Consider the following 72,089-nt stretch of genomic DNA (forward strand, 5'->3'; position numbering starts at 1 on the left):
ACATCGTTGCCATATAAACAGGGTCTTCCCAATAACACATCAATCATCTACATTGGGATGATGTCGCATCAAACCTCTTCAACATAGTGGTGGAGCTGTAAAGGAACATAACACCTTTTATTTACCTCTAATTTGTTGCCATTCAGCAAAGCAACCTTGTAAGGTAGAGGGTGCCTTTCACACTTCAGATTGGCCTTCTTCACATATCTTTTCAGAAACCATATTAACACAACTGTCACTATCAACAATAATCTAAGCAGTACGTTCTCCAGCCTTCATACGAGTATAGAATATGCAGCTACGTCGCCAATCTTCACCTTTAGTTTCAGCCATCAATAGACGTGCTACAACATGTACTCCTCGGTTATCTTCATAATCTTCCCTTAAGTCTTCATAGTAATTAGCCCCATCATCACTATCATCTGGGGGTAAGGCAAATAAACCTTGTTCATCTGGTGGAGGTGGAATGGTTGGATTCAGTACTGGAGTGCCATGCTGATCCATGGCTTTGATACCACTTAATGTAGCTCTAGATAGGTAAAGGTCCTACTAGAGGCCAATTATCCAGGATCCAATAACAAAGGACCAAAGGGGTTGCTGGTTTTGCAGTTCCAATAGAGCAGAATATGAGTTTTAGGTCAAATTCTAGGGTTAGGTTTGGGGGAATGGGGGTAATTTTATATGGTAATGCTAGGTAGGTGTAGGGAAGTCTAATGGTATACGTTTTATGATGTTTGAGTGAACGGAAGTAGGAGACAGGGATTCTAGGGTTTAGGGTGGTGGGGGTCTGATGAAACTTGGATCGAGTGTCAATAATGATGTAAGGGATGCATGTAGAAAGTTTGGTTTGAAACTGATGGACAGATTCGAAATTATGGAGGAATCCTAGTTAGGGTAGGAGTGAGGGTATTATGGTAAATAGGGTACTGGAACTAGGGTTAAGAGATATGATTAGGATACTAATTTCAGAATTAATATGTCATTAAATCAACTACTTATTCTGAGCATGAAATCAGAATCGATTATGGTTGAAGGTCTGAAACTGTGCTTTAATGTAGGAGCTGAATGGGAAATATGAGAATATATTCAAATCAAGCCACAAGAATTAGCTCAAATTTGAATCACCTCCCAAATTAGGGTTAATAGAGGTATGGTGAAAATCTGAGTTCAATCGGATGGCTGGCTTGGTAGATCTCAAAAATCGCCTTGTATGTACCCTTCTAGAAGGAAGAAGAATAGTTGCAGAATTTCTTACTTATTGCAGGTCTCAATGGAGGCAGCAGCTTTGTGATAGAAGGATAGAACCACCTTCCAACTGTAGAGGATCCTCCCAGCCGTCACGACGTAAGGAGTCAATCGGATTCCACCAATCCCTTTCTACCTTGATAGGTAAATCACAAGGAGCAAAGGAGCAGAGCTATGGCAGCAAACAAAAGTTTTTTCATTAATTAAATTAGTATTCAATACTGGCCCCCCTTACAACCTTTTATAAAAGACTCAAAATTAAAAGGAAAGGCCTAACCCAATCCTTAACCTATTAGACTGAAATAGACTCAAAATAGAGTCCTAATCCAGCCCAACTAAACAATTAAAGGACAAACTATTAAAATCACTTAAATTGAACCACTGGTTCAAACCAGCTTTGGACTGATTCAATTTAAAACATTAAAAGCAGGAAAATAAAGGGTAATTTACACATACCACCCCTGAGGTTTGACGAAAGGATGATTTTACCCCCCAGTTTTGGAAAATTCTGCGTACCCCCCTGAGGTTTACAAACGGTAACAAATAAACCCATTCCGTCAGTATATGACTAACACTATTAAAATTAAAAGGTAAAGTGACAAAAATGCCCCTTCAAAAAAAAAAAAAAAAAAAAAAAACCCTGCAACTCATCTTCCCCAAATCGATTGGGGAAAGATGAGTTGCAAGCTATAGATAGAAGGTTTGTCCATTAGAACAGCAAGCCCAGCTTTATCTCGACAAGGGAGCAACTTCAACCAGGGAGTTAGGTTCTCAGTAAAAACAACCTCCCGTGGCAGAGCACCATATCTGAGGGTACCCGAGAATGTCGAAAGCTCCTATGTGGAGAAGCATAAGCAGTAGATGATTCCAAGCCCAAAATTAAATACATCTTCTATTTCCAAAACCCCATCATCGACCCTCTCTCAAAACCCATCTCTACTAAAACCGCCATCATCTCCACTAACCCCTATTTCTCCTTTCATCCCTATTATTTTCTCTTTATTTTTTTATCATTTTCATTCTAAAAACCCTCATCCCACCATCACCGATTCTCCTCTCCATTTCTTTTCACTTCTAATCTAACCCACATCCTTGTCTAAACAAAACCCCAATCTGAATTCCAGCCATGACCACACCCATCCTCAACTAATTTATCATTTCTGATCCCATCATGTCTTTGATTCCTTTTCCATTTTCCCTCCCAATAACCATCGGATCCCTATTTCGTTTCTTTTATTCCCATTTTTCCAAACCCAACACAGAATCATAATCCATTGGCTGCCATCATTTTTTTTTCAAGCTCTCTAGAATCCATTGTCGGCTGTGGTGCAAAGAAATGTGGAGCAAAAAAAATAGAAGAGGAAACCCGGGCGGAGAAGAAGATGGGGAGGAAATTGTGCGGACATAGAAGTTAATCGAAGCACAGAAGAGACCCGAGAAGGTGTGAGTCAGATTTTTCCGCGTTGAATCGACCTGATCTTGGGGACATGTAAGACAGCCCACAACTCAATTCCAGGAGGTTTCGCATTTGCACTCGATACAAGATCAAATCCACCCATCGTTCGTAGTTCTAGCGATCTTGCGTGAATGACAACTCCATCTCACGAATCCGGAATTTTTTAACCTAATCAAAGCAGCATAAAATCCCATTAGTTATTACTGTTTGAACTTAAACTGCAGTTTTGAAGACGGTAACAATTAACAAACCCTAGATTCTGAACAGAAATAAAGCCGATCGTAGATTTAAAAGCAAAAGCTAGAAACACAGATACAAATGGGTTAAAACCTAAAGCAAATGGAAAAGGGAAAAGAAAGAGAGTGAATCAGGATCGGTTCCATGGTGTTCCCTACAATGATACCTGCAACTTATCTTCCCCAAATCGATTTGGGGAAGATGAGTTGCAGGTTTTTTTTTTTTTTCCTTGAAGGGGCATTTTTGTCACTTTATCGTTTGATTTTAACAGTGTTAGTCATAAACTGATGGAATGGGTTTATTTGTTACCGTTTGTAAACCTTAGGGGGGTACGCAGAATTTTCCAAAATTGGGGGGTAAAATCATCCTTTCGTCAAACCTCAGGGGTGGTATGTGTAAATTACCAGAAAATAAATTAAGTATAGGGCTAATTCCGTATGCAACTCATGTACCCCAACTTTAGCTCATAAAATGGCCTATTACATAGAAAACCCATGGGATCAAAAGCCCAACATGTATATAACCTAACCCTAGACTTATGTCTAAGGAAATAAGCCCATTTCGATGATGAATCTACATCATATGGTCAGGTTCAATGGAGGCCTAAGGATGCCCCAGTAAGGAGTAACATGATTCCGATTGAAGGACCTAAAAGAGCTAGGGGTAGGCCTAAAATGACCATAAGAGAAGTTGTGAGAAAGCACATGCATAGTCTAGGTCTTGTACCAAGTATGACCTCAGATAGAGCCTGTTGGAGGGCAAGGATCCTGGTTTCAATTTAGCTGAGATTCTCTTGACTTGCTAGGTTGTGCCTCTTTCCTCTTACTTTCAATTTACATATTTTATTTTTCTTTTTATTTTCCATTTATCATTTGTCATCTCTCTTTTTTCATTTCTTAGCTCATTTCCCATCTCTTCATTCCCCTGTTTTTGTTTAGACCTCAGTTTTCCCTACTTTATTAAGTTTGTGTCAATAATAAGAAGAAAAGAAGAAGGCGAAACGAGAGTGATGCAGATCAGAACTTGAAGAAGAGGACAAAAATAAAAGTAAGAAAATATTGTTCATGAATTATTGTTCACGTAAACAGTAACACGAGTTACTGTTTTACATGACACAATTCACGAGAACAGTAATTTAGGTGCATATTCTCTTATTTTAGTTTGTTATTTAGTTCAAGGTTCTAAAACTCGGATCTCGGTACCAACTCGGTTATGGGAAAAACCGAGTCGAGCCAAGATCTCGCCGAGTTGGTGCATTTTTTTTCCGACTCGAAGCCTCATCTCGGTGGGTTTTAGACCTAGTTTGGGTCTGAAACTTGGTATTCAGCCTATTTTAGGCCATTTAAACACAATAGCACTATTAGATTTTGCAAAAACAAAGTCCAAATACGAGTTTCACTTTGGACCATAGGTTGGTAGGCGTCGAGGGCGACGACGTACTAAAATACCCTACTCTACACATAGTTTAGTAATAGAAAGCAATCAAAACATTCAATTAATGTAAAACAACTTAAATAAGCATTAGAAATGTTAAAGTGTCCAAAACATCAATCTTTAAACAAATGTTACATAAAACGTGATATGTTAATGTATTCAACCCCAACCATATCCATATAGAATTCCCATGTTATAGTATTATTGTAGTTTTAGACATAGTTTGCCACAACACTCATATAAGTGTTGTCATCAACATATTCCAACTCCCCTATCCTAGGGTATAGAAGAGGCAGAGGGTTATTAAAAGGGTAGATGGGCATTAAAAGAGTAACTAAGGTGGGCATTAAAATGGTAGATGGTCCATTAAAAGGGTAGATGGACATTAAAAATGGATCAAACCAAGATATCGACCCTGAGATCTCGGCGAGATATGGACAAGATGCCTCATAAAAATAGTTCGAAACGAGATCTCGACGATATCTCACACTTTTGGGACTCGCCTTAGGTCTCATCTCGTTTTTTCCAAAAACCGAGAAACTCGACGAGATGTCGCGAGTTCGAACTATGATTTAGTTTTGTTTAGTTTGTTATATTTTCTGTTTCTAAGTTAGAGTTTCTATTTTAGTTGCTTAGATTTTATTTGGAAGTTTCTATTTTAGATTCATTGCTTGTAATCCAAGTCTCAGCCTTATAAGAGACTTGCTATTTTATTGTTTCTATTTTTATAGTTTCAAATTTTAGGATTTGTCAAAGTTAAAACTTTCTAATTTTTGTAACTTGAGGAGCAAGTCATTGCTTCCTATTTATATGTAAGGCTTTTAGAAGCCAAGGGGACGATTTGAATAGTTGAATGAAAAAATTGCTTTGAAGCAAAAAATTCAAAAATTCTCGTCCAATGGCTGTTACATTAAGGGCTGGGGGGGGCTAAGAGAGCCAAAATCCTAAGGCTGAGAGAGCCTGGCTGGTGAGAGCTGAATCTCCTTATCTGTTGGAATATGTAATCCAGAATACCGTGGGGGTATTCTGGTCTTTTTGTGGTAGTTTTATTCTTCTTATATTATTAAGTATAAGTGGGCTATGTGGGTTCTAGCCCCACATTGCCTAGTTTAGTCTCTTTGTAATTTCCCCTCTATTATAAATAGAGGGGCTAACCTATCAACGAATACAACACATTATTTTCTCTCATTCTCTCTTTCTAACCCACGATTCTGCCAACATGGTATCAGAGCTGGTCTGATCTCGGTTAGAAAAAGAGAAAAAACCTTCATCTCTCCAATCGACCTCTCCTTCTTTCTCTCTCTCTCTCTCTTCTCTTTCTCTGGTTTTCTTCTTCTTTTCCTTGTAAGGGGGCAGCACTAATGAGGTAAAATCTCTGACCAATGATATAGTTGTTGCCCCTCCTCCATTCTATCTACTTTTTTATAGTAAAATACTGCTGGAATCATCTTGGCGATATTGGGTTTTCCAGAATTTTTTGGAGATCGACTTCCTATTACTATTGAAGGCTGACCTTCCATCATTGGAGCTCCCTATGCACCCTTCTCCAGCCCCTTTCTACCCTATTCCATTATCCTTATTCCCTATTTCCTTTTTCTCCAAGCTTTAACTCTAGCCACCATACCCTAATCAATCTTAACTTATTAGAGTTTTTCAAAACCCTAACTCCAATCGATTTTGGTGTTTTCGTTTTCAGATGCAGCTGATCTTTTGGGGGTGATTCCCTTGTACTACAAGCCTTACTCGACCTAAGTTTGGACCCTTTTTGATGGCTGGATTTGTTTCTACAGCAAAAATTCCTTAACTTGCTAATTTGGTTACCTGCCAAAAACCCTGACTTTCAGGTTTCAGTTTTTACTAATTTTTGGAGGGCTGATTACCCCCACTTCAAGGACCAATCGACCTCAATATTGCACCTATCCAAGTTTTTTTGAAGACCCCTACCCCAATCGATCTCTTCTTTTCAAGGTTTTCCAAAACCCTGATAAAAATCGATTTGGGCTAGGGATGTTTATTGCTGTTCGAGTGCTTTGGAGGTAGTTCTAACATTAAAAGAGAACTCTCCTTCATCAGTTCAAGGCTTGAAGAAGGTCCTTTATGCTAGTGTAGTGTTTTAATGTTGCCCTGCTCTACTTCTGCGATTTTTTGTTGTCTCTCCCCTTTAAAGATCAGGTCTCACTCTTACTGGAGCTTGATTGTTCACCTTGGAGGTTCAATGCTAGCAGCCTTGCTCAGCATCTATTACATGTCTACATCAGCAATTACAGCCCCCTTTCCCTAAATTGTTCTCAATTTCAGGGTTTTCTAAAACCCTGACAACAATCGATTTTAGGGTTAGGGTTTTCCTATCAAGCTCATATTTTGAGGAGTCTTATACATAACAGAGGAGTATTCAACCCACATTTCAGCTTCATTCATCAGTTATTTTTTGAAAACATTCAAGTTCATTCTTATGGCTCAATTTTTCCAACTATCAACCTATTTTCCTTGTTCATGTGGCTGGCTACTTCAACTACCTATTGGATCTACTGAGTGATTATCTTATATTTGCTGGTTCTATAGAGCTTTACTACCTACCTTACTGGTTCTATTGATTGGCTTCTGTAAGCATGACTGGTTGACATGTTACTGCTACCTTTATGTGGACTACTGTTGCCCTATTGTTGAGACTGAGTATCCTACTATTGGAGACCGAATTTCTTTCATTATTGAAGACCGAATCTATTACCCTAGAGATTAGCTTATTTGGGATTACAACAGTGTGTTCCAAGGTTATTAGTTGCAACTATAAACCTATTCAGTTATGTGAAGCTTTTTTGGTTTATATCCGACTTACTTGGAGATCTTGATCCTAGCCTTATTCACTGATTCAGATCTGATCTTTTTGTTGAAGCTTCTTACATCCATTCCTGTCCAGATATCTTCGTCAATTCTACTTAGCATGTTTGGAATTTTGCATACTGGTTCTTCCTTGTGTGAAAATCGATTAAGTTTTTTAAGAATGGCGCCTTCTCCTTCTATGGTGTTTTGGAATTAGTTTGATCAATTGAAAAAGGTTGAAGATTATTGTGTTGCATTGTTTTTGTCCATAGTTCATTATCCCATTGCTGTTTTCACTTCACCACCTCCCAAAACATACCTTAGGCATATACCCATAACCCCTTTGGAAGTTAATGATATTCTCTAATTTGTCATTTCTTCCTTTTCCATTACCCTTACCATCTCTTGGAAAATTCTGGGATATTACGTTTTGGCCCTATCTCTTACATCATCTCTGTTATGTCCACGTGTACTACACGTGAGGGGGGGATCATGTATAGTACACTTGCAGACATTGTAGAAGCAGAATTTGCAGAAACACTTTGTGCAAAACATAGAAGATTAGAGTTTTCACCATTGCGAATGGGTATCTACTTTGTTATTGGGTTGAGTTTGCTGTAAGGGGGAGATTGAAGTATTAAAGTATTGAAGATGTTTGGTTATTGTCTGCCTATATGAGGTTCTACAGTTGGGTTGATTTTTTTCCGCTGCTTGATCTTTTCTACTGCTTGATTCATCTGTTTGCTGCCCTAGTTGCTTATCTTCAAGATTATCAGTCAGAGATTCATCACTGGACAACTGTTAAAGATTGGTGAAAGTTTGCTGCTCAAGTCTGTCCAGGTTTTGAGGCCTATTTTTTTCAAGTTCTTAAACGTTTATTTGGGAGCTGCATTCATTTGTCAAGCTGGATTCTGCTACAATTAAGTTTTTTCTCTTTTGTTGTTCAAGTTGGGCATTAGTACCTTGTATGCGCCCACTTAAGGGGGAGTGTTAGCATTATTAGGAGTTATTTTTTCTTTAGTTCAAGCTGGATCTTCTTTCTTTGCTTATTTATGTTATCTAGCTTGAGGTGGAGTGTTGGAATATGTAATCCCGAATATCGTGGGGATATTTTGGTCTTTTTGGGCTAGTTTTATTCTTCTTATGTTATTAAGTGTAAGTGGGCTATGTAGGTTTTAGTCCTACATCGCATAGTTTATTCTCTTCGTAATTTCCCCTCTATTACAAATAGAGGGGCTTACCTATCAATGAATACAACACATTGTTTTCTCTCATTCTCTCTTTCTAACCCACGATTCTGCCAACATTATCCCCTTCTCTCTTCTTCTCCTATCCTCTACTATTTCTCTTATTTGATTCCCTATTGTTCCTGCTGTTGTGTGACTGCAATAAAGTGATGCAACCTGCTACTACATCTATGAAGATCTAGAGAGCATCCTAAAAAAACAACTGAATCTGCTATTGCTGTTCAAAGGCAAAGAAGGCCACTTTCCTCATTTGTGGCTGCATCAGTTCCTTATTCACTGCTGCTAATTCGAAGGTCTTGATCTCAGCACTCTTCCTCCCAATCAGAGTGATACTTGGAGGACTGCTTCATGCCCCTAAGGAGCCCACTAGACTTCAGTTTTGAACCCTGCTGTTGTTCCTTTCATTGTATCGATCCTGCTGCAATCGATCTCCCATTGGTTTCCCTAGTACGAGGTCGAATTTTGCATTATTTGGTATCAGAGCTATAGCAGAGCGAAGCTCCAACCAAGCCTCGATAGATCCACCTCCCTTCGTTTTCAAGACCTGAGTTTGTCTACACAACGGGTTTACAACCATATTATGTATTGATGAGAGGCAACGTACCAACATTATTTCACAATCCGTGGTGAATATGTTGTCTCAGACAAGAGAGATTTGCATCATGCCTACAGGTCAAGTCTTTGTTGAATTTGAGTGTTCCTTATAGTATGACGGTACTTGGTGTCAGCTGTTACCATCTCCAAAGAGCTTTATTGCAGTAGGTTGTGATTGGTTGGACGAGTGACAAGGTTGGGTTGAACCTAAAAACAACACGTGTGCCCTACCTGATCGACACCATCTATACCATTGTTTTACTCTAAAAGGGTTACAACCAAAGGTGACAACAACGACGGTACAGCCACAGGGAGCGCCAAACATATCAACTCAAAAGCAAGTGGCAGCGACTGTGATTGAAGTTTCACCAATGGCTGATGCATCAACAGAAGACTCTACTAAGACGGTCTGTGCTAAAGAAATTCAAGAACATATAGCTAACAAAATTCAAGTATACCAAGCTGCACCAGTGGTTGAGATTGTGGTTGAGAAGCTCAGCCATCAAATTGACATGGAGGTCAAGAACACAATGGTAGAAGACGACCCCGTGGACATATCCAAAGGTGTTGAAGTAGCACACATGGAGCTTGTCATCCCCTTGAAGTACCTTGAAGAGTGACGTCCTTGCCTCAATGACTACATTTGTACATCCAAGGAATTATCCGAATTTTTCTACAGATGGATGTGCACCATACTAAAATCACCCTAACATTCTACAAAATTCGAGGATGAATTTTTTCTAAGAGGGGGCGAGTTGATGCAGATCAAAGCTTGAAGAAGAAGACAAAAATAAAAGTCAAAAAATACTATTCATGTGATGGTGTTCACGAGAACTGTAATTTGGGTGCATATTCTCCTATTTTAGTTTCTTATTTTGTGTAGTTTAGTTTGTTTCTAAGTTAGAGTTTCTATTTTAGTTACTTAGATTTTATTTAGAATTTTCTATTTTAGTTTCATTGCTTATAATCCAAGTCTCAGCCTTATAAGAGAGTTGCTATTTTATTGTTTCTATTTTTATAGTTTCCAATTTTACGATTTTTCAAAGTTAAAACTCTCTCATTTTCATAACTTGAGGACCAAGTCATTGCTTCCTATTTATATGTAAGGCTTTTAGAAGCCAAGGGGAAGATTTGAATAGTTGAATGAAAAAATTGCTTTGACGCAAAAGATTCTCTTGTCTAATGGCTGTGACATGAAGGGCTGGGGGGCCTGGCTGAGAGAGCCAAAATCCTAGGGCTGAGAGAGCCTAGCTGGTGAGAGCCGAATCTCCTTATCCCCTTCTCTCTTCTTCAGTTATCCTGTACTACTTCTTTTATTTGATTCCCTACTGTTCCTGCTGTTGTGTGACTGCAATCAAGTGCTGCAACCTGCTACTACATCTATGAAGATCCAGAGAGCATCCTAAATAAAAAACTGAATCTGTTGTTGCTGTCCAGAGGCAAAGAAGGCCATTTTCCTCACTTGCTCACTGCTGCTGGTTTGAAGGTCTTGATCTCAGCACTCTTCCTCCCAATCAGAGTGATACTTGGAGGACTGCTTCATGCCCCTAAGGAGCCCACTAGACCTCAGTCTTGAACCCTGCTATTGTTCCATTCATTGTATTGATCCTGCTGCACTCGATCTCCCACTGGTTTCCCTGGTTCGAGGTCGACTTTTGCATTAGAGAGAGGAAGAAGATACGGAGGTGTGTAACTTAGAAGTTACACGATATGTGTAATCTCCCTCAATACTTCATTATATATTCACTAAAGGGTAAAACAGGAAACATAAGAAATAAAAAAGAATAGAGAACCTAGACATAAATACCCTCCTCACATATCTCAGTATTAGTGTATTAGTGTAAGGCACTAATACCGAGCCTTATACACATCACGATAACAGTTTGGATTCATGTAGACGACCTTATTGAATTGGGATAAGGCCTTCTTGTTGTTTTCTAGAACTCTGAATTGCATTAATTTGGTATCAGAGCCTAACTTGATCATGGATATCTTTATTTTCAAGACTAGAATAGACTTGCCCAATAAAACTGATGCAGGGCCATCGGCAGCCCCTGCCAAGCCCAACCCAGGCTCAGTCAAGCACCCCACAAGGTACCAACTTAGGCCCAGACCTCCTTGGCCCCCTGATTGAGCCTGCAACCCAGAAGCATGGTTCAATATCTCGCAATATATTAGCATCTCGGGCCTACCGAGATATCCGAAATATGGTGAAATTTCACCGAACTATTGCATTTTTTCTGCAATATTTCAATCATCATCTCGGTGGGGTTTTTGGCCATATCTAGGCCTGACACTTGATGGACACCCTTATTTAAGCTAAATAAATACATTTAAACCTTCATATTGCAAAAAAATGAACTCAAAGTGGTGTTTTTGGGCTAGCATCCTTGATTGACAATATATGGTCGCCGACCCTAATGTATAAATAGTTAAATACACATTGATTAGGCCGTTAAAAACATAAAAGAAATTTAAACAAACTAGTTAAAATTCATAAGACATAATTCATAAATCATATTCTCATAAACTCCATATTAGTCAATGACTCGATAATCAATATTCAATAGCTCAATAGTCAATACTTTAATAGGCAATACACAGTCACAAACTCACAACTCACAAGTTCACAAATCAGTGAAATCACAACTTATAACTTATAAGTTACAACTTACGAGAGACAAGACTCACAAGACTCACAAGTCACAAGTGCTAATAATAGTTGTTGTGCCTTCCTGGATCAACCCCACTTATGGCCCGCTGGAGTCGACGTCCATTGTTCTCTGTTTGAAGGACATATGTGAACCACGGAATAGTTTCGGAGAAGAAACGAGTGTAGTCATCCACAATTGTCATGTTAATGGAATCATCAACATACTGTAGGTAACCTATCCTAGGATATGGGTTAGGGTTACCAATCGATCCAGCCTGTGAAGAAGATGATCCAGTATGATATGATTTCGGCGGAAGCGGCGTTGGTACTGGCTGCATGTATGGCTGATGAGGTTGGTAGCCAGGGTATGCAAAGATGTCATCCACAAAAGATGATCTAGTATGTCCCTGGGACTGGGATTGGGACTGGGAGTCATAGTCCCCTACCTCATTAAACTGCCCATATCCATATCCACTGTGAGGTTGTGATGCACTATAATCCGATGATAATGGAGTGGTATGTTCGTCAAAAGATGGGGCACGCCAATGCCCAGTCGATCCTCCCTCCCTATCACCCATACTCAAACCACCAAGACAGCTAGATAAGTCATCAATGTCCATATAATCAGCTTGTAACTGTGTTTGTCAACCCCTACGCATCTTGTCGTATGGTTGTATGGGGGACTTGTGAGGGTGGGGGTGTGGGGTCACGTGCACCATGGTCCCTATCCTGTGTGGCATGATCAAATTGTGTCTCTCCAGTGAATCGGACTGGCTCTACATGTACCGTATCCTCGCCTACCACATAACGCTCTCGCATTCCATCAAATTCTTGACCACCACCACCATCACCTCCATCACCACCATCATCATCACCTGAGGACTTAGACCAGTCATCATCAGCAGCAACATTGCCACCAGTGGGCTGGAACGGTATGGGTGATGCTTCCCGTACATGTATCTGACCCTCGTCAGCCATATAATCATCCACATCAGCACCAATCTTGGAAGCTATCACGGGGTCGGGCCTACCTCCCTCCTGATCCAACACCGGCTCACCTTTATCCCTCATCCAATCCACAATAGGGTCCTCATCGTCTGAGTCAACTTGAAAGATGTCGGCGAGGTCAATAGTGCCCCTTTATCCCTCATGTCCCATGCGTATGTGTTGCAGTTTCAGCCTCGACAGATATACTTGAAATAAGAGATCATTGGAGGACATGTATGGTTAGGTTCCATTTGTATACTTGGTGGAACCTGGCATATCTGAACCAAACCCGTTGTTTGCATGGGCTCCCCGCACATTTATATGGTCTGGAGAAGCTTACTTGTCTTACAGTTCAAAGGCTTTATTTGTCTTTGGTTTCATTGCTGCTTGTTTCGTTTGGTTCAATACGCTTATCCCAGTGAGTTTGATGGGCCCACTGGCCTAGAAGTTTCTCAAGCTCAAGCATTTACTTTTCTAGTTTTGTAGTGTACATACAACATGTCAGATAGACGTTCAGACCCTAATCTGTTGCGCCCCTTGGAGTGGATGAGCGCAAAGGTACTCCAGTTCCTATCACAACCAGATGCGGAACATGTTTGAGCAAGGACCTTGATTGCAAACTTGTTTGAGTTAAAATAATACCGCAAGCGTACGGGTCAATCGTAGCTACGGGTCGAACACGAGGAGATATACGCCACTCTATTTAACTAACTTGAAAGTAATGCAAAGTGAACCAAACCGAATTGAACTTGCTTGCATGAATACTTAAATAAACTTACCATGGCTTCCTCCTCTAAATCTCCACGTCTTGTCATCAACATAGGAACTTAGACTAGGAAGCACGAAACTAAACTAGAATTATTAAAACTATATTAAAGACATAAAATTAAAGCATGAATAAAAAAAAAACATTACAACTATGGAATTGAAAGCATGAAATCAAAACTAACAACTAGAAAGAGAAAAGAAGGAATTTCATTAACGAATTGAACTAAGAGCATGAATTAAAACTAAACTAAAACTAACTTTAAAAAAAAACTGAACTAGAACTAACTTAAAATTAACTAAAAAAAACTCTAAAAAAATTCACTCTTACAACCCAAAGGGCAAGGGGTATTTATAGGGGTAAGGGAGAAGAAAGAAGAAAAGGGAAGAGGAAGAGAGGCCTCCACGATTATGGGGGCTCTCTTCCTCTAAAAATCATGGAGAGGAGAGAGTGTGATGAGAGAATCCAAAAATTGGAGAAGATTCTCTTCTCCTTCCTCCTTTACAATGCCTTGACTCCTAAGAAAAAGAAAAAAAATAGAAGAAAATACAAAAAATCCTACCTACATAAACCTTCTATTTCTAGAAAAATAAACTTCCAATTCTAACAAGTGCTTCCTTTTCTTTGTAGATATCTTCTCCAAGCAATGAGATCAAAGCATCTTCAACCTTCTATAGATAAAAAAATATATCTTTCAAAATAAATCTTTCCCAAGTGAAATTCCCGGAATGCCCTGGAGAGGTTGGAGGAGAGAGAGAGTAAGGGTGATGACTAGGATTTCCACTCAATCAAATAACACAATGCCCAATGTGTCCTCTAAAAATCGTGGAGCATTGGGTGTAGCCTAGAAAAATCGTGGACACCTTGTGTGCTTTCAAAATTAATGGAATCTAATGGCAGTGTGGGTCCCTCCATGTGGGTAGCAGTCCTTCTCTCTCTTCAAGAAAATGAAAAATTACCGTAATGGTCCTGTACTTGTAGTAGATCTCCACCATTGCTTAGAAATATCTTCTACAATTGTCAAAAATGTCCTTGGGCAGTGGTAGAATGACTATGGGTTTGCACTACAACTCCTTTCTGACCCATTATCCTTTCTTGGGCTGAAAAGAATAATCAACTGTACGGTGGGCTAGACGAATGCGTACTTACGTTTCGTCACGTCCAACTTGCTCCAAATTTAGTCCTCTTTACAGCCATGCAAAGAAAAATGGCAACTTTACGTGTAACTTGGGACATGCAGCTCCCGAGAGTCCAAAATAGCCCAAAATAACCCAAAACTGAAAATCACAAGATAGCACCAAAGTAACTCTGTCCAATGTGGTAAAATGTATGCTTTATGCCCTAAGATTTCACACATAAATGTGCTCATCAGCTATTCTCCTTAAATTCTCAGCCGATTCCCCATACAACACCCACCATTCAACTGCATTACAAGTTTACAACAAAAAAAGACATCTGTCAAATGTTGTTTCAAGTTTCAACTTTCAATACATATGTAATTTAAAACTTAAAAGAATTAGATATTGAATAGAGTACCAGCATCACCGCATACTTTGCCTTGTATTTCAGCATCGGTTTCACAACTTCCTAATGCATCACTAAACATCTTCATCTACACCCATGTGGAAAATTAGTAATTACTACTTACTAATTATATTCCAAATGAATTCTAAGACTTACCTCATTGTTGCAAATAGCTTGCAGTTGATCATCTGGCTCTAACTTCTTCACTACTTGTTTCACAACATTAATAAGTTGAGTTTCCAACCCAAGCCTATTATTATATTGATACTTGGGGTTCAAGTAGTATGCTGAAATTTGACATATAGAAATGAGAAATTGTCAAATGCACAGGTAATTAGTAAATAGTAATACTATGAATTAGTTATATAAACAAATTTACTCACCAGCCTTATGCAGTAGATACATAAGTTGATTCTCCCAGCGAGCATTGACGATATCCAAGAAGTGTTTACTACTACAAGGACCCACACTATAGACACTATCTTTCATCAAGTCCATTGCAACATATTGGACTGGCATGGTAGGGCCCTTAAGAGCGGAGTCAGCTATATGTAGAACTTTAACCACTGGCTCCAAAACTTTCATCACTTTGCTTAGTTTTGTCTAGAAGTCCTCAGATGACATGGTTACTTGTGCTTCCCTCCCACTTGCAGTATTGGAACCCTTCCATCCAAACCACTCCTCAGAAATAAACATACTTCTCAGTCCGGCCTTCTTTGTCTCAATGCTTTTTAGGGCAATGTAGTTGATGGCAAATCTTGTGATGCCCGGCCTCACCAAGTCATCCCCACATTTTTCCCTCAATAGATTGAGCGCAAAGGAGTGGTTGTATACAAAGTTGATGACTTGTCTTGCACTTTCAACCAGTCTTCACCAACTTTAACTTTTCCATATCCTTTAGCATTAAATCAATGCAATGGGCTGCACAAGGAGTTCAAAAGAGCCAGTACTTACTGTTGTTCATCATCTTTCATCGGCCTGCTTGAAGTTGCTTCCGTTGTCCGTTACAATCTGGATAACGTTCTCAATTTCCACATCTTTTTCAACTACTTCCTCTAACAATCTATAAATGTATTTTGCATCCTCTATCTCTTTGGATGCATCCACAGATTTGAGAAAAATTATCCTCCCATCACAATAAACCATAAAACTGATGGACTTTCTTGTATGCCCAGTTCATCCATCTACCATTACAGTCACCCCATATGTCTCTCACATACTCCTCATCTCCCCAATGTACTCATCAATCTCAGACTTTTGTTGAGGTAGATAAACATTCATTACCTCATATGGGGTAGGGCACTTGAACCCTGGGCCAGCCTCTGCAGTTGTATCAATCATGGTATCATAATAGGGGCCTGGTGCAGTGTTTGCTGGGATGGTATGGTATAGCATCCACTTAGCTATTGACTCTTCAACTAACCCCTTCATCCCCTTCCATGCTCATTTAATTCTTGGTTGACTGCTTCCTTTCTTCCTATGTAGTTTAGGATCTAATGCTGATGGTGGTACTAGTACTAATAGAGGTGTTGTGGCTGCCTTCACACTTTGTGATCTTTTAAAAGGATTGAAAGATCTAGAACCTCCAGAGGTGCCAGCTCCTCCACTACCCCCTACTCTCTGTCTCTGTTGATCATCTTGAAAACTAACTCTACTCCTTGAAACAGTCCGTCGAAAGTCCCTAGCCTCCTCTGCTATTTGTATATCATCACGTACTGCAATGTCATCATCATCATCAGAGGAGTCATCATCATCATCATTATGGTATTGTGCTCCTCCTCCCATTGAACTCCTTACTATATCCTTAAGTTGTTCTCTTATTCTCTGCTTATCAGCCTTCCTCTTCTTCTTTCCCCTATAACTCTCACTAATCTCCCTAGCTACTTGCACAGGTATCATATGGCAACCTACAACATCTTTAGATCCTCATGTCAGATGTTGTTTAAGTCAACTGGACCCACCTCTCCAAAACTGCATGTGACAATAGTTACATTGGGATTTTCTCTTATCCCCATCAATTGGAGTGTCATGTAACCATGCAATGTCACCCCTATGATGGCTGACTGGTCTCTGTTCTCTCTGTTCTCTCTATTCTCTTTGCTCCCTCTGCCCCCTCTGTTGACTACTTTCCCCTACCTTTTGCTTGCCCTTCGCACGTTGTCTTTCACGATCCGCCATAATAATACTTGTTTACTGCAACGTAAGTAAAACAAATAAATAAAAACTTAATGTAGAAGCACTTCAATTGAGATTTTTAGAATACTAAAACAATTGTATAGCTATTTAATATTTTTCCCCTAACCCTTATATTTTTCTCATAATTAAAAACAATTTTTTATATATAATTTTAATATAAATATTGACCTAACACAACAAAACCAAAAGTTATTAAATATAATATATATCTAATGCATTTCAAAACATGTAGAAATTACTTTCATATTTTTCATGATTTTTCTAACCTTATACTCATATTTTTCCTTATTTATTTTTTTTTTTTAAATATTTTTCTTAATTTACAAAAATAAAAATAATTATTTATGGGCAGAAAAATAAGTTCGGCACCGTGAAGCCGTAGATCGGCCATTGGTGTCTAACATATATTTAATTGATCCCCATTTAAGTTATATTACGCCTAATTTTTTCCTATTTTACTTGTAGGAAAATCAATTTTTAAAACCAGAAAATATAAAATATAAAATACATATGTAAAAAAAAAATTTCGACACCGTGAGGTTGTGGGTCGGCCTCCAGTGTCTAACATATATAAATTTCATCACCATCCAACAACTCTAGTACATAGTATTTTCAAAAAAATAATTTAAAAAAAAAAGGATTTACCTTAAATAGTGAAAAAAGACTTGTAGGATGTGCTTAGATGAGCCTCCGGTGTGTTTTCTGGCGACAATCCATCAACAAAGTGCTTGAACAATGCTTGGAGTATTGGATTAGAGCTTGGAAGAGTGGAAGAAGAGGCAAAATGGTGGAATTTCTAAGCTATAGCAGGTCTCGGTCGAAATATCAACCGAAACCTACGAAATATGTTAATATATGGGCCTGCTCACGTGACACTTAAAGTTAGATTTTGATATTTCGTCGATATCTCGTGAGTCCACGATATATCGTCGACATATCACGAGATATCGACGAAATATGGTATTTTTCCATTTCGGTATGCTATCTTGTCTCGGATCACTTGAGATATACGAAATATCGCGAGATTTTGTACCATGCCCAGGAGAACCAGACCAAAGCCCAGGCTTTAACCTGCGTGCAGCTTTTGTAATGGCCCATGTGCGGTCTAGTTATTTAGTCTCTTATTTTTATGTCTTTTCACATATCTAGGTAGTTAAGTGTCTTCTTAATTATCGTAGTTTCTAGTTAAATGTCTTTTCGTAATCCTAGTTAGGTCATGAAACTTGTTAGACACACTATTTTGGGCCATTTAAACACAATGGCACTACCAGATTTTAAAATATCAAAGTCCAAATAGGAGTTTGACTTCGGACCCTAGGTTGGTACGCTACAACGTACCAATATGCCCTATTCTACACATAATTTAGTAGTAGCAAGCATACGATTGATGTAGAATACCGAGATCTCGAGTTGATGTTGTTTCCTTAACTCGTCCTCTGGCTCGTTTCAGAACTTCAAAAAACCGATATATCTCAGAGATCTTGGCGAGATCTCATTCCAGGCTATGATGTATGGAATGGAATGTTGGGTAAGAAGCGTCAAATAAATAAACTAAGTGTAGCAAAGATGAGGATGTTGAGATGGATGTGTGGAAAAACTAGAAAGGATAAATAAAGGCACTTTGTCTCATCTCAGAATCCAGTGCATGAGGCTCCCGCCACTGCGTGGTCTGGGGAGGGTCATAATGTACACAGCATTACCCTTGCTTTCGCAAAGAGGCTGTTTCCAGACTCGAACTCGTGACCACTTGGTCACAATGGAGCAACCTTACCGTCGCACCAAGGCCTGCCTTCTGCCAAAAGAAAAAACTAGAAAGAATAAGGTAAGAAATTACCATATTATAGCTGATTAGGGAGTAGTTGCGATACATGATAAGCTACAAGAAAGTCGTTTGAGGTAGCATGGCCATGTGCATTGGAGGCCTTGGGATGCTCCAGTACGGAGGGGTGATTTAATTCAGATTGAAGGAACTAAAAGAGCCAAGGGTAGGCCTAAATTAACCATAGGAGAAGTGAAAAGGAAAGATATGCATAGCTTAGGACTTGTATCAGGTATGACTTCAAAGAGATCTGATTGGAGAGCAAGGATCCATGTAGCCAACCCCATTTAGTTGCGATAAGGCTATGTTGTTGTTGTTGTTGTTGTCGTATAAAATAAAAGAAAAAGGCAAGATTTTACATGGGGAAAATTTTACAAGTGTTTGTTTGTCGGATGTAAAATTGGTTTTACAATGTCCTATAAATTTTCAAGCATTTGTTTGTCAGATTTTATGCCCAAAATTAACTATTCCTGCTCACAATATTCACATGATATGCCATTGTTTTTGACTGGGGCTTATGTTCATTCAACTAAATGAACTACATCACCTCAAAGGGGCTTAGAATAGCTGAGGGTTTTTCAGGTTCTCTTTTTTCTTTTCCCAAGAAACACAAACGTACATATCTACAACAAGCTTTCACCTCATCCATCTCAAGTCCATACTTCAGGAAAAAGATAAAAAAAATAAAAATTAAAAAATAAGAAGAATTTTCTTTATATCTTCTACAAATCAATTGATCTATGAGCATTAACTCTAATGGTTTTGTGATAATGTCTGCATGTCTTCCAAAGCATAGATAGCTCAGGAGAAAGTTTCTGGTAAGTCAATTGATTCTCCAACTTCGCTTAACCAAACCAAGACGGAGAAGGAGTGTCAAGAGAAACTGTCATTTACATATTTCTTATATCACCGAGATAGAAAGCTGGTAACAATTCAATGCTTGGAAAGCAAATATGAGAACAACACGAATTCCATCTCCTGAGTGCCTCTACTGTGTCAGAGTTGCAACACCCATCCATAAGTTGCATACAGGAGCTGGCAAGTTAGGCTGCATTTGGTAACGTTCTGTGGAATGTGTTTCTCTGTTTTTTCGTTCTGTGATAACGGAAAAACGGGCAAATGGTGTCTGGCAAAATGGTTCTTTTTTGGTTCCCAAAGAACAAACTGGATGCCTTTTTAGTCTGTAGAACAACTTGGACGAAACACCTCTGAGGCAGAGGTGTTTCGTCTGTTCCATGGAACAACTCCACGGCACAAACAAATCTAATTAATCGTGCAAAGGCTCGAGGGAGGAAAACTTTTGGGTCTTCGCTCTTGATGACGAACGAAGGGGATTAACTCCATTGCCTGAAACTCCATCGCCAGCAGATTAAACGAAGGTCTTACATCTATTTTGTTTGGATTATAAGTCGAGATTCGCTTTTCTGAGGTAAATTTCACTTTCTTGTTTCTCACGATGCTTTCTTCCGCGTTAAGTTTAGGTTCTTCTGATATAATAACTCAATGCGAAGCCCACTTTTTCTCACAATTTTTTTTTCCTGATTTTGGTACAACATCTAATTCCCTGAATTTTCCTGGTAATTGTTTTCAACCTCGATCATTTTTAATCTGCCCAAGAACAGCCGAATAACCTTATGTTAGCTCTTTGTCAACCTTCGAAGATCATGGTGGCGTTGGCTCCTGCAATTCTATTGAAGCTCCTCAATGGACTTAAACCTATTGGTGAGCACAGGAGCTCGCTTCTGCAGGTGATAAATATCGTACCAGCAGATCTTGATGAGCAGAATCTCTGGCCTAAACAGGGTTTTTAGTAAAGCTCTCTGATTCTTCACATTCAATCCATGTCAGACTACCTTTTGAACAAATGATCTTGTTTCTCAGCAACAAAATGCAGACCGGTCAGTTGATAAATGTCGACAGAGACAAAGAAGACAAATTTGAACAGAGAACCTTTAATTTCAAACCCTGTGCTCACAGAAGAGGTTCTTGGGATAGCTCAGCTGATGTCACATCATCTTCCCCTTCTGTCATGAAACCGACCCCTTTGAACTTTGATCGACTACTCCAATAAACAGAGAGGCCAAGTCAATGAGAACAGGGGCAATTTTCCAAATTTTCCATTGATCAGAGCATAGTTGTCTCGCCATATCGACACCATGGCGTCATATTGCTGGAGAAGTGGGCATATCGACCACCGATATGGATGATGTAAGAAAATCGACCGATATGGCCTCCATGCCGTCGCCATGGCACCGCCATGGATGCCATTCCACGACATATGGCCATATCGGGCGACATGGTTGTTTCAAATTATAAGACTTAATTTTTTAACAATAATTTTTTTGGCCATTTTTTATTTTAATGCTTTTTCCTTGACATAAAAAAAATTAAAAAAACATCAAACAGAAAACACTAATACACTATTGACTAATACACAATCACATATTCACAACAACAATTTTTTTTTTATTTAGATGGGTTATTTATTAGTTTTATTCACTCAATATAAATTACGTTCTTGTAATTGGTTTTTTGTTTTGTTACTTTTGTAGTCACTTTCATATGAATCATATCTCAACTCTCATGATTTTTCAACTTTATTATCAGAAAGACTACTGGTATCAATTATTTGATAATCCATGATTTCACATGCACTAATGGATATTACACTTTCATGAATTAAACCATAGTAGATTAGTAGTACACTTTCATGTTAATTTTGTATGTTATAGGGTTATTAGGGTATATACTATAGCATACTAAATGACATTAAAAATAGAGAAAATAAAAAATAAAACATGGTCGATATGATCGCCATGGCAACGGCAGGCGACATGTCGATATATCAACATGACACCCCTCCACTGACTTGGATCGCCGTGACAATGTGACAACTATGGATCAGAGGAAGAATGATCAAGGAAGGAAATCCAGTCATTACTGTAATTACTGGTAAATGAGTAAGAACACATTTTACCAAACGCCATACTTGCTCCAGAACTGTTTCTGTTCTGTTCTCAAATAGTTCTAGAACGGATTTGTCAAACGGTCAATTACAGACAAAGAACACTGTTCCAGACCAAGAACAGAAAAAAAAGTTTCTGGTAAAAAACACCTGATCTTTGTCAAGAACGTTACCAAACGCAGCCTTAATATATGCACTAGGAGAACAAATCATTCATGAACACTCAAACAAGGGGCAGAAGGTTGTAGATCTGCAGTAAATGCCAAAAGAAGGCTAGGAGTGGGATTCTCAGACGTGGGCATACCTGAGGGAGTTGGACCTTGCACCTTTGCTATGTAAAATTTTACGCTAGAAATTTTAAAAGAGAAAAATGGGCAGCAGTAAAAGCACATTTTAAGGTAAAATTTGCTGATGAGGGGATTTTAATGAAATTTCATTGATCACATAGAAAATCCTGAGTTTTTCATTATTTAGTCATGTTTTCCTTCCTAGTTCATAAATTCCTGTATTTTTTCCCCTTCCGATTCATTCCACTATTTAAGTTCTTACTATCGGCTTCTTCCATTCCATTTATTACTTCCCTAATTTTTCTGTCCCATCACGCTCATTGATTCATGCTTATTTTTCTGCATGGATCCTATTGTTTTATGATTTATTTTTCTTTTTCTAGATATCATGTCTTCTTGTCCTTACCAGGATAGGGTGTCCCCCGTATGCGACGCGCCGCGTCGATGCCCGGAAGCGATGATAATTAGGCGAGGGCAAGTGAGAAGATTTTTGCTAGCCCAGAAACGTAGGATTAGATTAGCTTCTTGAAACATTGGATCTTTAACGGGTAAGAGCATGGAGTTGATTGATGTTATGAGGAGACGAAGGATTAATATAGTTTGTATCCAAGAGACTAGATGGAAGGGTAACAAAGCTAAAGTGTTGGATGACTACAAAATCTGGTACTCAGGAAACCAAAGTAATAGAAATGGAGTGGGATAGTAGTGGATCAAAATCTATTGGAAGATATTGTGGAGGTCAAAAGATTGGGTGATAGGATTATATCCATCAAACTTGTGTTGGAGAAAAAGGTTGTCAATATTGTTTGTGCTTATGCACCCCAGATAGGATTGGATGAAAGTAGTAAGCTCCAATTTTGGGACCACATGGATGACTTAGTGCAGGGTTTTGGCCAAGATGAATCGATTATTATTGGAGGTAAACAAAAATATAATGAGGCCAGAAAAGAGGCTAAGAAGATGGTGGGGAAGGCTAGGTTAAGGAACTATGAGGAGCTCTACACTAAGCTAAACACAAAGGATGGGGAAAAAGCTATTTATAAAATAGCTAAAATAAGAGAAAAGAAGAGTAGAGATTTCGACCATGTGAGATGTATAAAAGGGGTAGATGGAAGAGTGTTGGTAAGTGATGGGGACATTGTAAGGACATGGGATGAGTATATTTGTGAACTTCTAAATGGAGATTCTAATATGACCAAACCAGTTAGCAGCATTACTCATCAAGACACCACACATCATAGATACACAAGAAAGATTGGTGTAGCGGAAGTTAAAGAAGTCTTAAGAAAGATGAAAATAGGCAAGACACCAGGCCTAGATAAGATCCCAATAGAAGTGTGAAAGGCCCTAGGAGTATGTAAGGTACATTGGTTAACCAAGTTATTTAATAAGATTTTGATCTCAAGGAAAATGCTAGATGATTGGAGGAGAAGCAGTGCAGTTCCGGTCTACAAAAATAAGGGTGATGTCCAGAGCTGCAATAACCATAGAAGCATAAAACTGTTGAGTCATACTATGAAACTTTGAGAGAAGGTTATTGAAGCCCATTTGAGAAGAAAAACTCATATATTGAAGAATCAATTTGGTTTTATGCCGGGTAGATCCACGACAGAAGCTATCTACCTATTGAGGAGGCTCATGGAAAGATGTAGAGCTAGTAAGAAGGATCTCCATATGGTCTTTATTAACCTAAAGAAAGCTTATGACAGAGCTCCTAGAGATTTAATCTGGTATGTTCTTGCAAAGAGAGGGATATTGAGTAAATGTATAGATGTGATTAAAGATATGTATGAGGGTGTGGTGACTAGTGTGAGATATGTGAGCGGCCAAGGCAAGGAATTCCCAATTACGGTTAGGTTACATCAAGGATCAACCCAAAGTCCTTATTTGTTTGCGCTAATCATGAATGAATTAACCAAGAACATCCAAGATGAGGTACCATGGTGTATGCTCTTTGTCAATGATATTATTTTGGTGGATGTGACAAAATCAGGAATTAACGCTAAGCTAGAGTTGTTGAGATCAACCTTGGAACAAGAGGCTTTAAGATTAGTAGATCAAAGACGGAGTCTATGATGTGTAACTTTAGTCACACTATGTTGGATGATGACATGGTGAAAATTGAGGAGAGAGAAATACTTCCAAGTGATTGTTTCAGATATCTGGGGTCTATCATACACAAAGAATGTGACATATATGATGATGTTTCACAAAAAATTAAAGTGGGATGGATGAAGTTTAGAGGTACGATCGGAATACTATGTGACCGACACATTCCTTTAAAGCTTAAAGGAAAGTTTAAAAGATTGTTGTCCGACCAACCATAATGTATTGGGCAGAATGTTGGGCAGTTAAGAAGATCCATATAGCGAAGCTGTGTGGCAGAGCTGAGGATGTTAAGATTGATGTGCGGCAAAACTGGGAATAATAAAGTGAGGAACGAACATATTAGAGCCGAAGTGGGAGTTGCCTCGATCAGCGACAAGCTCCAAGAATGTCGTTTGAGGTGGTTTGATAATGGGGGAGGGGAAAGGAAGAAAGAGAATCCAAGAACGAAATCTGAATTGTAGGGGGAAAAGAGAAGAAACCGTGAGAAGAAAAAGCAGTAGAAGAAGAAGAAAGGGGATCAGAGTTGCAGGGGGAAAAGAGAAGTAGAAGAAGGAAGGGGGGAAGGAGGGTGCACATGCATAAACTCAATTTATTCTTTGGTCACTTAATTCTCTTCCACCCTTCTCAAAATACAATCTTTTAAAAACTCAAAATAAAAAAATAAAAAAAATTACAGAAAATAACTCCCCAATAACTACTTCTACAGCAATAACTGTCTACTAATAACTACTTCTACAAAAATAACTAAAATAAAAACTAAATGCAGGGCTGGTAGGGCTTGGGCTTAGGCCTGAGATGGTATCCCTTAGAGTATCTAATTGGGCTTGGGCTAGGGCTAGTAGGAGCAGCCCCCAAATATCCTGCATCAACTCTCCCTTGCTTTAAAAAAACTTGACCTCAAGTTTGGATAAACCCAGGAAACCAGTCCATCTGTTGCACATTTATGCCGTTTAAAAGCTCCGGTATAAGAAAAGGAGATGAAATCTTGAAACATGTCCTCTCAATATTGTTCAGTGGAATGTCGAAGTTATACGCCATTACTATTGCTGCATCTTCGGTATTGTTCGTCATTCCAACTTGGGATAAGATGGAATAATATGGAACGATTGGTTGTCGCAATCGTGTGGTTAAAGGGGTTCAGTGGATGTTATGGTAACGAGGATAAGGTAGTTGTATAGTATTTTGGAGTTCTGGCTTGGGGTTTCCAGAACAGGGGAGGGAACAAAATAAGAGGAAAGAAGAATTTGAGAAAGAGAGATTCACCTAGGTTGTTCCCTCATTGGGTGCGAACTGTTCCCCAAGCATTTCGGATAGCTCTAGAGTTAGAAGCTTCAATGAGGACATTTCCTCAAAAGAAAATCTTCCAAACTGGAGACTCTAGTTTCCGAAAACCCCTTTCAAGTACTTCAAAGCCTCCTGCAAACCCACAGCGTCAATTTGATAATAAGGGGAAAAGCATCTTAGGAGAGGGTCCTAAGAGGGTTGATCAGCAGAAATGTTTTAAGTGTCAGGGGTTTGGACATTACATTAAGGATTATCCCAATAGGAACCTCTATGTTGAAGGTCAAGAACCAAAGGACTATGACCAAGAAAATAGCCAAGATGATGAGTATGAGGATTACATTCCCAATGAGATCATATTTGATGAGGAGGATGAGTTCATTGATCCCTCCAGGGTTGGTGTCATGAGATGTATGATCTCACAATCAAAGAGTGAGGATGATTGGCGGCGGACCAATACCTTTGTTACTTACACCAGCCACAATGGTAAGAATTGCCGCGTTATTATCGACAGCGGTAGTTGTATGAATGTGGTTTCCAAGAGTGCAATTACTCGAATGAGACTCAAAATCGAAACTCATCCAAAGTCTTACAAAGTTGTTTGGGTAGATCAATCTACTATCCCAGTCAATTGTAGGTATTTAGTTCCATTACATTTTGCTGATTACCAGGATAGAGTTTGGTGTGATGTTCTAGAGATGGATGTCGCTCACATTATCCTTGGTAGGCCTTGACTGTATGACCGAGATGCTATCAATTATGGAAAGTCTAATACCTACATCTTTGAATTCAAGGGGGAAAAAAATTAGATTGATTCCTAGTCTCCCAAAAAAGGTAAAACTTCCAGATCACAAAGGAAGTACCTCTAAACAAGCCCCCCTGAAGACACTCAACATTTTAAACCAGAAACAACTTGAGTCTTAATGCAAGAAATCCAAGGTTCTCTATGTTCTAGTTGCCAAGCAGAGTGATACTGACTCTTCAAACCCATTCACTGAGGCTCCTAGAATAGTACAACCGTTACTAAAGGAATTTGACCATGTGTTCCTTGAAGAACTACCAGACGAGTTACCTACAATGCGTGACATTCAATACGCCATTGATCTGGTTCCAGTGCTGAATTAAGTCGTCAAGTCAATGATTTGCTTCCAAAAGAATTCTTTAGGCAAAGTCTCAATCCCTGTGCTGTTCCTACTTTGCTCACACCAAAGAAAGATGGAACTTGGTGCATGTGTGTTGATAGTAGAGCTATCAACAAGATAACAATCAAATATAGGTTTCCCATACCTAGACTTAATGATGTGCTTGATATGATGGCTGACTCGCATATCTTTTCAAAAATCGACCTGAAGAGCGGGTACCATCAAATTAAAGTTAGACCAGGGGATGAGTGGAAGACTGCCTTCAAGACGAAGGATGGTCTCTAGGAATGTATGATTATACCATTTGGTTTAACCAATGCACCTAACACATTTATGAGAATTATGAATCAGGTGCTTAGACCATTCAATGGTAAATGTATATAAACTAGAAAATAAAGAATGAAGAGAGGTAGAAGAAGGAGAAGGAGAGAAGAGAAGTTGAGAGCCAAAGAGCAATCTCTCGTTAACAAGAGAGGAGCTCAATATATTTTCATATAAAGGGGATTTGGGAAAATACGGGTAAAAAGGTTAAGTAACAACAAATAAAATAAAATAGGAGAGGAGATCTCTCGATATTAGCGCCAAAGGGTTTGACGCTAATCTCGGGAGGGACTACACCCTCTCAACACTCCCCCTCAAGCTGGAGCATATATATCAATCATGCCCAGCTTGTTACAAATATAATCAACCCTCCCACTTCCTAATGACTTAGTTAAATTGCCTGCAAGTTTCTCTCCTGTTTTGATATGCTTTGTAGAGAATAGAGATCACTCCCTGCAGAAGTTTTTCCCGAACAAAGTGACAATCTACCTCAATATGGTTGGTCCTTTCGAGAAACAATGTGTTCAAGGCAATATGTATTGTTGTCTGGTTATCACACCATAACTACATGGGTGAGGGATCCTCAAACCCAAGCTCAATCAATAGCATTTTCAGCCAAACCAATTCAGAAGTTGCATGTGCCATGGCTCGCTATTCGGACTCTGCACTTGATCTAGCCACTACACTCTGTTTCTTGCTCTTCCACGAGGCTAGGTTGCCTCCACAAGCACACAATACCTTATAGTTGATCTCCTATCAACAGGTGATCCAGCCCAATCTGCACCTGAGAACCCGTCAACTCTCCCATGTCGATGACTAGCATATACTAATCCATCCCCTGGAGCCTTTTTAAGGTATCTCAAAATTCATATGACAGCATCCCAATGAAAAGTTCAAAGAGATGACAAAAATTGACTCACAACACTTACTGGGAAAGCAATACGAGTCTAGTGAAAGTCAAGTAGTTGAGCTTCCCAACAAGTCTTCTATATTGCTCTGGATCATCAAGAACATCTCCCTTTTCAGCAACAAGTTTGGCATTAGGATCCATTAGGTTATCAAGAGGTCTTCACCCTAGCATCCCAATCTTTATAAGCAGGTCAAGAGTGTATTTCCTCTGTGATAGAGATATACCTTTCTTTAACCGAGCCACTTCAACACCTAGGAAATAGTTTAACTTCCCTATATCCTTAGTTTGAAACCTCTGTTGTAAATGAGACTTCAAACTCTTAATTCCTTCAGAATCATCTCCATTAATCACTATATCATCCACATATACCACAAGGAAAATTTTGCCTATGTTGGTCCTTCGATAAAAGAGAGAGTAATCACTGTCACATTGAGATGGGCCAAACTCAAGGGCTACTTCTATGAAACGACCAAACTAGGCTCTGGGAAACTGTTTCAAACCATACAAGGACTTCTTCAGTTTACAAACAAGGCCAAACTCCCCCTGAGCAACAAATCCGGGAGGTTGCTCTATATACACCTCCTCCTGTAGGCCACCATGAAGAAATGCATTCTTAACATCCAATTGGTGAAATGGCCACTTATGAGTGGCTGCAAGAGAGATCAAGACCCAAACAGAAGAATGTTTAGCAACAGGAGAAAAGGTATCAGAATAGTCCACCCCATAAACTTGTGCATAGCCCTTGGCCACCAAGCAGGCCTTTACGTGAGCAAGGAAGCCATCAGCATGAACCTTGATAGCATAAACCCATCGACAGCCTATAGCATATTTCCCAGGTGGCAAAGGAACAAGATCCCAAGTCTGATTATATTCCAATGCTAGCAATTCCCCTCCATAGTTGTCCTCCAACCAGAACTAGATAATGCCTCTGCAATGTTCTGAAGAATAGGATGAGATGCAACAGGCCAACAGTAGACAGCCAAGCGCGAAAGGAAGTAAACAAACCAAAATAGGAAACATGAGCAAAAAGAGGATGGGGAACACACCGACACTTACCTTTACGCTGAGCAATAGGAAGATCCAAATCTAAAGATGGAGGAATAGGGACTGGTGTAGAATCTTCAGACAGCAAAGACGTGGCAGCAGGTAGAGGATCACCAGGGGCAGCAGCTTCCGACCTTAGACGACAACCATAAACATTGCAAATTGCAAGCTGAACTCGCATAGGTACAGAAACTGGTGGAGGAGGCACCGGCACAGGAGCAGGGGAAATAGGCACAGACATAGGAGAATGAACAACATAAATGGGAATCTCCTCATCCAAAGTAGATGAAATAGTTGGTGTATCCAAATACGATTGAGACTCAAAGAAAGAGACATCAGCAATAATAAAATATTTCCGAAAGACTGGGAGAATAACACCGATACCCCTTCTGAACACGGGAGTAGCCAACAAAAATACATTTGAGAGATTTAGGGTCAAGTTTGGATAACCCAGGGGTGTGATCCCGAATAAAACAAACATACCCAAAAACACGTGGGGGCAAATGAAATAAATGGTCAGAAGGAAAAGGCAAGGAATGAGGAATATCACCTTTCAGCAATGAAGAGGGCATTCAATTGATGAGATAACATGCAGTCAGAACGGCATCTACCCAAAAGGAATTGGTCACCTTCATTTTAAAGAGAAGGGACCGAGTAACCTCCATCGAATGGTGATTCTTCCGTTCTGCCACACCATTTTGTTGAGGTGCGTCAGGATAAGAAGACTGATGAATAATAACATGAGTGGTCATGAAAACATCAAATGGAGCAGAAAAATATTCTCGTGCATTGTCACTATGCAAAACTTTGATATAACAACCAAATTGATTTCTGATTTCAGCAACAAAAGTAGAAGAGACAGAAAACAATTCAGATCTACATTTCAGTAAATATAACCATGTAACACGAGAATAGTAAACAAAAGTAACAAAATACTTAAACCCAAGTGTGTACGAGACTAGATAAGGACCCCATATATCAAAATGAACCAAAGAGAAAGGGGCAGTGGCCCGTTCATTGACTCTAGAAGAATAACTCACACGGTGGAGTTTCCTAAACTGGCAAGACTCACAATCTAAAGCAGAAAGAGAATGAAAACCAGGATAAAGTTTCTGCAAACTCTGTAAAGCGGGATGCCCTAGACGGCAATGTATCTGGTGAGGGGATGATGTACTTGAACAGGCAACAGAAGGCGTGTCCTCAAGAAGATATAGGCCCCCTGATACTCTGCCTCTACCAATCGTCTTCTTCGTCTAGAGATCCTGAAAGACACAACCATCAGGGAAAAAGGTTATAGAACAGTTATATACCTTGGTAATTTGACTAAATAACAAAAGGTTAAATGGGAACTTAGGTAAATATAGAACTAAAGATAAAGAAATGGTAGAAGTAGGTTGAACAGTGCTTGTACCCTTGACTGTAGCAAAGGAGCCATCAACAAGGGTAACAGTAAAAGAAGAGGTATGCAAAGAGGAAAAGATAGCTGACATCCCAGACATATGATCAGACGCCCCGGAATCAATAATCTAGGGCCTAGAGGTGGAGAAGCACGCAGTGGCATTACCTGTTAGGACAAAAGTAGCAGTGGAAGAGGCCTCCTGAGATGCCTTCCCCTGGCTATACCGAGCATACTCCTCCTCGGTCATGGTCAAAGTCACACGGCGCTCCTCTATGGACACAAAAGGGAATGCTAGTTCAGTACTAGCAGTGTGGGTTGTCTTTGAATAAGTGGTTTGCCATGTAAATTCCAACAAGAACGTTGAATATGGCCAGGTTTACCATAATGATGACACACTCACACACCATTCGTCTAGGACCAGCTTTCTCAAATTTATCGGTCACGCCTTGAGTATGGGCTTATGAGGAAATAACAGAGGTGGGCTGATTCTTAGGAGAGCCACAGCCTCCTACACGGCCACTGCTTACAAGGGCAATGCTATCAACAGTGCTAGAGTCTCGTGTACTGTCTCGGGACACGAAGAACCCTAGAAAAAGTGTCTGCAAGCGATGGAACCCTATCCCCACCAAGGATCTGAGATAGAACCGAATCAATTTCGGGTCCCAAGCTGCTCAAAAAACTCATAACAGCTAACTGTTCCTGCTGGTTTTGCATTTGTGTCACATCAAAGGTGATGGGCAGCAGTGCATCAACTCTTCATACATACGCTTGAAATCGGCAAAGTGTTGGGTAAGCGGACGACCCTTCCTATCAACACGGTAAAATTCTTGAGACAGCTCATAAATTCTTGAGAGGTTGTTGTGTCCAGAGTATAACACAGCCAAGTAATCCCATAAGTCCTTGACGGTGTTAATATGAGTGACCAAATCAACAATGTTGTTGTCCATGGAACATTTGGCCCAAAATCCTTGCATCAGTAATTTCCCAAGAAGACTCATCAATCCCTGCAGGCTTTACCCGTATTAAGTGATTCTTGTCACCCCTTCCTGTCAAAACTAGGGACAATTTTCTGCCACTGCTGAGAGTTGCGACTCCCTTCCAACTTCTACGATGTGAGATAGGTTGATGAGGAGGATACAACCTCGGTCACCAACTTAGCATCCTTTGATGTTTCTCCCATTACAGCCATAGCCAAAGATAAACCAGAAATAGAGTCCAAACAGCCAAAACAAACCAGAAATAGAGTCCAAACAGCTACAAAGAACAATCCAGCCACCAACAAAATCTATCGAAGAGAGACCAATGATCAAACAGCCAAACAGCCCAACAAATCTCAACAATCAATCACCAAAAAAAAAAAGTCCAACAGAGCTCAAAACAACCAAAAATAGCAAGAGAGACTGGCGATCATATATATCTTTGAATATCAATCTCAATTAGTCATACCGAAGCCCATACAGCAATAAAAAATCGATCCAACAGACCAGAAATCCTTCACTACCAAATGCTAGGAGTCATGAGGGTATGGGTAAGACTTCTGTAACCCTATCCATCCCATTGAAAATATAATTAAGCAGCTAGAGACTTACTCTGACTGGCTTTATCTCTTGCTTCTGAACGAACCTCATAAACTACTATGTCTTTCCTTGCGTAACTCCATCCCTTCTTCTATCTTCTTGACCGAATCTGTAACCTTCATTAGCAGATTCATTTTCCATGCTTTTCCTGATCAAACTAGAGGTTACCAAGGAACCATGCATAGCACTGAATAGGGAGCCACCTCTTGAAATGAAACACAATCGAGTTCAGTAAACGAAATAAAGCGAGCCAGGTCGCCGAAAGAAAGGGCCTTATAGTTGAACAAAGGGCATATTACGGTTGAAAGAGTGAATCTCATACCCGAAAGGCACGCTAAGCGGATGAAAGCCTTGGCCAGGAAAAGAAGCAGGCCGGAAGTCCCACGACAGACCTGTGAAAGTCGGCCTGTAGCGGCCGAAGGTTTTCCTTATTTGACTCTCTGGTGGGAATGATAGAAAGCAATAGTTAGAAGAGTCTCGATTTTGCATTGTCGAATTACCGTCCACGCCGGGGACGGGTAAAGCCCAGTGAAGCAGCAGGGAGCACTGAGTAATCAGGGGGAGATGAGGTAATGAAATTCCCAGGGTTGGACCACACCACAGGCGGAAGTCCTCTCCTTTCAGTCTAGTGGCAGGGCAGCGTCCTAGTTCTCGGACCGGAACAAGAAACGGAAGCTAGTCGTTGGAGGGAAGACAAGGCTCATGGGCTTAACAGCGCCACAGAAGAGTACGCGCGCTAGCACGCTACAACTAGCACTTTGAAGCCAGCTGAAAAACGGAAGCGCGCGTCACGCCCGCAACGGCTTTCTCTGATAGGCTCGCTTCACTTTTTAAGAGGAGCTCGCTGCTTACAATAAACATCAACATACCACTTGATTTGTGTAACCAGCACCCTAAAACATAAAATCAAACAGGTAGAGTACATTTGGAGAGTAAAGGAATAAACTGATATACTCCTTTCTCAGAGTCGATGGCTTTAATCCATCAAACAAAGAGTAGAAACTTCACAAAAAGGGCGGGGAGATGTTGCATGTGGAAACCTCCGATGCTTGGTTCGCCCACGAATGAACCTGTAAAGACCAAGTGATGAGCACAGGAGAGCCGGTGTGGCTCCGGCCTAGGACTCTCCGATGCTAAAGTTAGATCACCAGTGCAACAGCGTAACAGCTAGTAAAAGTGAGATGAGCAATAAAGCTCCACACCTTAGTATTTATAAAGGGAGATGAGGCGGTTGGAGGAGTCCTAGTATGGTAAGAGTCCTTGTTTGGTAAGGCTCTTCCCCGCGGAGCGGAGTGGAGTGGAAAGTTTCTTTCGGGGTCGGACTCTTGTAAAGGTAAGAGTCCTAATGGGAGTGTGATTCGGTACCGTGATGAGATCGTGACTCGATTCTTATCCCATGATTCTCGGGTGGGGCGTTTTGGGAGCCTTCGTGGAGAGCTCGACCTCAGAGCTCGGCTTAGGAGCTCGGCCTCGGCCCGTATGACCTGAGGGTCATCATTAGTTGTGTGAGCTTGGCCGCGCTAAGGTGCTCCAATCGAGGCCGACCTGCGTAGGCTCGGACCATGGGGTCGGCGGGCGTGTAGCTCAGCCGCGATGGGGGATCTTTGGGTAGGTACTGATCTGCCGTGTCGTGCGGCCAGAGATCGGCCGAAGAGCTCGGCCTACTAGGTCGGCCTCGTCGGACCCGTACGAGTTTGGCTCAGCGTCCGGTTGACTTGGATGTGTCCAACGAGCTCGGCCAAGCAGTAAGGTTTGTCGAAGATCGGGTCGGCCCGGTCTTCCGCTGAGCTCGGTTCGGTTCTTGGCATGACCTCGGCTCGGCCATGTGGCAGCTTCCGATTGGTGGGGTGTTTTATGCCTTATCACAGGCCCGCCACTCATCAGGGATCGGCTAGGCACTGATGAATGATGTTTCCTGGTCTGCTCGTCTGAAAGATTCTTGCGGCCGAGCCGAGCTCATTTTGTCGAGGATTTGACATTGTACGGTCTGACAGTTGGGCGTCAGTGCCACGTCAGCAGAGTCATTATGGCAGGCTCGGGAATTCGAATTGTCTTTTGATCTGGACCGTTGAATTATGCTGAGCTCTCCTTGGCCGTTGGATCAGTTCAGCCCAAGAGTTATAAATAGGCAACTCCTCCCTGTTCACTCTTCACTGCTCCAAGTTATTGACTTCTCGGTAAGCTCGGATTTCTCAGCTCTGCAGCGCTCGGTGCTTTCCGGTTCGTGATCAGCTAGACTTTTGCTTCGTTCGTGTTCTGCTCGTCTTCAGCTCTTCTTCAACCAGTAAGTCCCCTCCGCCCAGTATGTCAGTTGGTAGTAGTCACATGGGTGAGCTACTAGCCTGGGCGGCAGAGGGCGCGAGTCCGAGCCGAGAGCTCCCCGCTCGTTCTCCCACAGTAGACTCGTTGCCCCTGGAGTCCGGCCTTGTGGCCCAACCAATTGCCGGGGACCGAGCCGAGAGCTCTGGATCGTCCTCGTCCGATGATGAGGAGTCAAGTGAGGGCGATTCTTCAAAAGTGGGGGTTGGTTTGGTCAGCTCGTCCGCTGACTCCCCTGAGCCCGAAGAAGGGAGTATCGACACCGTCCCGAGCACGATCACGGATACCGACCTCAACTATCTCAGGACGACCTATGCCATGCCCGAGAACATCCAGCTCCGAGCTCCCAACCCAGGGGAGATGACCTGCTATATCAGGCCCGGCGAGGTGGCTTTATACGAGCTGCCTTTCAAGTACGCGTTCAGGCTCCCCGTCCTCGGCCTGGTAGACCAGATCTTGGACCACTTCCACCTATCCCCAGGTCAGCTGGTGCCGAACTCTTGGCTGGCCGTGTATGGCTTCTACGCCCTGTTTTACGAGATGGGCCGAGGTGCAAGCGTGGCGCTTTTCTCTCGGCTTTTTTTCTTGAAGAAGTCTCCAGAGAAGGGGTGGTACTATTTCAACCGCCGATCTGGGAAGAGTATGGCCCTGGGCGGCCACAAGTTTTTGGTCGGTACGCCGAGCTTCAATAAGTATTGGAAGCCTCGTTTTTTCTTTGCTTCCATTCCAAACAGCCCTCTCCAAGCCGAGAGGAAGGAGATCAACTTGAACAACGTCAACAAGGTACTGCCCCTGACCGAGAATGAGCTGACCTCGCTCGACCTGATCCCCCAGCGTCAGCCCCTCGATGTCCTCCAGCTTCAGGACGAGGGGTTCCTTCAAAGGTGGCATATGACCCCTGGTAGGAGCCCGAGCCGGGCCCGTTTCTGTCGCCCGAGCCGACCCCTTTACTTAGTCTTCTTTTCTTTTTTGGTTTGTTTCTGACGTTTTGTCTTTCTTGCAGTGGTCAGCCATATTCCCCCAACGGATTCAGCTCGGCTCAGGGCCGAGACCATTGCGGACCGGAGGAAGAACGCCGAGAAGAAGTCCCGGGGCGAGTCTTCTAAGGCTTCCAAGGGGAAGGCTGTGTTGCCGAGCCCGTCAGACGCCGTGGTCGGCCTTAAGGCCGAGAAGAGCACGGACCCAGTGGGGTCTTCAAGGAAGGGAAAAGGTCGGAAAGGCGAGAGGAGCCCGCCAAGGGACACCAAACGTCAGAAGCTCTCGGTCAATCTGACGAGTGGTGGTCTTCCGCCCATGGCCTTACCCCCCAACATCTTCAGATATGTCTTGGGGAGGGCCTCGGCCAGCAACGTTCCGGTGAGGCCGACCTGGCGCCTCTTCCCAGGGGACTCAGCATTGACGTCGGCCGCGCATGCCAAGGAATGGCTGGACACAGGTCGGCTACCGGCCGACAGGGAGAAGCTCGAGGCGCTGTCCGACCCCGAGCTCCTCTCCACCTTGTTTCAGGACTTTAATATGGTAAGTTTCCTGTTCGGCTCTTGTGACTAGATCCGACCTGTGTAACCCGACCTGACTTTTGTTCTAATGCTTTCTTGTAGGGCTTCACCAAGGCAGTGGAGACCATGCTTCGTTTTGAGCGGCTCTTGACCGAGAACCACTCCTTGGGGGTCCAGTGTAAAAAGGCTTACCAGGATACTCAAGATACCGTTCAGAGGCGTCGGGAGACTCAAGAGACCCTCACTGCCGCCGAGGTCGAGGTGAAGAGCTCTAGGGCCGAGGTGACCAAGCAGAAGGAGAAGGTCAAGGCTCTATAGGCCCAGCTCGACGAGGTGAGGGAGAACGCCAAGGAGGACCTAGCTCTGGCTCGGGACGAGGCTATCAACGACTACCTCCAATCGAAGGAGTACACTGACGTATGCCATGAGATCAGGAAGCCTCTTTAGGCCGATGGTTTTGAGGCAGGTCAGGCTGATCTCTTGGCCGAGATCAAGGCTGCCTATCCCGATCTCAATGTCTCGCACTTTGACGATGATGCGACCACTTTTGCTGAGGAGTTGGGAGATGAGGAGGGCGCCGAGGTCACGCAGGCTCTGCCAACTGAGGACCCTACGTAGGCCGACCCCCTCGCCCTCTACGCTGAGCCCCAAGACCTCCTTGCCGAGCATACTACCGTGGAGGTCGCCGAGGTCGCTTCTAAATCTGCTGCCGAGGAGATTAACATGTAATAAATTTTTTTTTTTTTTTTTTTTTTTTTTTTTTTTTTTTTTGCTGGGCCGAACTGCCCACTTTTTAACCATGCTGAGCAGTCAGCTTATACTGAATGAAAATCTCTTTTTCTCAAAATTTGTCTGTGTTTTAGCTCGGCAATTTTAGCCTACTTTTCCTTGTGTATGTTGTTCCATTTGATGTTGTGGCCGAGCTGACGACCCGTTCCGTTAGCCGAGCTTAAAGACTTGGCTGTTTTTTAGCCATGCTTTACTAGGTCGTCGGTTCGGCCATGCCATGTCCAAGGTTAGGATGACTTTCGCCTTGGTTTCTTAATTCGTTGTTCCCAGCGGTCAGATCAGATCGGCTACCACATAAGCGGCTGCGTGGCCGAGCAACCTCCCTGGCTGAGCGTAATGCCTTAGCTTAGTTTTAGACTTTGTTCAGCTCGGCCATGGGGAGAGTTTGCTCTTGTTGGTTCAGACGTCGGCCAGTCTTTGTGGGCTGGTCTTATGACTTGATTGCCGACCTATAAGGGTCGGTCTTTGAGGTCGGCCAGATCTATGAGGACCGGTCTTATGACTTGGTTGCCGACCTATGAGGGTCGGTTTTTGAGGTCGACCAGGTCTATGAGGACCGGTCTTATGACTTGGTTGCCGACCTATAAAGGTCGGTCTTTAAGGTCGGCCAGGTCTATGAGGACCGGTCTTATGACTTTGACTTTGGAGCTAGCAAATACGTCAAGTGGTGGAGAAAGACTTTGCTTTACTGAATCAAACGTCGAGGCCGAAGCTGAATACAAATATGCTCGTCATAAACCTTGCCGAGCAAGATACTTAAGGAAATTATTGAAAAAATTTCTTCAAATTTTCCGAGTTCCAAGGTCTTGGTACCTTCTTGCCCCCCGGAGTCTGCAAGCGATACGTCCCTGGGCGAATTTGCATGGAGACTATGTACGAGCCTTCCCAATTTGGTACTAACTTTCCTTGTTGCCTTGGCTGGGATGCGCTGAGTTTTCTGAGGACGAGGTCCCCTTGACGGAAGTGCCGCTCTTTTACTCTTGAGTCATAGTACTTTGCCGTCCTCTGTTGGTATGCCGTGTTCCGGAGTAGGGCATTTTCTCGAACTTCGTCGAGGAAGTCAAGGTTGGCTCTCAGCCCATCTTCATAGGTCTTCTCATCGAAGTTGAGCACTCGGTATGACAATGCCATAACTTCAACTGGGGCGAGGGCTTCGGTCCCATAAGCGAGGCGAAAAGGACTCTCCCCGGTTGGTGTTCTTACCGTCGTCCTATATGCCCATAGGACACTTGGGAGCTCTTCCACCCATCTTCCTTTGGCCTCATCTAACCTTCTCTTAATGCCGGCGAGTAATGTTCGGTTGGACACTTCTACTTGTCCATTTGCTTGTAGATGAGCTACTGAGACGAGTCGGAAGTCAATGTAGAAGTGCTCGTAGAACTCTACCGGGTTGTTGAATTGCATGCCATTATCTGTGATGAGCACTTTTGGTAGTCTGAACCGGCAGATGACCTTATCTCGGAAGAACTTCTCCATGTTCTTCTCGGTGATGGTTGCCAGGGGCTCGGCCTTGACCCATTTAGTGAAGTAATCGATCGCCACCACCACGTACTTCCTGTTTCCCGATGCCGGGGTGAAATCTCGGAGAATATCCATCCCCCACATAGCGAAAGGGATTGGGCTCAGCATTGAGGTTAGCTTTGTTGCTGGTCGGCTCAGAATTGGTACAAACAGCTGGCACTTCTCGCACGTCTTCACATACCTCATGGCCTCTTCTTGCATTCTTGGCCAATAGAATCCTTGCCGAAGTATCTTGTATGCCAGAGCTCGGCCACGCATGTGACTCCCGCATATTCCCTCATGTACCTCGGCCAAGGCGTACTCGGCTCCCTTTGGTCCAAGGCATCGGAGAAGAGGTGCCGAGATTGCTCTTTTGTAGAGCACTCCGTCGATCATGGTGTACTTGGCAGCTCGGATCTTGACCTTTCTTGCTTCGTCTCAGTTCTCCGGGAGCTGGTCATTCTCTAAGTAGTTGACAATGGGGTCCAACCAGGTCGGCCCGTCCTCTTCAATGTGCTTTACGCTTTCTTCTTGCAAGGATGGCTTCTCCAAGATCTCTATGTACACTGATCGGCTCATATATTGGAGGTCGGCCTCGGCCAACTTTGACAAGGAGTCAGCCGCGGCATTCTCTTTTCTCAGTATTTGGGTCATCTCAAAGTGCTCGAGTTCGGAGATCAGATCCCGTACTCGGCTCAGGTAAGCTATCATCCTTTCGTCTTTCGCCTTATAGTCTCCATTGACCTGGTTAACCACGAGTTGGGAGTCTCCTCGCACCTTCAACCGCTTTATGTCCATTGCCTTGCTAACTCGAAGTCCGGCTAGGAGGGCTTCATACTCGGCCTCATTTTTCTAGGCGGGGAACTCGAACCTTAGGGCATATTGAATCCGAAACCGCTCGGGGCTCACCAGGATCAGGCCAGCTCCGCTTCCTCCGGAATTGCTGGAGCCGTCGACATTCATGGTCCAGGTCGGGTCGATTTCAGCTTTTGTATTGGCATCTTCTGCTGTCTTCTCTTCCTCGACCCCGAGGTCTGGCATTGTGTACTCGACGACAAAGTCGGCCAGGGCTTGCCCTTTGATCGCGGCCTGCGGGCTATAGCTTATGTCATACTCACTCGGCTCGACCGCCCAGGTGATCAGCCGACCTGACACGTCGGGCTTGTGCAATATGATGTAGTATATGGGTTTTTGAGCTCGGCTTTCTTCCCTAACCAACACTGCGCTGACCGCCATCGGGGTAGCGGCTAAGTAAACTTGAAGCTCCTCTTTTGGCTCGGGTCGGCTGAAAAGAGGCGGGTTCTCCAAGTATTTTTTCAGCTCTTCAAACGCTTGTTGGCATTCGTCCGATCAGACAAAGTCCTTCGGGTTCCCGATGTTCTTGAGGGCCTTAAAGAACGGCAGACACTTGTCGCCCGACCTCGACATGAATCGTGCCAACGCCGCCACTAGCCCGTTCAGCCTTTGTACTTCTCGGATCGTCCTAGGAGGGCTCATCTCTTGGATGGCCTTGATTTTTGCCGGATTGGCTTCGATGCCTCTGACAAAGACCATGAAGCTGAGGAACTTTCCCGAGGTCACGCCGAATGCACACTTGGCGGGGTTCAGCTTCATTTGGTTCTTCCTCAATACGCCAAAGGCTTCTTCCAGGTCAGCCAAGTGGTGCTCGGCCTTCAAGCTCTTCACTAACATGTCGTCCACGTAGGCTTCCATGTTTCTTCTGATCTGCTCGCAGAATATATAGTTCACGAGCCGCTGGTATGTCGCTCCGGCATTTTTCAATCCGAACGGCATGACCTTGTAGCAAAATTTTTCTTGGTCAGTTCGGAATGCCGTGTATGGCTCATCCTCCTCGTGCATCATGATTTGGTTGTAGCCGGAATATGCTTCCATGAAGCTCAACATCTCGTGGCCTGCTGTGGCGTCGATCAATAGGTCGATCCGAGGTAGCGGGTACTCATCTTTTGGACAAGCCTTGTTGCGGTCGGTGTAGTCGACACACATTCTCCACTTCCCGTTCGGCTTGGGGACCATGACGTTAGCCAACCAGGTCGGGAATTTTTCTTCTCAGATGAACCCTGATCGGCAGAGCTTCTCTACCTCTTCCTTGATTGCAGCTTTTCGATCAAGGGCATAGTTCCTTCTCTTCTGCTGGATCGGCTTTCGGTTCAGATCCAAGTGGAGTCGATGCTCAGCTATATGCCTTTGTATGCCCGGCATATCGGCAGCCGACCAGACGAAGACATCGGCGTTCGCTTTTAAGAAATTTCCACGCTGATTCCTTTGATCCTTGTTCAGCAATGATCCAAGCTGGACCACCTTTGTTGGGTCTTCCTTGCTGAGGGGGAATGGGGTCAAGTCTTCCACGGGTCGTCCTCCCCTTTCGATGAGCTCATCCCGCTGATCCTCAGGGAGGTGCTCGACGCACATTGCCATTCCTCGAACTCCTTTGTTTTGCTTGACAAAAGTAGCATAGCACTCCCGTGCCTTCTTCTGGTCACCTCGGACTTCGCCGATACCGTTCTCGATAGGGAACTTCATCTTCAAGTGCGTCGGTGAGATGATGGCTTAGAGAGCGGTCAATGATGGGCGGCTGAGTATGGCGTTGAAAGCCACTACCGACCGTACTACCATGAATTTGACCTGGATCGTCGCCTGGCATGGAGCTTGTCCGATCGTGACCAGCAGGTCAATTAAGCCCTTGATGGTCGCGGCAGCTCCCGAGAACCCGTGAAGTGAGGTGCCCTCCGGCTTGAGCGCTTCGTCACCGAAGCCAAATTGTCGGTACGCGTCTAGCGACATAAGATCCACGGATGCGCCGGTATCGACCAATACTTGATGGACGGGTCTCTTCACAATTTCTACCTACACCACTAAAGCATCGTCATGAGGCAAACTTATACCTCCGAGGTCAGCCTCGGTGAAGGAGATCGTCGCCGCTGGCTTGAGCTTTTTGGTGGGCATCTCGGCGACTCCGACGAACCGCGCGTTTGCCTTGGCCTTTCGAGTAGACTCTTGTCCGGCCCCTCCGAGGATAGTGTATATGGGAGCTCCCTTGTCACTGCTCGGCCCAGATCAGTCCTCTTTCTTCTCAGCTCGGGCTTTATCTGCGTCTCGCTCGGCTCGCCTATTTTTGGGCCTCGGCTCGGCTCTCCTTTGATCGCGATCTTCAGATCGCCGACCCCCACGCTCTTCACGGCCTCCCTTGACATCGCTTCAGGTGGCCCGCTTTTATCAGCTCTTCGATTTCTCTTTTCAGCTGATAGCAATCATCGGTGTCGTGATCGGTGTCTTTGTAGAATTGACAATACTTGTTGGGATTCCGAGATGACCCCGCTTGCATCAGTCAGGGCCGGCGGATGTACCTGCCATCCTGTATTTGCATCAAAATCTCCTTGCGCGAGGTATTCAGTGGGGTGTAATAGAGGCTCCGAGCTCGGTCTGATCTATCAGCTCAGCGATCCGTCCTTGGTCGCTTATCCTCCTTGCGATCATTGGTTGTCGGCCTTTTCTTATCGGCTCGGCCTTCGTTTCCCTTCCGGGCTTGAAGGACCTCGGCCATATTCGCAAATTCATTACACCTCTCCAAGAGCTCGACTAGGTTTCTGGTCGGCTTCCGGGCAAAGTCTTTGATGAGGTCCCTGTCGACGAGCCCATTGCTCATCGCAGTATGGGCCGTAGCCTCATCCAGATCCTTGATGTCTAAGGATTCCTTGTTGAAGCGGGAGACGAATGCTCAGATCGACTCGTCAGACCTTTGCTTCACGCTGAGGAGGTTGACCGTCGTCTTCGTATGTTTCATACTACTCTGGAAGCACGTGACGAAGGCTCGACAAAGCTGAGCGAAGCTTGTTATGGAGTTCGACGGCAACAAGGAGAACCATGAAGTCGCCGCGCCCTTGAGGGATGCAAGGAAAGCCCAACAAGAAACAATATCGGTTCCCCCGTACATGGTCATCATCGCATTAAAGTAGTTGATATGATCCATCGATTCGGTCGTCCCGTCATACCGGTCGAAGGGAGGAGGTTTGAACCCTGTCGGTAGTGGCGCGGTCATGATCACAAGAGTATAAGGGTGTCGCCCGACTAGTGAATAGGCGTCCGGGGTCACCTGTTTTTTCTATCCCTCCACCTGCTCGGCTAAGTCTCGTAGCTGCCTTTACAGTTCGGTTTCAGGTGCACAGCCGTTCGGCTCATCTACCCGGTACAAATTGTCTTGTTCGCTCGGCCTAGGTCGGCCATTTTGTTCTTCCGCTCGAGGTCGGTATGCTTGGTCGTCCAGCTGTGGTCGGCCGTTTTGGTTGGCTCGGTCAGCACAATCCCTCCTTATTCTTCTTTCCACCTGGAAATTGGACCCACGGGGGCTCCTTTGTTGCTGTTCTCGGGGAGGCGGGCTTTGACGCCAGGGGCTATGGCGAGATCCTTCTTGTCTCACAACACGTCTCCCATTTGACTCGTTCCCCTGATCTCGGATTCCCCTCGGCTGCCCGTCTTCTCTGAGCCGACCGGGAAATACCGACCTCTTTATCGAGCCTGCTGGTTCGATTTCTTGCCCTGCCCCCAGGCTTCGGTGATGCTCTTGTTCATCCCGTCGAGCGCCTCTGCTAGGGCGTGGAGGAGTCTTCTAACGAGACGTGTGATGACGCGGCCCGGCTAGGCTCGGCCCGACCCCAGCCACCATTCTGCTGCAAGTTTCTCTCTAAGCGCACCGGTGCATGAAAGTACGCAGCATTTCGTTGGTGTGGAGCATCTGTAGCTGTAAGTACATAACTTGCCGGTTATTTGCCGGGGCTTCGGGGTCCAAATTCTCCGGTAAGGGCGGCGGCGCTGGTAGGCCCAGCCCGTTCAAGTTTGGCTCGACCTGTGTCCGGTCAGCCGCTGCTGTGTCTAGCACACTTCCGCCATTCCCACCCTCTGGCGGGGGAATGGGATTGACCGCGGCGCCGGTGCTGGGCTGCGCACCCCCTGCCCGAGGGGGTCTTCCGAACGCACCCTGCCGCGAGGCTTTAGGGGGCGGTGATCGCCTCACCTGCACAACGGGCTGTAGCTCATCCCCACGGGAAGTCGAGCCATGCTGCCCTGATCTCTTGTGCACCATTGTTGTTGCTCTTGAAGTTGGTAGAAACGACGATGGCTTGCTGATGTCGTTCCCACAGACGGCGCCAAATCTATTGCGTGTGGAAACCTCCGATGCTTGGTTCGCCCACGGATGAGCCTGTAAAGACCAAGTGATGAGCACAGGAGAGCCGGTGTGGCTCCGGCCTACGACTCTTCGATGCTAAAGTTAGATCACCAGTGTAACAGCGTAACAGCTAGTAAAAGTGAGATGAGCAATAAAGCTCCATACCTTAGTATTTATAGAGGGAGATGAGGCGGTTGGAGGAGTCCTAGTATGATAAGAGTCCTTGTTTGGTAAGGCTCTTCCCCGCGGAGCGGAGTGGAGTGGAGAGTTTCTTTCGGGGTCGAACTCTTGTTAAGGTAAGAGTCCTAATGGGAGTGTGATTCAGTACCGTGATGAGATCGTGACTCGATTCTTATCCCGTGATTCTAGGGTGGTGCTGACGTGGTGCCGTGATCTCCGGTGGGGCATTATGGTAGCCTTCGTGGAGAGCTCGGTCTCGGAGCTCGGCCTCAGAGCTCGGCTTAGGAGCTCGGCCTCGGCCCGTATGACCTGAGGGTCATCATTAGTTGTGTGAGCTTGGCCGCGCTATAGTGCTCCAATCGAGGCCGTACCGTGCGGCCAGATGGGGGATCTTTGGGTAGGTACTGATCTGCCGTACCGTGCGGCCAGAGATCGGCCGAAGAGCTCGGCCTACTAGGTCGGCCTATGACGAGGAATTCTATGCGGTTGTACAAGCTTTACGCTATTGGTATCACTACCTTTTACCGCATGAATTTGTGTTGTTCTCTGACCACTAGGCTTTGCAATACCTATGTGCACAAAAGAAGCTAAACCCGCGATATAAAAAATGGGTTGAGTTTCTACAAGAGTACACATTTGTACTTAAACATAAACCTGGTGTCACGAACATTGCCGCTGATGCATTTAGCAGGAGGAGCATGATCATTTCTCCTATCAATGCTAAGAATCGAGTTTCAACATAGCTCCAGACCACGAGTATAGAGGTTGTAGGATTTGAGAAGGACAAAGAGCAATACCCCACTTGTCCCGAATTTAGTGAGTTGTTTGCTTCCTTGAACAGCAACACACTCCTATTAGTCAATCTAATTATCTCTTAAGGGATGGCTTCCTTTTTAAAGGGAGCAAACTTTTTATTCCCCCATGACCTCACTTCGAGATTTTCTGATTTGGGAATTACATGATGGTGGCATCGCTAGTCATTTTGGTCAAGATAAGACCATTGCCCTTGTAGAAGACTGATTTTATTGGTCGACTCTTAAAAAGGATGTTGCTAGAGTTGTGAGTCAGTGCTATACATGTCAAACTGCTAAACAACGTAAGCAAAACACTGGCTTATACATTCCTCTTCCTGTACCACATGCTCCACATGCTCCATGGCAAGACCTGAGCATGGATTTTGTGTTTGGTCTACCTAGAACTTCGAAAAGCCAAGATTATGTATTTATGGTTGTGGATCGTTTCTCGAAGATGGCACATTTCATCCCTTGTTCTAAAACCCACGATGCATTTGTTGTTGCAAGATTGTTCTTTCATGAGATTGTGAAGTTCCATGATTTTCCTAAGACAATAGTATCTGATAGGGACGTTAAGTTCACCAGTCACTTCTGGAGAACTTTGTGGAGAATGATGAATACCAAACTCCGTTTTTCTTCATCTTTCCATCCCCAGACTGATGGCCAAACTGATGTAATCAATAGGAGTTTAGGAAACCTATTACGTTGTCTTATAGGTGAATACTTAACTAGTTGGGATTATGTCGTAGCCCAAGCTGAGTTTGCCTAAAACCAATCTATAAACTGTACCACTGACCTATCACCCTTTGAGATATGTCTAGGTTATCAATCCAGAGCACCCATAGACCTCATACCTGTAGTCTTTGGTTCTAGAGTGTCCTAGTCAGTTGAGTCCTTTGCGCAACATATACATAACTTACATGCAAATATAAAGCGCAAAATATCTATAAGTAATGATCAATACAAATCTAGAGCGGACGTACGTCGAAGATTTTAAGAGTTCCAAGAAGGTGATATGGTCATGGTGAGAATTAAACCACAACGTTTTGTTAAAGGAAAAGCAAGCAAATTACACGCTCGTAGTGCAGGTCCATTCAAGGTTCTCAAAGAATTAATGCTAATGCTTATATAATTGATTTGCCAACTGATATGGGAATCAGCAATATATTTAATGTAGAGGACCTTGTTTCCTACCACAATTCACCCACTCCTTTTTCATTTTATCTGGAAGATCCAGATAATTCCCTGTTCACTATACCTATTCCTATGGAATAACCCATATCTATACCTCCTATACTAAAATTTGAACAGAAAGCTGAAGAGATTGGGGAGATTATTGATGAGATGATAGTTTCTGCTCATAATGAAGAATCCAAAGAGTTCTTAGTGCGTTGGAAAGGAAGACCTGAAAGCACTTGAATTACATTTAAAGATTTGCAGCAAATCAGTCCATCATTACTAAAACACTTCATCAATTTTCATTCACCGGAGATGAATTCTTTCAAGTCGGGGAGAATTGATGAGGGCCGTAAGGTATACCAAAGGAAGAAGAAGAAAGGGGGGGAAGAAGGGTGCACACGCACATAGCTAGAAACTAAATTCATTTTTTGGTTATTCAATTCTCTTCCAACCTTCTCAAAATATAGTCTTTTAAAAACTCAAAATCAAAAAAAAAAAATTATTACAGAAAAAACTCCCTAACAACTACTTCTACAGCAATAACTGTCCTCTAATAACTACTTCTACAAAAATAACTAAAATAAAAACTAAATGCAGGGCTGGTAGGGTTGGGCTTGGGCCTAAGATGGTATCCCTTGGAGTATCTAATTGGGCCTGGGCTAGGGCGAGTAGGAGCAGCCCTCAAATATCCTGCATCATTTGGTCATGTGCAACGGAGGCCTGAGGATGCCCCAGCAAGGAGGGGCGATCTGATTTCGATCAAAGGAGCTAAAAGAGCTAAGAGCAACCCTAAAATGACCATAGGTGAGGTTGTGAAGAATGACATGCATAGTCTGGGTCTTGTACCAAGTAGACCTTAGATAGAGCTTTTTGGAGGGCAAAGATCCACGTTGTTGACACCAGGTAGCTAAGAATTTCATGATTTACTGGGCTATCCTCTTTCCTCTTACTTTCATTTTTCATTTCCCATCTTTCATTTATCACTTTTATCCATGTAGGCAACCCCATTTAGTTGGGATAAGGCTGAGTTGTTGTTGTTGTTGTTGTTGCCTGCTACTTTTCCACGTGTCCCCCTAGACTCTACAATCCCTCTGGTCATTAAATAGACTAATGGACTAAAGAGATATGAATATAAAAGAACGGTATTTTTTTTCTTTATTCTCCCCATAAAAAGCTCTTGCTTTTCCTTTTGTTGAGCTATCTTTCACCTAGCTAGATAAATCCCAAGCATCTTTACTTAACCCCAGTCCTCCCTGCCTCCTCCTACACCCTTCCCCACCCCAAAAATAAAAGTCCTTGTACCTTCAAATTTCATGCCATCCAACGTCATGGCACTAAAGGGCCATAACCCAAAGTAAATTCCGCTTTTGCAGGGCCCTTGAGGGGTGGATTTGAATTGCTCCTAACATTTCACATTTTTGGCACAAAGTAGCCACCCTCAAACTCAAACCCACATCATAACCTTGGCAGCAGAAGCTTTTACCATCTCACCAACCAATGGCCCCTATCCTAATTCCAATTGCTTTAAGCCTCAAATTCTGTCAACAATCAACCACATTATGAACGTAATCCTATTACCTAAAACCCATCTAACTAGTCCTAAATTTTTCCAAACTGTTACCTCTCAGATTTTTTTTACCAGCACAGCTCAGCTCTGAGAGATGGCTGAAATAAGGTGAGTAGGATCCGATTGAAGGCAAACTCAGGCCCAGTCTAAGACCTAAACAGTCAAACAGTTACGCCATGGGGATGACAAATCAAAGCCTCAATATATCTTTTTTCAAAGCAAGAAGATACACGAAGTAACTTCTAATGTCTCAAGCCACAATCTGTCATAATTTTAAATTATAAAACTTTTAGATATACCACCTCCTTTAGAACTCAAAAGACATATAATCAACCAGAAAAAGATATACAAAAATAAAAAACTAGAATAAGAAAGTAAAATTGACATACCTTCAAATGGGCATTGTGTCGTTTCCCTGCCCTCCATCGCCGAATCGTACCATCATTCATTGTTTTAAATCTGTGCTTGAATGATCTGGGAAGGGATTAAAAAATACCAAATTATGGAAAAAGATTTAATGGCTCAGAAGAAACCCCCAAAAACTAGAAACTAACAGTGAACCTACGAGAAGGATTTGATTTTAATTTTCTTCAACTTGAAAGTAACAGGAGTGACAGGTTTTCTCTTCCGCTCCTTCGACGAAAAGTAACGCCTTTGATTCAACTGAAATTAGTCAAAGCAGCAAATACATACAAAATAGCTCAAGAAAACAATCAAATCTACACAAAACGAAATACCCAGAAGACATCAAACCAATTAGCAATAATACATACCAAAAAATGAGTAGATGAAGATCGAAACCCTACATCCAACAATGGAGGAAGAGCCCTTGAAGAAGCATAACCAAAGAACGTCTTTAAAGCAGTTTCGGTAAAAGGAAATGAAAGTGGCTCACGAAACTGCGGAGCGGAATAAAGAAGACGACGAGAAGATGATATTGATGGAAGATTTGGCGAAGAAGAAAGAGCCCAAAATGGAAACTTTCCACACCATCTCTGCATTTCTTCTGTATTTTACAAATGGTTTAAGCAAAACCTCTCCTCAAGGCTTCTGGGTTCAGTAGGTCGTGGAGAGTTAAATAGAAGATGTACGCCCCTCCATTGGGATTGGGCTGCAGACTGGGCTTGGGATGATCTGGGCTCTACCACGATTTTAATATTGGACTGGGACTTTCGCAGGCGTAGCCCCACCAATAATGCCGGTCTTTCCCTGCCTTTTAGAGTTGTTATATTATATGGTTAATAGAACTATTCTTGCCAACCGGTCAAGCTCGGTCAGGCTCGGTCGGGCCTAATCAGGCTTAACCAAGCTTGAAGCCTGCACTATGATCATCTGTTTATCTAATCAGGCTTGGATGGGCTCGATCGGGTTCAATCATTCTCAGGCTATAATCGGGTACTAGAATTTGGCCTTAACCAAGTTGTGGGTATGTTTAACTCTAGATAGTTTTTAAACGAGCTCTAAACGGTGCAGTCCTAAAATTGAGCAAATTGTAAGGAGATTAACCATCAAGGTGTGGCCTTAACTTGTGACATGTGTCTTATCTTCCTCCATTATATATTCTCAATTCATATGTCCCGTGTTGTGTCATGAAACCTCCAGGTGGGTCCTCTGGGGAGTGCTGTTGCACAGAGGAACAGACAGACAAGGGAGATGAGTGTCGATGGGTTCCGGCAGGGTACTCTCTGATACCTAAGTTAGGTCTCTTTAGCAAATAGATGAAACAGTAAGAGTTTCTAGAGTGTGATCCCTTTGCATGGGATATTGCCTTCCTATTTATAGCATTGATTAGGTGGAGTGATGTGGTAATGAAAAGATCCTGATTCGACAGGTGATGGAGACCTCCTGGTTGTCAAGAGGTGGAGTGTTCCTGATTATCAGGTAATGGAGAGTCCCTATCTAATAAGGCCTCCCACTTGTTAAGGAGCCTTGTTTGGTAGCATTCATAAATGCTCATAAATGTTATAGTGGCGTAGGGTATGGTTTCCTTGTTGGATAACCATGCTAGTTGGTGGTGTCGTGTTAGGGCATGGATACACTTATTGACTTAGTCAAAGTGGATTTTTTTTTCATCTGATTAACCGATCGACCACATTGCATGGGTCTCATGCGTCTGGGATGGACACCCATGCGGGTGTAACCCATCAAACTTCACCGAGCAGGTTCCTTCATGAATGCCACGTGTTATGTTATTATTGGGTGGCCATTTTATGGTATAGCATAAAGTCCCCCACTCCAATGAAGCCAATTTGGGTTTGTTGGAGTAAAATAGTTTGGTTGGCGCTTGTCCATCTTTGGTCAATCGTTTGTGCCATCGTCCGTGGAGACTACTATGGTTCCGTGTGTTGGGCCCCTTTTCTCTCGATTGAGTGGAATCCATCTCTCTATTTTTGTCCAAACAATGGTGGACTCAACACTCTTGACCAGGTGATGAGATCTTCAGGTTCTCGAACAGCACTAATCATGAGGTTAACCGCACGGCATAGCCTGTAATGACCTTTCGTGATGTAAGTATGAAAATGCCATGCCATTAAAGCCTTTGTGGGAAAATGACGTGATGCTTGCGAGTATCTAGGTGTTGAATATGTGGACTTTCAATGGGGGTCTGGCATGTCACGCAGGGCAGTTACTTCTTCAATGAATCTTCATTAATGCCTTCATGGGAAAACAACATTGTGCCTGCGAGTTTCCAATCGTTGGACTTGTAGATCTCCAATGGGGAATCGTCACATCATGTGGAGCAGTTACTTTTTCCATGGCCATCTTAGGTACTTGACCGTCTCTCAATCTAGACTGTCCTGTACCCTTTAATCTTGACCATTCTTTTCGTCATATATGGGTCGTTCTTTCTTCACCAACCTTCATCTCATGCTCTTGAGTTCTTTCCTCGGTCTGTGCCAGGGAGTTTCTCGTTGTGATTTTTGCTTTGGGTCATGGTATTTGTTGTTCTAACCTGGAATTTCTACTTTTAGTCTAGCATCATGTGAGGAATCTTTTCATGAGGAGACTAGTGTTGTATTGTGATTCTGCATGTGTTTGCGGTTCTTTCTTTGGGATTACTTTTCTATTCCTTCTCAGACCTTATCTTCCGATGGCATTGTGATCCCAGACCTTATCTTTAGATGGCACCTAATATTGCGGTCTGTTGATGGGTCTGGGCTGGTCTCAACCCTCAGTTGATTTGAGGAATCATCTGTGGCTCGTGTCTTTGGAAAGGGTGAGATGTGTGTTTAGCGGCCTGCCTCTCGTGTCTACTCTAGATGGTGACTCTCTTAGCAGGTAGGCTCTAGGCACATGGCGAGGTCGACTGTCGGCGGCTCCTACTATGGTTCTCATTGGCATAGGATCAGTCGATCAACGATGGCTTCTTCTCTCAAGAGGCTTGAAACTGACCATTCTATGTGTAGAGTGTCACACCCCACTCCCTATGACTAGGTAGTGTGACTAGGATGAATCCCAGCATCCTACAACAACACCAGGATCACAGATGCAGTGCAATAGTCAAAGCCCCAATATTATAAAGATAGTCAAAGTTGCGGAAGAAATTTAATATAATAGCAATACTATTAGAGTGTGGAAGCTACTATGTTGTTTTTATAGGTAAAATGATAGTTTATCCAGTCATCACATTGTTTAAACAAACTATACATATTAATTACAAGTAATTAATATCAAAATAAAGTATGACTGTATTGTTAATTACAATCCCAAAATATAACAAAGTCAAAAGTCAAAAGGGCCTCCAGCCCAAGAACTACTATGCCCTATAGGCACAAGCCTCACAAGCACAGTCATCACCATGCTTCTCCTCACCGAGAGCACTCCAAATATCCAGCCCGTAGATGTAAGGGTAGTGAGGATCCACACTGGCCACATCCAGCACACCTACATCCACATTTAAAAAGAGAGGACCCTCAAGGGATGAGCTTCACTAAGCCCAATGAGCAGTTAGACCATGCAAGCATACACAGGTAGTTCATGAATGTGCAGTAATCATGATGCATGTATGAGTTCATTTTATTATCCACATAGCAACACAACTAAGTTTGGGTCTCGTACTACTGCAATACCTTAGGCAGCATCCCTGGTCCCAAGAACTTTACAGCCTAATGATGTCATCGAGTTGCAATAGGAGTCTACGGTATCGGACTCCTTATGAGATTGTACCCCTTACAACCCCATCTTGGTGTTTGGTCTAAAAATACGGTCAGTACCCAAACTTCTCGGCAGGCCGCACCCATGGGTTGTCCGACACCTAACCCCCAGTCGACAAGGGTTGTAGCACTAGGTATAGTACCATCCTAACCAACATACATCTATATGCATGAAGATATGCCAGAGGTCGAGTCCATAGCGCTGAAATATCGATCGGCCCGGCTATCCTCTCGTCCCCTCTAGCCTACACACACACACACATACCAATAGTACAACGAATGTGATACCGAAGTCACAGTCAACCGATCACAAAGTTGTTTCCATCCTAATGCAACAGGTATCTCTAATGCAACAGTTATATCAGTGAGTACGGTGAATACAATCATTAAAATCTGACAATATCGTACCCTGTTTCTAAAGCCTAATTCTATATGAGCATTAGTTATTTTACACATGGCAATCATAGGTCTGGCACCTACTCACGACACCCCGATCCCATCACATAACCATTTCTCACATGCATAATCCATCGCATAGCCATTCCCCGCATCCACATTCCATTCATAGCAACTCAAGCATAAGCATACAAACCTAGGCATCAAGCATTCAACATGATAATTAAATTACTAGAACTAACCCTATGCTAACATACATATAGGAATTTGAATACCTAAACTAGCATACATAGTGAGTACATCACAATCATCATGTTAGACATGTCAAATGGTACGTGCACGTGCAATGAAAAACACTCCGTAAACAAGATCCAAGTGTCTAACCCATTCCCCAAGTCTTCACAACCTCAGCAATTCAAATATGATTCTTGGTTCCCGTGCACCTGCACATCCTTTTCGTAGGTTATAGGTACCCTAGGGAGTTATGTTTCAAGTGTACATTAGTTGAGGATTGGTCCCAAGATCAAGTCCTAAGCTCAACCCTAGAATAGTTGTTGAACTACTCTATGTGGTTGATGTTGCGGTCTATGTGGTCCATCATCTGCAGGGTTTGTGGTCTGTGCAAGAATAACTGAATCCCTGAGAAGATTCCATTCTTGAGGAGGGTGGTGTGGTTGATGGCACATCCACCACTCCCATCGACTGCACAACCCAAAATTCATATTTTAACAGCTAGGGGTCGAGCTGGTGATGGCCAAAGCTCCTAGGAGCTCAAGGGGGTTGTGTGGGGAGTCTTTCTACCATCCTAAGGTCACATAGAACCATGGGATTAAATCCCAAATGGGATCCTACAACTACATTGGGTTCTAAATCCAAAAATCCCCAACCTTGGGTGATTCCCAAAAATATAATCACTGGGCCGAGAAGGGGGCTAGTAAGGGTTGCATTTGGTGCTTCAAGCATCCAATTAAGTGTTCCAAACAATGGAATTACAAAGCCCTTAGGCTCAAACCCAAATCCATAATCTATAAACCCTTGGTTAAAACTCAAGGAAATAAGAGGGGAAAGGGAGTGCTTGCCAAGGGGATGGATGGAGTAGCTGTGTAAGCCTCCCAAGCTCACCTTCTTCTCCTTTTTCGTCCTTTCTTCTGCTCTTCCTTCCCATGACTTCCTTGGCTTGGCTGAGCTCCAAGTGATGGTGGAATGGGTGGAGGAAACTCACAAAGATGGAGGGACAGCAAGTGGTGGTCCCACCCTTCCTTCCTTCCTTCTTCTTCTCTCCCATGAATTTCCTTCCTCTCCCTCTCTTGAAATGTGTAAAATGAGAGTGAGAGTTTGAAAGGACTTCTAGATGCTCAGCAACTTAGGGCTTGTTTGGCTAGGCACACTTTAGTACTAACTTAAAGTACTTTAAACTCTAGTTGGGCCTAGCTGGATCCATAGGCTAGGTGTCCCAAGGGTATAGGTAGGTTAGGTAGGTCTCCCACCAAATAGGAACACAAGGGAAAAAGTTCCACTCACGGCCATGTGGGGCCCACATTGAAATAATCCCATTTCTGGGAATGACAACACCTGCAAATGGTGCTGCAATCAATGGACTCCATCATCCGCAAGGTCCCTTGCCATGATCCTGAAGAGCTGAATTTAACTCCAATTGACTCAGGGTTTTCTCCGGTACTCTCGTACACACACACGGACTTTGTTAGAATTTTTTAAATGGTCCAAATGTATTAGCTACCATGCATGGTTAATTTAAGTAGACCATGGTCAGTTACTTACCACCAATCTTTCGGAAGTAGCTTCAGTACCAAGTCTAGTTACTCCGTTGTCGAGCCTACATACAAAGTTTAAATTAGACCCTACCTATGCAGCTGAAATGGCCCAGAATGCACTTAAAATGCATTTTTAGAAGAAGGGAAGCATGGCCAAACATGCCTTAAGACCATAGAAGCTATAAATAGGAGGGCCCATCCCTCTTATTTCGTTTTACTACTTCTACAGTAAAGAGAAAGAAAGAAAGAGAAGGAGAAGGAAGAAGAAGAGACGGGAAGAGAAGAAAGGAAGGAAGAAGAGAGAAAGGAGTGGACTTGGGATTGGATTGAACCTCTCCACAAGCTTAAAGGTATAGAATTTAGCTCCTAACACTACTGTCCATCTAAACTTACACTTGATTCATGTATTTGAAAGATGAGTCTCTAGCTAGTAATGCCAAGAGCATCACCTGGGTGCCTAGTGGGGCTCTGGATCTTTCATGCATGAGCATTGCATGCAAGATCTAGTCATTTAAAGTAGGATCTAAAGTTGTTACATCAATGGAGATGGATGTCATTCTCAGAGATGAGCTGAGCTGCAGAGTTGCACTCTGATCATGCAGTATGAGCATGGATCTCTACATGCAAATGAATTTCTTCATGCCTTAGCTTAGAACCAGACCTGTGGTAGGTAAATAATGATTATTCATGCCTTGCATGCAGCTAAAATCAAAATCCAAAGCCTAAGTATAGCCATGGCAGCCATTCCCTAGGATGTTAGAACTTAACCCAGCTTCCAAATGGATAACCAGACTTTGAATCCATTAGAACCAGTTCATTTAGCTCCATTTTAGGACCACAATCCTCCTAGGAACATCCTTGATCAAATCATGGCCAAACCCACGGCCAAATCCAAGTTTTGGAGCCAAATCTCGTGTTTAACAGGCATTGGGCGATTGACCCAAACGCCCAGTGTTGTTGTTTGGGCTCAGATGTGATTCCAACCTTTTGGACCTTCACCAACAGGTCTAGAATAGCATAAAGAGAATGACAATGACTTATAAACCCTTCCCCATTAGTCCTTGCTGTCATCCACACCTCGGGTGCTCAAGTGGGACCCACAAAGCTAGGAACCCACACACAAGCCTGGTCTCTCTTAGGCTATGAACCTTTGTACTGATTTATGGGATTGGTAGGGTCATGCCTAGGCAGACCTTGCTATAAAAATACTTGGAAAGACGTACCTTGTATCTCTGGATGATGTACTGGGAGTTTGACCTGAAAGCCCAGTACAAGACCCAAAGAATTGTAAATGGTACTTATGTACTCAGAATTGAGTCCAACTAAACCTAGACTAACCCTAGGACACTAATATACCTTTGAGCTTTATTTGACATACTTTAATTATCTGGTTAACGTAGGTTTTAACCCTAAGCTCGAGGTACAGTGTCAAATATCGGCTAGGATCGGGTTGACTGTTGAGCTAGCGGGACTAGTACAAGGTGAGTGGAATGACACCATGTGTGTAAATGTAACATGACTAACGAGTCATGACAAATACCACAATATTATTTAATGTGCTCATTTATTTCAATTGTCTTATTCTGTTTAAATGCTGAATTCTTGACTAATGAATATTGAGAATGGACAATGATGTTGTATGTGAAACTACTAGATTAGATGTCGTAGCCGGCTTGAAAATGAGGCCTGTGGTATCCTGTAGAATGGGATGCGGTTGACACCACCCAACTCATACTATGCCATATAGAATGCATTGGGCTAAAGTATCATCACCTGTGCTATGAACCCTTGCCAATAGGGGTTAAGGTGTTAGATGTCACTTGGAGTACCTATATAAAAGAGAAAAAGGAAAAGAGAAAAAAGGAATAGAATTGAATTACACCAAAAAGGTGATTATGTGGCTGAATGGTAGGAAAAGGGAATTGTTATATTGAAATGATGATGGGTGCCTCACAGACTAATCCCAAAGGGTTGGTCGGGCTAACCATGGAGAGCATGCTGGAGCTGACCGGTCCTCTTCGACAACTCAATGGGTGTATCACGGGAAGGGGTTAGAAGCCCGCACCAGGGATACATGTATTGGGGATTATAGTAGCACTTCTACCTGCCTTAGTTGTGATGTTAGGTGGCTAATAAATAAAAAAGACTGCATTACATGTAGGACTCATTTGATTATGCTTGCATGTGCATGTTTGGTTATGTTTCATTCACGGGCTCGGTGGAGCTCACACTCCTGTATATGTCTTCTATTAGATGATCTTGTAGGTAGATGTTTTGGTAGTGGGGAGGCTCATCTCGCGGAGGCGGGCCATGATTATTATGACTATGTTGGTGTGGACCTGGACGGAGGTCATACCTCTGGTGCGGATGTTTTCGATGATAGTTGATGAGGACCCATGATGGGTAGGCAACTGACTTTTCTTCTGACCTTGGGATTCTTTTGTTGTAGATAGGAATCTACTAACCAATCCCCTTTTGTATAACTTTATTTGGGGCTCGTGTCGTCTTACCCCTTTTGTTATTTTGTAAAGCTTTGGTTGGAATAGTTGGGACTGTCGGTTAAATTGAGAGAAAGAGAGGGAGTATGAACTAAAACAATGTTGTAAATATTTATTTGAATGTTTAATGTAAATATTAGGTTCCGCAGCACTTTGAGTTCTATCTTATTCATTATTGTGGATGTGTGTGTTTGTGAATGGTTAACAATTTCTGGATCCTTGGGGTTTAGTGGATTGCTACCCTGCAATTCAGAGCGCGAAGCTCTTTCTACATTCACAAACAACGGAATAGGATAACAAATTATAAGAAGCTAAACAAATAGAAAAAAAATTAAACAAACATGAGATAAAATGTAGATAATAAACCATGGAGACAAATATAACACTAGTAAACAAGATTCCATAAAATTCCAAAATTTGGCAGAGGCCATTACATCTTGCTTTCAATTGGAAGTATTACTTCTAGTTATAACCTAGCCGGAAAAGAGAAGGGATTGAAAATAGAAAACTACATAAAGCACGATAAAAAAAAAAAACATACAGTAGAGCTGATGTGTAAGACATAGATTCCTAAAACAAAAAGCACCGGATCTGGACGAACTACTCCTGTGGTGGATCATCACCTCGTGGAGGCTGAGCTTGTCGCGAGTTAACCTGGTAGTAGGAGTCCCAGAAGTTAAGATGATGCTGGATAGAACCTACTCTCCCCTCTAGGGAAGTGAAACCCTGGTCCATCCTCGAAGACATCTGGGCAAGCTGAGTGTGTAAACCTTTGAACTGTGCCATCATGTCCACCCAACCATAAGTTTCCGATGTCTGAGGTGGTACCTGTGAACTAGAAGTCTCCATAGGATCATACGCAGGAAGATCTCCAAACTGTGTGCCTGGATCCAGTGGATCGCCCTCCTGCTCACCATCACCAACACAACTCCCTTAGCCACCTCCTGTCTCTCCTCCATCTCCTCATCCTCACCCTCATACTCCAAGGCATTCTCCAACTCCCTAGGATTTTCATCTTCTTGATAGAGGTCTTACTGATAGACTTCAACCTATCACCTCCCTCATTCTCTCCACTAAGAGAAACTCCAAAATGCATGAAGACCTGGGTAAGGAATCTCCCATATGGCAGGTTCCCATCAAGAGGATTCTGGGCATGATAGAGCATAACCTGCATAAGAAGAAAAGGTAGGTTGATCACCGGGCTTTCCTTGCCTGCCCTCATCAAACAGTATGTGATGTATGCCTGTAGCATGGAAATGCTGCCCCGATTCCCACCTTTGGGATAGATGTTGTAGGAGATGCTCCTACTCAAAATCCTCGCTGTAGGCTTGTAGTCCCCCTCAGATTTTGGAGTCTTTTCGACCCCGATAAGAGCCTTGAACACCATCCTCCTATTGTCCAGTGAGAACTAATCAAAGATGTCAACTCTAGGGCTTGTAGTAACACTTGTCACCACTGTCTGGTATCTCCAAAATCTCTGCCAAGATAGTAGGAGTGAACTTCATGTCCACCCCTTTCACTATGCTCTCAAGTCCGAAGCCTTGTACCCCAGGAGCCGGGACAAGATTGTAATAAAAATACCGAACCAGATTCGGGTAGCAAGGTAATGTAGGAGACAACATCGGTGCCCAACCTAGGGCATTGAACTTCACAAAAAGCCCAAATTGGTGGAAGTCTTCCACTTGCACCACCCTTCCATTCACAATATTTTTGGAAGAGAACCTCTCCCAATCACGAGCATGCTCATACCGTGAGAATCAGTATTGGTCAAACTTGTGCTCTTTGGATGAAGAATCATCTCCGGAAGATGGAGATGGCATGGCCAATGGTGAAGGCGGCGACGGATCAGACCGTAGGTGCTTGCGGGTCATTACTTTCCTTGCCGTGCTATGCTTTCCACTTGTAGACACGGCTGCAACATAGCAAAGAGAGAAGAGAATATAGGAGTTAGGTTATACAAACTGAAATCAAAACAAAAAGAAAGAAGAAAAACAGAAATGGGAAAAGAAGGGAAAAATGCATTAGAACTTAGGGCTCGTGTAGGTGCGAGATAGTAGTGATGGAATGCTTGGGAATGATTGGGGAATGGTCAATAAACTCCCTTGGACACAGCTTTAAGGGTCTAGGGCTCTCAAAATGGAAGAAAGAATGAAGAAATTGGGTTTCAGACTGAATAAAAAATAGGTCTAGATTCTCTAGGCGATACATTGGGCAATTGAGCCAAATGCTCAAAGAATGGAAAACAATAGGAATTGAGTTTTTAATGGATGAGCTTATGATACCTTGGATCAAAAGGGTATTATGGACTCTCTAAAGCACTTGGTTGGTCAATATGGATAAACTAAAAAAAAAATAAATGAAAATAAAAAAAAAAAAATAAAAAATATATATATATATATATATACACACATTTGAAAAAAATAATAATAAATAAATAAATAGATAATAACAATCAATATATGGAATAAACATGATAATGCAGTGCAAAAAAAAAAAATTTAGGAAAACCTACTACGGGTGTAACTACTTATACATAAATAATGTATACAATCATGGATGTATGAACTTGTATGTGAGTGATGTATGTGGAAACTCAAACATAGATAAATAGGAATGTACAGCTAGGAGCACTTATGTCATTTACAAGAACTTAGATTCCACCAATGACACCTCACCTGCATAAAGGACATACTTTGTCAGTAGTCTAGCCTCATTTGTTGTTTAACACAGTAGATCATAGGAAGGTATAGATAGTTTATTCAGTACACATGCCCATACCTGAATGGTGTGCTACATTCTATAGAGTACTGTTATTTTGTGTACATCATTGAGCTATTCCATTTAAGAATCCTGATCATGTTGCTTAAGTTCATGTAGTGTTAAGTATATTCATTGAGTTAAGACAACCATAGGACCTATTGACCAAAATTTCTCCATGACAGGGTTTGGTTGTGTTGTTCAGGCTTGGAAGATCCCAGTGACATGCTTTACTTAGGCGGTTAAGAAAAAGATTAGCCTGGATCCAGAGAATTAAAACCTGAGCAAAGAAGCAATTAGTTGTCCACCTGGCACTTGTTGATACTAGTAGCGCGTTGGACCATGTCATTTATCTTGCCTTAGTGGACGGAGTTAGGAGTGACCTAGGGTACCTACACATACAGACCTTTATAACAGGAAAGAGATTGGAGCGACTCGCTTGCTAGGTACATGTATAGACCAAACAGTTGCCTTCTTATTATAAAACCTTGTTCTGTCATCTTACATGAACCACTATATCATAAAACTCATTCAATATATGAAATTGTTAACAACGACAACCTAGTAGGAAGTATCCTTGGTAGTTATTATTCCTTGCTACAATGCTAATGGTGTTACACTAGAAATAAAAAAATGGTAGCCTTCATGTGACAACTAAACTGTAAATTTTTCCTCATCGAGGGGTGTGGAGATATTAAACATAGAGTTTCTTTCAGTAATCAACCATGGTCAACACTAGATCCAACCGGGGAGGTCGTCGTGGAAGAGGCTTTGGATTTGTTCCAGAAGTTGAGCTACCGGATAGAGCCAAAACTCAGAACTTTAAAGTATCAGTTACTTCGCCGAGGGAACCCTGAGTCATCCCAAATCCAGTATTGATGGCTGCCCCAGCTGCTGCAGCTGCACCCCAGCCAGGTATGGTAGTGTTGCGTCGAGAAATTGATCAGTGATCCTTCAAGTGCCGTAACCTACAAAAGACCCTGGGGTGACAAAGGAGAATCGGTGTGGTTCCGGCCTAGGACTCTCCGATGCCTAAGTTAGATCTCTCTGAGCAAATAAATGAATAGTATTATTCAAGATGAGTTAACATGTCCCTTGATGGGGCAGTGTACCTTGCCTTTTATAGTAGCGTATGGCGGTGTGGAGAGTCCTAGTTGATGTAGAGTGTTTGTCATAGGTGATAGAGTCCCTGAGTAGCAGGGCTCCTCCTTGATAGGTTGTCTTCTCGTGAGACGTGGTGTCACGATAGACTTGGTAGTCCTCTTCCTGTAAGACATAGTGTCCTTGATAAACTTGGTATCCTTGGTGGATAGACTTCATCTACGTGGTAGATGAGGTTCGTAGTATATGAGTCCGTTCATAGTACGTGAGTCGATAAGCAGTGACCTTGAGTCCTTGGTGATGCGATCTGTATCTTGTTGATGGCGGTGATGACTGCTGTGTTTGAGGGAGACTGTGCCCGAGGATGACATGTCCGGGCAAGCCATGCTCGGGGATGACGTGTTCGGGGAAGCCGTGCTCGGGGTCTTCGTCCAAGGGGTTGGCGCCCAAGGAGATTTGCGCTCAAGGGGGTTGGCGCCTAGGGTCCACGCCCCTAAGAGGTTAGCGTCCAAGGGTGGCCGTGCCTATGGGTGTTGGTGGATGGTGCCTGTGGTTGGTCCTCCACTGGCCTTGTTCTGGTTTCCTTTCTTGGTCCGGGACACGTGGCGACCTCTGATTGGTTGGAGTGAATTTGGGTTCATCATTTGTCCCCCACTCTCTTGGAATGGAGTGCTTAAGAGAGTATCCTCCATCTCCTTATATCAACTAGTGGGTTCCCTACGAATAATTTCTTCTTTAAGGGTGTGCTTGTGAATAACTTGGTAAGGGAGAGGTTATAGGTTCAAACCCCTCCATCCCCATCTTTTTGTCTCTTTTTCTTTCTTCCTTTTGTAGATATATGCCTTTACCTCATCCTATCATTTCACTTTTTGCTTTTCACCTCTCTCTCTCTCTCTCTTTCTAGCTTTTTCTCCCTTTTTGATTTTTCTCTTCTACTTTTCACTTGAGCATTGGATTTGGTGACCACTCATTGTGCCCCCCAAGTGTTTGATCTTTGGCCACAATGAGGTGCATCTTGCTTAGCTCTTAGGCACTAGCCTTTGCTTGGTGTGGTGCCCATAGCCTTGCTCCTTGTGCTTTGGCTTGCCTTGGTGACGTTCACCCATTGTTCGATCGGCTTGCACTTGTTGTTGTTTTGACACTCGAGTTTGTGATACGCAGTCTTCGCCCCAGGGGTTGGCTTCTAGGTGGTCCGTGCCCAACCGGTCCACACCCTTAGGTGATTGGCATCGATCTGTGCCCGTGAGTAATTGGTATCGATCCGCGCCTAGGGTTGAGCACCCATCGATCCGCGCCTAGGGTTGAGCACTCATTGATCCATGCCTGGGGTTGAGCACTCATCGATCCATGCCCGTGGTCGGTTGAGCACCCATCGATCCGCGCCTGGGGTTAAGCACCCATCGATCCGCACCTGTCCGCGTTTGATTGGTGCCCTTGGTGTGTATTGCTCTTCTCTTCTCTCCCTTTTCCTTTTTTTTTTTTTTTTTTTTTCATCCTTCATCCTTCATCGTTTTTTTTTTTTTTTTATTGGCTCTGTATTGGTGGTTGCGGGTTATCTCCTTGCCCTTCTCCTTGGTTGCTTGGCTTTGGGAGGCCTTCGTTCTGAGTAAGTAACCAGTTTGCTTCCTTGTCTGTTCATGTCTTCGTCGGACGACTCTGATCCAACTTTAGTCGGGGTCAAATCTATTGAGGAGTCTTCTTCGGGGTCATCTTCCCCCGCGGATACTTCTGCTTCCTTACCTTCCCTTGTTGCTAGTGATGGGGAAGAGGCTTCTGGAGATTCCGCTCCTAGGAGAGGTCATCAAGACTCCAGATCTTCCACTTTTGTTGGCAACCCTAGGAGTAAGTTAGCCCATATTGCTAGCATCTTGACTTCTTCAGACTTGGCGTCCCTCCGCCAGGAGTTCCATATACCCCCTGAGGTCGTGCTTCGTGTCCCTGGACTGGATGACCGTGCTTACTCCCATCGAGGAGATGAGGTCTGCCTGTACCACATTTTCTTTGTTCATGGTCTTCGTTTCCCTGTCTCCCGCTTTGTGGAGCTGGTGTTGGAGCGTGCCTTACCCCTGGGCAAGTGTTGCCCAACTCTTGGCGGGTCATACTGGGCTTCTATGTGTTCTTCGCCCGGATGGGGCGTGCTGCCACTGTTCCCTTGTTCTCTTACTTCTATGTGTTGAAGAAGGGGGAAGGTGGGTGTTACCACTTCGCTCGTCGTCTCCCTAGGTGATTTCTTGCCGCGCTCGACCCTCTGGTGGGGATCACCAATTCGGTGAAGTACTGGAGGGATCGCTTCTTTTTTGCTATGGTCCCCTGATGTGCCTTGCGGTCCACCTGGGTGGTTATTGATGTCAAGAGGGTGAACCACCCTCTGGAGTTGAGCGACTTTGAGCGCGACTCCCTCCAGCGATGTCAGGAATGCGACCCGTTCGACGTCCGTCAGTTGGATTCTGAGGCCTTCTTGTGTCTTTAGAAGTTGAGTCTTGGTAAGATACTTGACTTCTTTGGTATTTACTTATATACCCTCCTTCTATGTGCTACTGGCTTGACCTGTCTTGTATTTTTGATTGGATGTTGTTGTGCAGTGGACATCAGGTCGGATCTTAGCCTCTTCCACTCCAACCTGCAGAAGAGGAGCGCTCATGCTACTGCATCTGGGGGTGGTTCTCCTGGTGTGGTACCCCTAGGTTCTACTTCTCCTCACGCGGTCACTGGGACCAAGAGGAAGGGGGATCCTGATCCCCCCAGCTCGGCGAGGACGAGGCCATGTGTTATTCTTCCTCGGATGTCTCCTCCTGTCTCTACCCTTGGGTCCACTGCTCCACCCCCTTCTAGGGGGAAAGGGGTGCCCTCTGCTTCCGCTGACATTGTTGCCGACCTATCGACCTCTTCCCCCTTGGTGCTGGCGTGGGATCTTTTGGAGGGAGCGACATTAGCCACTCATGGTGTGAGTCGAGAGTGGTTGGACAAGGGGAGGCTTCCCACAAAGCGTTCGGTCCTCCAGGGGTTCAGTGATGCCACGCTCTCGTAGTCTCTACCAGGACATGACTTCTGTGAGTTATTCTTCTCATTCTCTTTATGTCATTACTTCTCTTGTACTTGGGATGTTTACTGTCTGCTATGTTGATTATAGGTCCAGCATCGTGTTACTGAGGCGGTGCTTCGACTGGAGAGTCATGCTTTCCATGAGATTCAGATAAAGCGTGCACTGCAGAATGTGGAGAGGGAGCTTCAGGGGCATAGGGCTGCCCATGAGGAGGCTATGGCACGTGAGCGGAGTGTGTCGGAGGAGCTCAGGGTGGCTACTGCTGCAGCGGCTCAGAGTTCTTCTAGAGTTCAGGCCTTGGAGGAGGAGCTTCGCGCTTTAAGATAGAGGCGCAAGGTAGAGTTGTCTGAGGCTGGGGAGCGGGCAGTAGTGGCATATCGACAGTCTCTTGAGATCACTGCGTACTTTCATCAGTACAACCAGGATATATATAATGGAGGCATCAGGGACTTGGAGGTTCGCATTCTAGAGAGGACCCCTGATTATGACTTCTCGGGGTTCCCAAAGATTACCACGCTACTATCCAAGACTGCTGTAGTGGCTCGTGTCCCCCCAGAGGATGGCACTATGACGACTGAGGCGGGTGCAGCTGCACTAGAGGAGAGTGTTGCTCCTCTTACTGAGGCTGACCTGATGTCTCCTGCTGGATCAGAGGCTACTCCTCCATCAGATGCCCCATGACTTTATAGATGTTCTTTTTGGATGTTGAGTTTGTGGATGAGAACTTTTTGGATGATAACTTTTGGATTGTGATGCTTATTTTTTGTCTTTCTGGGATTATATGTACTTGACTTTTCTTTTGGTGATGTTGATATGACATGCATTTGATCCTTGTTGCTTTGATCGTTCTCGTATCTGTGCAACCCCATGTGGTTGGTAGTCCTTTAGAGGTGTCTTGTCTTGGTGGTCTACGGACCTTGGTGGCCAACAGGCCCTGATGGCATAACGCCTTGGTGGCATAATGCCTGGCCTCACGCCTTAGTGGCATAACACCTTGGTGGCATAACGCCTGGCCTCACGCCTTGGTGTAGTGGCGCTGATTCGATTGAGTGGTAGAAGAAGACAAGTATTCTTGAAACAACTCTTTATTTTGAAAGAAAATTTTTCAAATTGCCCTTGAAACAGTGATGCCATATACTGCAACTGCTACTACTACCTACTGCTACCACAACCACTACTGCTGCTGCTTGACTGGTACTGCTGATGGTGCTGTCTCTTCTACTGCTAATGCTTCTACTGGTAATACTTTTTCAGGTGCTCTGAGTTTCAGGTACGGTCTACCTTCTTGCCCCCCGGAGTTTTCAAGCGGTATGTCCCTGGGCATATCTGCTTGGAAACTATATAGGGTCCTTCCCAATTTGCTGATAGCTTACCTTCTTTCCTTGGTTGTGATGCATTTGCCCTCCTTAGGATTAGGTCTCCCTGATGGAATAACCGTTCACGTACCCTGGTATTGTAGTACTTGGCTGTTCGCTGTTGGTAAGCTACGTTCCTCCGCAATGCCTTCTCACGCACCTCATCTAGGAAGTCTAAGTTTGCTCGCAGTCCATCTGTGTAAGTTCTTTCATTGAAGTGCAGTACTCTGTGGGACATGGCGAGGACCTCTACTGGTGTCAGGGCTTCTGTGCCATATGCCAAGCGGAATGGGCTTTCTCCTGTGGGTGTCCTTACTGTGGTGCGATATGTCCACAGTACACTTAGTAATTCCTCGACCCACTTTCCTTTGGCTTCTTCCAATCTTTTCTTTATTCCATCCAATAGGGTTTGGTTTGTCACCTCCACCTGACCATTGGCCAGTGGGTATGCTACCAAAACAGGTCGATAGTCAATGTTATAACTTTGGCAGAAAGTTCTGAACTTGGGGTTGTTGAACTGCTTCCCATTGTCTGAGACTATGATTTTTGGTACCCCAAACCTGTAGATGATGTCGTCACGGACGAACTTCTCCATTTCATTCTCTGTAATTTTTGCTAGTGGCTTGGTTTCCACCTACTTGGTGAAGTAGTCGATGGCGACCACCAGGTACTTGCGGTTGCCTGATGCTACCGTGAAGTCCCCCTAGATGTCCACCCCCCACATGGCAAAGGGAATGGGGTTGAGGATCGATGTCAGCTTGGTGGCGGGTAGATGGGGTACTGGGGCGAACAACTGACATTGCTAGCAGGCTTTGACATATGGGATGGCTTCCTCTTGCATTCTTGGCCAGTAGAGTCCTTGTCGAAGGATTTTGTAGGCTAGATGCCGTCCTCCCATGTGGCTTTCGTAGATCCCCTCATGTACTTCTACCAGGGCATATTGGGCTCCCTTGGGTCCTAGGCACCAAAGCAGTGGTGCTGTGGCCCCCCTCTTGTATAGTACTCCGTCCAGGATGGTGTACTTTACAGCTCTCATCCTTATCTTTCTTGCCTCGATCTTGTCTTCTAGTAAGACGTCGTTCTGCAGATAGTCGAGTATAGGGTCCATCCAGCTAGGCCCTTCCTTGATCTCATTGACCAACTTCTCCTGGTATGTCGGTTCATAGAATATTTCCATGTACACTGTACTGGCTAGGTTCTTGAGTTCATCATTGGCTAGCCTAGACAGTGCATCTACAGTAGCATTCTCGATCCTAGGTACTTGAACCATCTCGAACTTCACGAACTACCTGATCAATTCCCAAGCATGCGCTAAGTATGATGCCATGCGCTCATCCTTCGCTTCATACTCTCCGTTCACTTGGTTCACTACAAGCTGGGAGTCACTTCGGATGGATAGATGTGTGACTTGGATGGCTTTGGCCACCCGGAGTCCAGCCAACAGTGCTTCGTATACTGCTTCATTGTTAGATGTTGGGAAGGCGAACCAGAGAGCATATTGTATTCAAAATCCTTCGAGCTAGTAAGTATGAAACCAGCTCCGCTTCCTGTGGCATTACTCGAACCATCCTCGAATATCTCCCACGATCCTCGATCCTGCTCCTCTGGTTCCTGTGCTTCTGTCTCGTTCTCAGGCAGGGTGCACTCAGCTACAAAGTCTGCCAGAGCTTGGCCTTTGATTGCCGTCCTGGGTTGGAACTTGATGTTGTGCTTACTCAACTCAACCGCCCAAGTGATCAACCGTCCGGAGACGTTGGGCTTGTGCAACACCTTCTTCAGTGGTAGGTTGGGGAGGACTGTGATGGTATGGGCTTGAAAGTATGGTCTGAGCTTCCTTGCCGCGATTACCAGTGCGTATGCTACCTTCTCTATTATTTTGTGTCTGGTCTTTGCATCAATTAAGACATGACTCACGTAGTAGATGGGCGTTTGTATTTTGCCCTCTTTTTTTAGTAGTACTACACTCACTGCGACGGGGGTCGCTACCAAGTAGATCTGCAATTCTTCATTGGGCTTTGGGCGCCCAAGCAATGGTGGGTTCTCGAGGTATACCTTCAATTCTTCAAACGCTTTCTGGCACTCCTCTGTCCATGCAAAGTCTTTAGGACTTCGGAGGTTCTTCAGCGTCTTGAAGAATGGCAGGCACTTGTCTCCCGACCGTGACACGAACCTTGAAAGGGTAGCGATCCTTCCATTCAATCTCTATACTTCCTTGACTGTCCTCGGGGGTGCCATCTCCTTGATGGCCTTGATCTTGGAGGGGTTGGCTTCTATTCCTTGTACTGAGACCATAAACCCTAGGAATTTTCCAGACGTTACTCCGAAAGCACACTTCGCAGGGTTGAGTTTCATCTTGTTCCTTCTCAGTACGACGATTAGTTCTTCCAGGTCGGCCAGGTGTTGATGAGCTTGGACGCTTTTCACGAGCATGTCATCCACGTACACCTTCATGTTGCACCCAATCTGTTCCTTGAACATCTTGTTGACCATCCTCTGGTAGGTGGCCCTTGCATTCTTCAGTCTGAACAGTATGACACGGTAGTAATTCTCCTTGTCAGTTTGAAAGGCGGTGTAAGACTCGTCATCCTTATGCATGAGGATTTGGTTGTAGCCGGAGTAGGCGTCCAAGAAACTCAGCATCTCATGTCTTGCAGTTGTATCGATCAATAGATCGATCCTAGGTAGTGGGTACTCATCCTTAGGACATGCCTTGTTCAAATCAGTATAGTCGATGCACATCCTCCACTTCCCGTTAGGCTTGGGTACCATGACCACGTTTACGAGCCAAGTAGGGAACTTTTCTTCTCTGATGAACCCTACTCGGCTCAACTTCTCGACCTCTTCTTTGATGGCTGCCTATTGGTCGAGGCAAAATTCCTTCTCTTCTACTAGACTGGCTTCCTGGTTGGGTCTACATGTAGTCTATGCTCTGCTATGGATCTGGGTATGCCTGGCATGTCTGCAGTCGACCATACGAAGACATCTATGTTTGTTTGCAGGAGGTGTCCTAGTTCTTCTTTCTGCTCATTGCTCAACAGTGTGCCAAGCTGTACTACCTTGGAAGGGTCATCCTTGCTGAGTGGCTATAGAACTAAGTCCTCGACCGGTCTTCCTCTCTTCTTTGTCAATTCATCTCTCTGATCATTGACCAGGTTCTCCATGCACAGTGCCAGTCCTCGGGTGTTGCCATTATTCTTCTTCACGAAGGTGGCGTAGCACTCTCTGGCCTTCTTCTGATCACCTCAGACTTCACCCACTCCGTTGTCAGTGGGGAGCTTCATCTTCAGGTGAATTGGAGATACGATGCCTCGAGGGTCGTCAGAGATGGTCGCCCTAGGAGGCCGTTGAATGACACCACGGACTGACGACCATGAAGTTTACCATGATGGTCACCTGTCGAGCGGGTTCTCCAAAGGTGACGGGTATCTCCACCTGCACTACCAGGGCATCCTCATGTGGAAAGCCTTACACCTTCAAAGTCTGCATCCGAGAAGGAGATCACCATCTCGATCTTTGCCATCTTGCTTGGCTTCTCTGCTAACCTAGCGGGGACCTTGGCCTTTCTGGTAGACTCTTGCCCTGGCCCTCCAAGTATGGTGAGGATGGGAGCTCCCTTGGTGCCACTTGGCTCTGCTACATCTCTTCTCTTGTTAGTGCGGTCTCTTTCTCTACCTCGATCCGTTCTCCTTTCTTCCCTTCTTGGCTCTTCTCTTTCTCGATCTCTACCTCGATCTTCTTGGCCCGAACGGCCATTGCGTCTACCCTTCACGTATCTGTCCAGACTCCCTGCTCTCACAAGGTTTTCTATCTATCTCTTGAGTTGATAGCATTCCTCTATGTCATGCCCATAGTCCTTGTGGAAGAGGCAGTACTTGTGTGGGTTACGCTTCTCAGGTCCTGCTAGCATGGATCGTGGCCATTTGATTAGGTCACGATCTTGTATTTGCATGAGGATCTGTGACCTGGTGGTGTTGAGGGGTGTGAACTCTGGGCTGCTAGCCCTCTTACCTCACTCTGATCGACGATCACTTCTTCCCAATAGGCAATCGCCTTTCTCCTGTCGTCGCTCAGTCCTTGATCTTTTATTCTCCTTGCGGTCATCTGGTACTGACCTCTTGTTGTCTTGGGTCTTGCCTTCAATTGCCTTCGTCCGTGACTGTATTATCTCGGCCATGTTGGCGAACTCATTACATCACTCCAGGAGCTCCTTTATGGTCTTGGTCTCATGACGCGCTAAGTCCTTGATTAGTTCCATGTCTCTGATGCCCCCTGCTAGGGCTACATGTTGGGTCTGGTCATCCAAGTCTCTGACTTCCAAGGATTCCTTGGTGAACCTGCTGACATACTCCTTGAGGGACTTCCCAGGGTTTTGGATCACGTTCAGTAGGTTGACCGTGGTCTTCTTCTGCTTGACGTTGCTCTGGAAGCGGGTCACGAACTGTTCACATAGCTCTGCAAATGATCCGATCGACTGTGGTCGCAGTCTCAAAAACTATGAGGTCGCTACACCCTTGAGGAATGCAGGGAATGCTCTACAAGATACCACGTCCGATCCACCATATAGAGTCATCATGCCATTGAAATAGTTGATATGGTCATTAGGGTCGGTGGTTCCACTGTAGAGTTCAAAGGTAGGCAACCTAAACCTGGACGGTAGTGCAGCGGACATGATCTCTTCTGATTAGGGGTGTTGTCCAGGTACCGAGTGTGTCTCTCGCTTGGTCTGCTTCTTCAACCCTTCCAGTTTATCATCCAGCTCACGGAGTCTCTAGTCTAGCTCTTCATCTCGCGTTTCATATCTGGCGGGTCATTCATCACGACCCCGTTCGTGCCCTCTCCTGGAAGTCTCTTCCCACCTCGACTATTGGTGAGATGGGGAGGAATTATGTCGTGATGAATCTTGTCGTGAACGCGAGGGACTCTCTTCACGGTAAGTCCGGCTTCACTCTGGTGCATGTCTTCTGCCAAGTCGTCCATCGAACATCGACCTTCGGACGAACCCTTCAGGGTTGGGCACCACGGATTGGTGTGATGGTGTTCTCCCTCAGTTCAACCGTGCTGGGAGGTCCTCTGTTCCCCTTTGATGCTAGGAGGGATCCCTTTGCTGTCTGGTGCGCCCTTCGGACCTATCACCCCTGGGAGGTGATCTCCTAGGGCTTTTCTCTCGCCTCTGCTCCTACCTTTCGACGATGGGTGACCGTTTTCTACCTTAGATATTCGTGGAAGAGTCGTTGATCGTCAAGGATCTGACGCTGTAGGTCATTAACCTGACCCACAGTGGCCGGTGCATTGGGATCAGGTACTGGCTCCACGTCTTCAGCGGCTGCTCGGGGTTGAGGTTGGCTGCCTTAACCTATTGGTTCTCTGGGATCTCCTCCTCATGAGAGACATGGTCATTGACCCTGCGACGTGAACTCTCTGGAGGAGGTGATCCATTACCCTCCCTCGGGGCATTGTTGGTGGAGGGAGCGGTCTTCCTGCGTGCCATTGTTTATCAGATATGGAAACAAGCTAGTAAAGGTAATGGCTAGCGTCATTCCCACAGACGGCGCCAATCTATTGTGTCGAGAAATCGCTCAGCTGTCCTTTGAGTGCCATAACCTGTAAAAGACCCTGGGGTAATAAAGGAGAACCGGTGTGGTTTCGACCTAGGACTCTCCGATGCCTAAGTTAGATCTCTCTGAGCAAATAGATGAATAGTAGTATTCAAGATGAGTTAACATGTCCCTTGATGGGGCTATGTACCTTGCCTTTTATAGTAGTGTATTGCGGTGTGGAGAGTCCCAGTTGATGTAGAGTGTTTGCCGTAGGTGATAGAGTCCCTGAGTAGCAGGGCTCCTCCTTGATAGGTTGTCTTCCCGTGAGACGTGGTGTCACGATAGACTTGGTAGTCCTCTTCCTATAAGACATAGTATCCTTGATAGACTTGGTATCCTTGGTGGATAGACTTCATCTACGTGGTAGATGAGGTTCGTAGTATATGAGTCCGTTCAGAGTACGTGACTCGATAGGAGGTGGCCTTGAGTCCTTAGTGATGCGATCTGTGTCGTGATGACTATCGTGTTTGAGGGAGACTGTGCCCGGGGATGACGTGTTCGGGGAAGCCGTGCTCAGGGTCTTCGTCCAAGGGGTTGGAGCCCAAGGAGATCCGTGCCCAAGGGGGTTGGCGCCCAGGGTCCACGCCCCTAAGGGGTTGGCGCCCAGGGGGGTCCACGCCCCAAGGGGGTTGGCGCCCAAGGGTGGCCACACCCATGGGTGTTGGCGGATGGTGCCTGCGGTTGGTCCTCCACTGGCCCTATTTTGGTTTCCTTTCTTGGTCCGGGACACGTGGGAACCTTTGATTGGTTGGAGTGAATTTGGGTTCATTAGGCAGCTGGAGAGGTGAACACCATCATGACTACCATGATGCGGACCATACAGCAACAACAACAGTTGTTAGGCTAGATGTCTACACAGTTCATGACCATGAAGCAACAACGAGCAGTGCCACCACCACCCAACTGACCCCTACAATTTCCTCCACCTGTGCCTCAACACGCGGCAGAAAGCTCTATAGCTAAAGTGATGGAGAGATTGAAGAAGCTCCAGCCACCTGCGTTCTCCAAACTAAATTCTGAGGTAATGTAACTGGAAAGGTAGATTAGTGCCTTAGAGAAAGCATTCGACGTACTTGAATGTACTGATGCGCAAAAACTAATATGCACTGGGTATCAATTACAAAATGAGGCGGAAGCATGGTGGAAGGCAACAAAGCCTAACTTGGAGGCTGTTCATCCCAATCCTACTTGGGAGCAGTTTAAAGAAGTTTTCTTTAAGAATTATTTCCCTAAGAGTTTTAGAGACAATAAGTAAGCCGAGTTCTCTGCTCTTGTGCAAAGATCAAAAACCGTGCTGGGTTACTAGCAACAGTTTGAAGATTTGTTTCATTTCACCCCGAAACATATGAAGGGGGAAGCCAGTAAAACAACGAAGTTTGAGAAAGGACTTAAGTCAGAGATCGGGTTTATTCTGTCGGTCCTAGACATTCAGGACTATGCTCAAATGGTCGACAAAGCAAAGACTATAGAGGATAGACTGAAGGAGAAGGCTACAACATCTCCTGGAATGGGCAAAAGGCCAAGCATCTATTAGAATTTCGGGTGGCCAAAAAGGCTTTTCGAGGAACTAGCTCGAGCCCCAGCCCGATGCAATATCGACGACAAGACGTGGGCCAAACTTTTTTCCTTCCCACTTACAGTCGGCCTGCTCAACTACAAGCCAAGCAACAACTACTGCCCTGCCATCTAGAATTGCAAAGAGCTAAGCAAGTCAGGCCTCTTCCCCAGCTGCACTACCCAATAGATGCTTTATATGCCACAAAACTGGGCACATGGCTAGGGATTGTGCACACCACGGATACAACGCATACCCACCTATCCAGCCCCTCGCTCGAACCTTTCAGCCACGGGACAATCGGACACGAGGAAAGGTGTTCACGCTGACCAACAAAGAGGCGGAGGCGAATCCAAAAGTAATGACAGGTAAGTCCGCCTAACACTACTAAATTGTAGGGAACAAACCAATGAGTGCAGGGAATTTAATTGTATCCTTATTTTATACAAACCCTAGGTACCTTGACTATATCGTCTGCCCCCGCGAGTATTATTCAACTCAGGTGCATCCCACTCTTTCATTTTCGTTGCTTTCACGGATAGGATGACCATCTAACCAAGGGACATAGGGCACAATTTAATAGTTAGCACACCAACTAGAAGTGTCGTGAGCCTGAAGGAAGTTTACGACCCCTACCTAGTGGAAATTTGTGGGAAGAACTTGATCGCCCGACTAATCAAATTTGACATGAAGGACTTTAACGTAATATTAGGAATGGATTGGCTATCAGCCTATGAGGCAAACGTCATATGTGTAGAGAAGAAGATCACATTCAAGTTGAATGACGGCTCGATTTTCACCTACCAAAGTGAACCGATGAAGAAGTCCAAGAGGATAACTTT

At 44.0% G+C, this 72,089-nt stretch overlaps 1 protein-coding gene and 2 long non-coding RNA genes across 3 annotated transcripts; 1 reads left to right on the forward strand and 2 right to left on the reverse strand.

The window, feature by feature from the left end:
* The first annotated feature begins 26,804 nt into the window (after positions 1-26,804).
* On the forward strand, positions 26,805-45,676 carry LOC122665168. Its single transcript, XR_006333449.1, has 3 exons — positions 26,805-27,132; positions 35,943-35,945; positions 45,652-45,676. It is a non-coding gene; the product is annotated as an uncharacterized LOC122665168 (long non-coding RNA).
* Positions 27,498-47,516, reverse strand: LOC122665167. The gene is made up of 3 exons (XR_006333448.1): positions 47,409-47,516; positions 37,253-37,257; positions 27,498-27,511 (listed from the first exon to the last, which is right to left on the reverse strand). It is a non-coding gene; the product is annotated as an uncharacterized LOC122665167 (long non-coding RNA).
* A 64-nt stretch (positions 47,517-47,580) lies between these two features.
* On the reverse strand, positions 47,581-48,099 carry LOC122665431. Its single transcript, XM_043861581.1, has 2 exons — positions 47,793-48,099; positions 47,581-47,682 (listed from the first exon to the last, which is right to left on the reverse strand). The coding sequence occupies exons 1-2, from the start codon at positions 48,018-48,020 to the stop codon at positions 47,581-47,583; spliced, it is 330 nt and encodes a 109-aa protein (XP_043717516.1). The 5' UTR covers positions 48,021-48,099.
* Between the last annotated feature and the right edge of the window lie 23,990 nt (positions 48,100-72,089).

The sequence above is a fragment of the Telopea speciosissima genome, chromosome 6 (genome assembly GCF_018873765.1).
Source record: "Telopea speciosissima isolate NSW1024214 ecotype Mountain lineage chromosome 6, Tspe_v1, whole genome shotgun sequence".
NCBI lineage: Eukaryota > Viridiplantae > Streptophyta > Magnoliopsida > Proteales > Proteaceae > Telopea > Telopea speciosissima.

What these genes read in the sequence shown, in the direction of transcription:
- LOC122665431 (XM_043861581.1), bottom strand. Translation starts at nt 48,020, where the DNA reads ATGCAGAGATGGTGTGGAAAGTTTCCATTTTGGGCTCTTTCTTCTTCG. An exon ending in CTTCATCTACTCATTTTTTG is followed by an intron (nt 47,683 to 47,792) that starts GTATGTATTATT and finishes GACTAATTTCAG; the next exon opens with TTGAATCAAAGGCGTTACTT.